General features: G+C 36.3%; 3 protein-coding genes and 2 pseudogenes across 4 annotated transcripts; 3 read left to right on the top strand and 2 right to left on the bottom strand.

The window, feature by feature from the left end:
• The first annotated feature begins 5,813 nt into the window (after positions 1-5,813).
• On the top strand, positions 5,814-12,593 carry LOC120159776 (annotated as a pseudogene).
• Positions 12,594-13,751: 1,158 nt separating this feature from the next.
• Positions 13,752-18,235, bottom strand: LOC120159739 (filament-like plant protein 3). Of its 2 annotated transcripts, XM_039170304.1 has the most exons (5): positions 17,912-18,235; positions 16,932-17,109; positions 15,041-16,713; positions 14,164-14,347; positions 13,752-14,133 (listed from the first exon to the last, which is right to left on the bottom strand). In XM_039170304.1, the coding sequence occupies exons 1-5, from the start codon at positions 18,029-18,031 to the stop codon at positions 13,985-13,987; spliced, it is 2,304 nt and encodes a 767-aa protein (XP_039026235.1). In that variant the 5' UTR covers positions 18,032-18,235; the 3' UTR covers positions 13,752-13,984. The 2 variants fall into 2 exon arrangements, with proteins under 2 accessions (XP_039026235.1, XP_039026234.1); XM_039170303.1 differs by having other exon boundaries at positions 13,752-14,347.
• Positions 18,236-21,858: 3,623 nt separating this feature from the next.
• On the top strand, positions 21,859-22,517 carry LOC120159775 (pre-mRNA-splicing factor CWC22 homolog). Its single transcript, XM_039170331.1, has 2 exons — positions 21,859-22,091; positions 22,148-22,517. Exons 1-2 carry the CDS (start codon positions 21,859-21,861, stop codon positions 22,515-22,517), a joined length of 603 nt encoding a protein of 200 aa, XP_039026262.1.
• A 17,210-nt stretch (positions 22,518-39,727) lies between these two features.
• LOC120159774 lies at positions 39,728-43,814 on the top strand (annotated as a pseudogene).
• Positions 43,815-45,256: 1,442 nt separating this feature from the next.
• LOC120159662 (aspartic proteinase nepenthesin-1-like) lies at positions 45,257-46,886 on the bottom strand. Its single transcript, XM_039170233.1, has one exon. The coding sequence runs from the start codon at positions 46,601-46,603 to the stop codon at positions 45,272-45,274; it is 1,332 nt and encodes a 443-aa protein (XP_039026164.1). The 5' UTR covers positions 46,604-46,886; the 3' UTR covers positions 45,257-45,271.
• Positions 46,887-62,286: the final 15,400 nt, after the last annotated feature.

The raw sequence follows: 62,286 nt of genomic DNA, 5'->3' as shown, positions 1-62,286 counted from the left end.
TGACAGACTTCAATTCCCAGATAGTAACTTAGTAACCCAAGGTCAGTCATGCTAAACAACTTTTTCATCTGTGATTTGAACTTGTCTATGTCTTGAATACACTCTCCAGTGATTATTAAATCATCCACGTAGACTCTAACAATTAAATTCCCTTTACCTTGATTTCTCATGTACACGGCATGCTCTAAAGAACACCTGTCAAAACCGAGTGTCCTCAATGACTTGTCCAGCTTTGAGTTCCAGGCTCTAGGTGCTTGACGCAAACCGTACAATGCTTTATACAGTTTTAACACCATGTGCTCTTCTCCTTTTATTTCAAATCCCGGTGGTTGAATGACATACACTTCCTCTTTCAAATCGCCGTTGAGGAAGGCTGACTTCACATCCATATGATGCACCTCCCATCCTTCATGTGTCGCAATAGAGATCAACAAACGTACTGTCTCTAGCCGAGCAACAGGGGCGAAAACTTCATAAAAGTCTATGCCTTGTCGTTGAACGTACCCCTTTGCCACTAATCTCGCCTTGTGCTTCATAATTCTGCCTTGAGTGTCCTTCTTTAACTTGTAAACCCACTTTAGACCTATAGGTTTGTGGCTGTCGTGTAATGGAACGAGCTTCCAAGTTTCATTTTTTCGAATAGAGGAAATTTTCTCCTCCATTGCTCTCTCCACATTGGATCTGCCTTGACTTCTTCGAAATTCGATGGCTCCTCTTCTCCTAGTAAGCACATACCCGAATACTGCAACTCTATGGGGACTGTTACATCGTACAAGCTTTTGATGCCACGCTTACCCCGTGGTCCTACTGATGAACTCTCATCAGATGTTAAGGGTTGTAGTGTTTCGGTTGATACTGATTCTTCAACCGTTGCTGCTGGAGTATAAGGCGAGTTCGAAATAAATGTTCTGGATCTCGTGTTCATCACTGGTGTGGCATACTGGTATCGGTCGCCAGTTTGTTCCTGTGTCGGCTGTGGGAAATCCATGCCAATGGCAATTCCAGAGTCGCTAACACCCTCTTTATCTTTCTGATTTGTCGTATCAGATGTGCCTGTTATGGTAAAATAGTGTGTTATAAGAGTGTTCTCTGCTGATTTTGTTTCTGGAAATTTGCTCAACTTCCACTTCTTCTCCTCTTCGAACACGACATCCCGTGTCACCACTACTCGTTTTGACTTTGGATCAAACATCCGATAGCCTTTTGTATTCGAATCATAACCAATAAACACCATTGGCTTGCTTAGATCTGCAAGTTTTGAAAGATGAGGTGTAACATCTTTTACGTGTCCCACAAATCCAAAGATGCGAAAATGATCAACAGTTGGTTTGCGGTTGTAGTATGCTTCATAGGGAGTTTTGCCGACGATGCTTCTTGTTGGTGCTCGATTTAGGAGATATACGGCAGTTGATACCGCCTCTCCCCAAAATTCTTCTGTGACTCCCATGCTTTTCAACAAGTTCCTTGCCATGCCGACCACAGTCTGATTTCTTCGTTCAACAACTCGTTCTGCTGAGGAGAATAAGGCGCCGTGAGATAACGCTTAATTACCAACAACTCACAGTAAGTCTTGAATTCATTTGAGGTAAATTCGCCACCACGATCTGTGCGAAAAGACTTTAACTTACTGTTTTTCTCTATTTTTGTTGATGCTTTGATCTTCTTGAATGCCTCAAATGCTTCGTCTTTGTTTCAGATCAGCACCTGCCATATGAATCTAGTGCAATCATCAACTAACAGCAGAAAATAACTCTTGCCTCCGTGTGTAGCAGGAGTTATTGGCCCACACAAATCTCCATGCCACAGTTCAAGAGGTGATTCTTCTCGAAATTTCACCACTGCTGGAAAAGGATTTCGGTGTTGCTTTCCTATCAAACAACCATCGCAGATGAGGTCCTCATGCTCGATTATGGGCAAGCCACGCACCATTTGTTTCTGACTTAGAAGCTTCAAGGCATGAAAGTTCACATGCCCGTATCTTGCATGCCAGCGCCAAGCGTCTTCTTTGCTCCTTGCGAGAAGGCATTCGGGTAGGGCTGGTACTATGTTAAACACATATAACCGGTTCCTTGACCTGTTCACTTTTGCTAGTAGCCTTTGTGATCTGTCGAAGATAGACATTACTCCTCCTTCAATTACAACCTTGCAACCATTCTCTTCTAACTGACCAAGGCTTATTATGTTGCTCTTCAACTTCGGGATATAGTAGACATTAGTAATTACACGATGTTCACCTGTGAAGCATTCAAATAAAATTGAACCTCTTCCTTGTATTTCTACAGCCGAGCCATCTCCAAATTTGACTGACCCTTTAATGGTCATGTCAATTTCAGCAAATTTTCTGATACAACCGGTCATGTGGTTACTTGCGCCGGTATCTAAATACCAAGCCTTGTCTTGGATGCTTTTCATCTTTGGCACCACCTTGTCTTCGTGTAGTAACATATGTTCGTTCTGTATTGGGTGGCTGAGAACACAAGTTTCAATCATCAATAATGTCGGTTCATCATCGGTTTGTGTTGTAACAAGATTGGCCTTCTCTCTTCGGTTTGGCTTGGGACACTCTTTTGCAAAGTGACCATATTCATTACAATTGAAACACTTAACCTTGGATTTGTCGAAATTGCGTGGCTTTCGGTCTTCATTTTTGCGTTCACCATTTCCTCGACCTCCACCATTTCCACGCCCACGACCACGTCCTCTCCCGTGACGTCCACCTCTTTTGTTGTTGCAGGAACCTTCATCTCTCTTTGCCTTTGGAATTCTTGCCTCCCACTTGGCTTGGGTAAGGAGTAATTGTTCTCCACTACTCTTTGAGTGCAGTCGTCCTTTAAGCCCTTCCTCGAAAGTTCTGAGGTGACCGATCGCCTCTGAAACTGACATCATCTCAATATCGCCAAACTGCTCAATTGTTCCAATAATCTGGAGAAATTTAACTGGAACTGCACTGAACAATTTTTCAATAACTTCGTTGTTATCGAGCTTCGTGCCCAGCGAGCGAATCTCACCCACCAGTGTGGTAAGCTTCATGGAAAATTCGTTTATTGTCTCTGAATCCTCCATGTGTAACTTGTTCAGTTGTCGTTTCAGCACCTGTACGCGTGCCTTCTTAACGCGATCTTCACCAACCCGCATCTCCCTGAGTGTGTCCCAAGCCTCCCTCCTTTGCCGTCTGCTTCTCAGCGATTGCCATCATCACGTCATCTGGCACGGCTTGAGAAATGGCTACCATGGCACCTTGATCTTTGTCGTCGTCTGTGTCTCCATCTTCGATCACTGACCATACTCCTAGCGAACGCAAGATTATCTTCATCTTGACAGCCCATATGCTGTAGTTCGTTTCGCTTAACGTTGGATATTGGATCGGGAATGAAGCTCCTCATGCTATCGGTTTGACCACTGCAAGTGTTTGTGATTGGTCTCCGACTTCACTGTCCATTTCTTTGACAACCTGGCTCTGATTACCAAATGTTAGTTTTCTCAAAGCAGTAACAAACTTGAAAAACAAAACCAAACACAAAGGATTTTGTGATGCTCAACACACTGCATCATTTTCTGGTTTTTTTTATTATACAAGCAAATACAAAATATAACTGCACCACTAACATAACAGCCCACGTTTTCTAAAAAAAAACTAACCATATCAACTTCACTTAAATAACTGCTACCCTACTTTAGTAACTGCTGACTCTAAAATTCACCCACCTAAAATATGCTTAAAATTCAAAAAAAACATACAAAGACAATTCCTGGAGACAACTAGATTAACTCAACACCGGAGAGGTCCTTTGGATTAAGCACCTTAGCTGATTCGGAGGTCACAAAATGTATAGCCCCGGAGTCCACCACCCAGTGATCTCTTGTAGAAGTAGCAGCACGATTATGAGGCTGTGAAGAATGACATACTTGTGCCTCGGCACGAGCTTTGGGACAGCACATATAATCATCCTCACTAACTGCATCAAAACCGAAGTAGTTAGCAGAACCTGACTCACTTCGAGCGACAATTCGATCCACCAACTGACCAGTGAAGGTTTGATCAAATCTGTACCAACAATCAAAAACCAGATGGCCATTTTTGCCACACAACTGACACTGCACACGTGGTCGACCATGGCCACGTCCCCCACCTCGACCTACATGACTGGACCCTGCTTGCCGAGAACCATGATCATGAAAGGCCTGACTAGCAGGTTTCAATGTAGAAGCAGACTGAACCATATGAGTGCTCATCGGAAGAGAGTCCTCTTGAGAATCAAAACCGGCAAGTTACGTCTCGGCATCAATCAACATCGAGCAAACCTTGTCAAGAGGTAGCGCATCCTTTATAGTGGTTATAAATGCAATATATGGTTGATATTCTCGGGGAAGACCCTTTAATATACTGGCAACATGCTCGGCCTGAGGAATAGGACTATTGCACGAGTCTAGTGCGTCACAGATTTCTTTGATGCGCGTAAGGTATGTGCGCATACTGTCAGTTCCTTTTCTAAGCGACTGAAGCTTGTAATGGAGACTGATAACCACCGTGGTAGACTGGTTCGCGAAGAACTGTAAGACCATGCTCCAGACTGCCGCCGCAGTCTCCGCTCCAAAAAACTGGGACAACAAGTGAGGGCTGATCGTGGATAATAGCCAAGAGGCTAGTGCAGTGTCTTGTGCAACATACTCTTCATACAGCTCGTTCGGCACTGAATAACCATTTTCGTTCACTACCGTTGTAGAAGGAGGCGAGACAACTCCCGTCAGTAACCATTTTCGTTCATGTCGATGACTCCGAACAGTCAACAAAACTTGTTGTTTCCAGAGGAGAAAATTTGATTAATCCAATATGATATTAACCCTTCTTGTTCGTGAAGGTTTTTTGCAACCTAGAACTCCATGGATGCAAGAGCAGCGCAGCAGCTAGAGAGAGCCTCAGGAACAACCAGCGAATGATACCATGTTAAACATTGCAGTAGACAATGCTTGAAGCAAGAAGAAATATCAGAAGAAATTCTATTGATCTTGATCAATTTACATTTCACCTAAGCTTGCTTACTTATAGTCAATTCTTAACAAACTTCAACAGACTAACAATTATTCCAAAGAACCGTTCCCTAACAGACTTGACACGTATACTAACAGCATTCACTACCTACAACCTTCACGCAATGCATGTGCTGCATTACCATATGCACAGCACACTCAGCTACCTCATGTATCTCAACATGGCAGAAGCTTCACACAATTTAAGTTATATTTTACAACTCGATTTGTTTCAAGTTGAATCAAGTTTTTAAAATTATAATTCGAAGTCAATTTAAGTCAAATTTTTTAAATTAAATCTAATAAAAAAAATTAAGTTTTCAAATCGATTCAAATTTTGCTGACATGCAACTATAAAAAGAAATAGCCAAGCCTACTTATTATAAGTCTCTATTTTATTCTTTGTTGGATGTCTATTTATTTTTTTTAGCTAGTCTGTTACAACTACCATTTGATGCTGCCTCGATTCTCCCATTTTAAGCCTTTGCACATAGAGACACTCAACAGCACTACAACTGTCTGCTCTTCACTGCTTTGCCATTGGTCGATTGCTCAGTTTCATGGCTATTCCCACTCTCCATAAATTCATTAAATAAATTATTGAATTTATTACATGTCACATGCACTATCTTCATTAGAAAATTCCAATTACATATAAAACTAAAAAAATACAATTTATGTATATATATAAATTGTACCGAGTAAACGTTGTTGAGTTGATCTGTCTAGCTGAGTTTGCCCTAGCAAGTAGCAACCACCACCGACCTCATCCTTTTCATGCAAAAATGGGATTGTTGAGGAATGAGGCCGTTGTTTACAAGCCCGTGGAGCAGATTGATCTCGGTCATTGCAGCAATGAGTCGTATTTTAGAGCCGATAAAGGTTTTGTTTTAACCCAAATCATTTTTTTTTGCATTAATTTATCATCATCATCAGATTAGCTGAAAATGAGAAAATTAATCATTTCAGTATAATGTGATTTTAGTTTCTGAAAACCAACAGATTAGAAGTGTCGTTCTCACAAACTGTTTTAACCTTTTTTTTTTTGGTTTAGTGATTGAAATCAATAAATTCAAGATGAAATGCAGTTGTTCTGTTTCTACTTATGTTTTACTTACTAAAATGGTACTCTAGTAGTCGCTCACTTTCTTGTTAAAATGGATAAAACAGTTTTTGATGTTTGGGAATGTTAAGCAGCTGAATTCAGAAGTGTAACGGATTACCCTTCAGAAACCATGTTTAGTTTTACTTGATTAATCTTCACTTTGACTGGATTTTTACCCTTCTTTTTTCTTGGATATAGCTCCTCGTATGGATGGATTTCTTCTGAAAATCTTTACCTGGTTCTTGGAGTCAAGGATCATTGGAGCGTTGTTGTTGTACATCGTGAAGAAGAACAATCAAGTACACAAGGTGCACACTTGTTAGCTTAAACACTTTACAAATAAAAAGTTGATGTTTAGTTTAATATATTGGTAAAGCTCTGTAGAAAAACATGGCATTCATCCAAAAAGAAAGAAGAATGGAATTTTCGAATTTTCTGCTCTTTCTATACTTGTAAAACACTGATATGAAGAGAACCATAATACCTTTTGTCAACTGGAAGATTAACATCCAGCCACAAAGACTATGGTGGGAGTTGCATTTGTTATTCATTTCCTCTTGGAAACTTAAATGGTTGCTTATCTGTTATTTATTATGAACTTCTTTCTGACTATGTCTTCGCTTGAACAGCTTGTTACCAATGCAACGCTGGTAGAGCCACCTATGTTCATTCCTTTACATCCTATTACTGGTATGTGCTAGATACTTTTCGCAATTCATATGCTTCAGAATTCGGATTCCCATATTTTGGATACAGCTGGCACTTCACCTTCATCAATTATCATCATGAATAGAATCAGATTTTTTTCTGTTTATAGTAAAATTATGTTATGAAGCATTTTAGAACTAGTTAAACATTGCTTCGTTAAATTTGCTGCCATTAAGATATCTATGACTTTTCTGTCACTTTTGTTTGCAATTACCAAGAAAGGAATGTCAGGTTAGAGACCACTACTTTCTCTTCTTTCCTCCGTATATGAGAAACCAACATGGAAGAAACATAGAGTTTTTTCCTTTTTATATATTACACCAAATTGGATTCCAGACACTGGAAGTTTATTATGTTCCAAAGGTGTTTGATGAACTTCTAATACTTCATCTATTGAATTTGTAAGAGACAATTATAAGAATGTTCATAACATCAGCAAGTGGTTCGGCTACATGATTGCTGGTCGAGGTAGGTCACAATAACCTGGTAAAATAAAAGTGTACTTTGCTTAGGGTATGAAGTATTGAGAATGGGATCTATCATGTTTTTGTGCTTCTTTGTTGCTAGTAGATTTATTAAACTTTTGTTTAAACCATACAGACATACCATAAACCCTCATGTCTTGATTTCAACGTGCACTCTCCTTTTTAGATAGTGTTTTTTGTCTTGTATCTAATTAGATTGCATTAGCTCAGAGCTTAATCAACAAGAAATCAAACAAATTGACTCTGATGCATCTCCACCGGAACGAGTTCAAGAGGCAATAAATTGCATTCCTGTAACCTCAGAGAAGTCACTAGATGATCTAAAACCCAGCTGCTTCCGACGCTGGACAATAGCAGACTACTCAAGAGCCTATAGTACAGGGGCAATAACTCCGCTGAGGGTATTATTCTTGGCTATCTCATTTATGGCATATTTCTGACTATTTACACGTGATTATATTTTCACCGTTTTTTTAGAGTTCCTTGATAGTTTGTGTCCTTAATTTTTGGTTTACCATGGTCATGAAAATCAAATTTCAATTCTGCAGGTTGCAGAGCATTTTATAGATGCTGTGCGTGAATCTTGCAGTCCTCCTTTGCCTATGTCATTCTTCATTAACTATGATGCTGAAGATATCCTAAGGCAAGCTAGAGAGTCAACGCTTCGGTACAAAAGAGGTAACTTTTTTAGTGTAATTAATCATCATTTACCTATCCTAATATGCTTTTTTATGGAGACATTGTTGTGTCATTGTCCTGAGCCACAAGGACATAAGCATTCTCCTTGATGGTTTATTTTCTAAATCCTAGGCCCAAGATTGGAGAGAATAAGAAGTTAACAGTTGATCAACAGACTTGGCAAGAGTGGACTTTCATTTTAATGTAGAATATCTATCATTTATTATATCCCATTGTCAATATCATCTAGGCATTCATACGGATCTCATTATTCTCTTCTGTAGGGAATCCAATATCTGCTCTAGACGGAGTCCCAATTGCCATCAAGGATGAAATAGATTGTTCTCCGTATCCAACCACAGGTCTCCTAAGTTCTCTACTTGCCATGTTTTTTATGCACATCAATTTTCTTTTCTGGAGGCATTTATGTCCCTGTCTTGCTCTTGATTCTTCTAGGAGGCACAAAGTGGTTGCAAAAATTTAGACCTTGCACTGGTGATGCATGCTGTGTTATGCGCCTCAGATCCTGTGGGGCTATACTTGTTGGAAAGACTAATATGCATGAGCTTGGAGCTGGAGTAAGTGGGATAAATCCCCACTACGGGTGAGAATTTTCTATTACTTTCCCTTTAATACACCACAAATGCCATGTTTCAATACAATTATATTCTGCTCTAATTTATTCCCCATCATATATGCACTACGTCTTGATTGCAGATTAATTATCCACTAGTCTTAATTACACGTTAATTTACAGTCAACCAACGTCGCTAAATTTAACATTTCCTTTCTCTTGTCAAAGTTCTTTCCATTAAAAGATATTAAAGTTGGTATTATGTAAAATTTGTGATTGCTACAGGCCTATTAGAAATCCCTATGATCCCAACAAAATTGCTGGTGGTTCTTGGAGTGGATCTGCTGCAGTGGTATCTTCAGGGTTATGCCCTGTTGCTCTTGGTGTGGATAGCGGAGGTAAAAACTCGTCCTTGACAGAAAAAGTAAAAAATCATGAAATGTTTTTTTTTTGAAATGATTCTGAAAAAAACATATTAGCATTACGATAGCTTTGTAAGAAAGTCAACATAAACCGAATCAAACCACTAATCCTTAATCCTGATATAATTGTGGATGAGAAAGTTTGAGTAGATAGTATTATTTTTCAAACTAACTAAAAGTTTCATTCTAAGTTAATGCATCAATAATGACATAATAGATAGTACTATTACCTCCATCATGGAAGAAGCATGTGGAATTTGTCATGGTTTCACATGATATTATTATCCCAAGACTTTTGTCCTTCAATATTATATAAGTCTACTAGGAGTGAGAGTTATTTCATTCCTGTTACTTTGAGAAGATATGCACAAGAATTGTTATTTATCACCCTAAGGAATCGTTATTTATCACCCTCCTTATTTTATAGTGGTTGTAGCTTAGTTTGTATTTCAAGTCAATTGGTTTCTTTATAATTAAAAAAAAAGATTATGCTACATTATTCTATACACCATTGTACTATATGAATAAGTTTAAAGGGCTAATGTGCTTCATCTATGGATTCTCTGTAGGATCTGTTCGGATGCCTGCATCCCTTTGTGGTGTTGTTGGCTTCAAACCTACTTTTGGGTGTATACCTCATTCAGGGTGAGAACTTATTTAATTAAAATAACTCTGTAGTTTGTAAAATTTAGAAAATATCTGAAAATTCATATGCTGTTTCCAGTGTTCTTCCTCTGAACTGGACAGTGGGGACAGTTGGAATACTAGCAGCCACCTTAGAGGATGCATTTATCGTGTAAGTATTCTCTCTCAAACTATAAATTGATTTCCTTTTAACTTTTATAGAACATCTTTAGTCGTAAATGGACTCTGATCAGTTTTCTGTTTTCAGTTATGCTGCTATTAGTGGTTAACTTCCGTCACATAAGCCAACCACTTTACCTGTAAGTACATGCTCTAAGACCACTACAAATTGCGGGTATTTGTTGTGTTTTCTAACCTTTTAAGAGAAGGCTGATTCTGATATGAATTATTTACCAAACAAATTTCCTATACAAGCACGTCTTTTCCTTCTAGTTTTGATATTGAGTATAATACATTTTTTTAAAGTCAAAATTGGAGTATAAAATCTGCAGTTGAGTTTACCGAAATAGTATAAACATGGCATTTTAAGACAAGAATGAGGAAACTGTCATAAAATGCCGAAAGAATGACTGGCTCATAATGATCATATTTTACTGTAATAAGTCCAGTTCGAACTTACTTTTTTCTGGTGAATCATAGAGTATGTATATGAACCATTCTAAGCTTGGACAGCTTTTGCCTTTCTTTTTCCTTGGCACATGGATACTTCCATCCCAAAGTGCATTTTCCACTGATGAACTCAACAAATCCAATATCAAACATCTGGTTTGCCAAATATGGAGAGGTTAGTGATGTAATTATGAGCAATTAACTTAAGTTCAATTTTATCATCAATTATGGCTTAAAACATGGAGGTTTCTAATTCCTGACATTCTATTTTTTGAACCATTGATTGGCTCGGTTAGTGGTTCAATGACTGCAGCGATGAAATCAGAATATGCTGCTCCGATGCTCTGAACTTGCTCTGTGAGCATTACAAGTGGAAGTTATTAACAGTGGATGCAATTTTCAAGCAATGAATGCCCATGTTTTGATATTATAATTTGTCGTAAATAGACCACACTGAGCAATCAACCTCCCTTTTATTAAAAGTTAGAACCTAATCAGATGATAAACCTCCTGTGGAATAAAAACAAATTGGCATAAAATGCAATAAATTGAATGGTTAGTTGATTACAAGTGATTTCTCACTAGTCTGAAAAGTTGTACCATTCACAAGACTGTAGGGGTTACTATACCAGATATAGAATCAATGCTCCTTGCACATTATGTGACCATTAGTTCAGAATGCTGCACTTCACTGAGTTCTCATATGAAAAAACTGTCAAGTTCTCTTCTGGACTTCAATCCCCATAATATGCTTTTATGTTCATTTTATCTAGGATTTTAAAGTTCATATCTTACACTATAAACTTTTTTAAACAGTGATTTTGCAGAAAATGAGGTAAATTGTAACCAATATTTAATTAATTAATTGATTGTTTTGTAAGTTACAACTTTTAAATAAATAATTAGATAATGTTTTTTCCAGTTCAATCATTTGTTCTATTTTCTAAAGAGCTCAAAAGTCTTTTCACTTGTGAATAGAAACAGTTTCAAGTAGTAATAAGTTAGTGTCAACAGTATTAGATTAGCAGTCAATATATATGTTTGCATGCTTCAAATTATCAGACAAAGTTATGACCTATGTTACTTCGACTCTTCTCTTTTTCTTGAAGTATTCATGTCTGACACCCTTGCTCAAATCGTACTTGGACATAGGTAAGGGGATATGATCCTTAACGAGCCTCCAAATACCAAGAATATTAGAAAAAATTGAACATATCAGGCACATACTCATGTGCAACATTTGCACCCGAATCCGAGTAACATGGGTTATGATTTTAGATTCTACAAGTTTTTTATGATAATTAAGCTTGACTACACATATGCAGATACCGCCAGATGCAGATTCATAACAATATATTCGCCATGGCAGATGTCATTGTTGCTCCAACAACAGGGTAAAATGTTTTTTACTGCAGAATTACACATCTATTTTAATAGAGTTCTTTTTTTCTTCCTCGAGGCTCTAAAATCATTGGCACCTTCATTTCACTTCAACTTCCATCTCCAAGACCTAGTCTTATAGTGCCTTAGTTAAATGAGCTTTTTGTCGAGACAGTCGGACTGCATACTCGATAATCGATGATGCTCTTTTACATTTAAATCTTCTTTCTCAGTCTACATGAGAATGGAAGTATACAATTTTTTTCGTTATTTCAGCTGCCCTTATCCGATATCAAATAGCACCAAAATTTTTGGGATTACCTGCTGTGACTGTTCCTGTACGAACCTTATAACTACCCATCCTTGTAATTTTTTTATATTGCTAGTTAATGGCTATCTGCTTCATTCAAACACTGCAATTATACTAATTAATACCGTTTCTCCTTGTCTGCTTGATAGGTCGGCTATGACAAAGCAGGTTTGCCGATTGGCCTTCAATTTATTGGGAAACCGTGGTCGGAACCTACATTAATGCATATTGCATACGCGATGCAGGTAAGCCACTTGCTTTTCTGACTGTAGTTATTCGTTTCATCTTCCATATTCTGGCATAGAATATGAACTACAGTTTTCAAATTCAACACCTCCGAAAAGTATGGAATCTGGTGTCTTTGTGGTATCTTAGTTGGTACATAATTATGGCTAAAATGTAAAAACATTTGGTTTCAGGTCCTGTGCATCTCGGACTATAGAAAGCCGAAAGTTTTCTATGATCTACTCGATAAGAACTGAGCAGTGCAGGATGGGAACCAGCACAAAGCGGCGGGAAGGTAATCAGACATCAAAACTATTTGGTAGTTTTCATAGTTTATTCTCAATGATGAAATGACCTTCTGCAACTGACTTGGTATATATAGCAATAAACACAGTATTGCTCATTCATGTAGGGGGCTAGGAGCAGAAATGGATCATCTCTTAAAAATCATTAGCAGTTGAAACTGCGTTTCAGGTGATTAACATAGCTAATCAGATTTATCGATTACGATATGACTTTTGTTTATGCTTCAAAACTGATAAACAGGGTCGGTTTGTTGCTGGTGTTTTAATGGCTATAAACTGGATGATCCAACTCTTCTGTTAAAGAATTTGAGACTGAACAATGAAGGTGAAGTTAGAGGTCATGTGGTCTTAAATTAATATTATCTATATTACTTTGGACCTTAATTATGTCTGCGGACTATGAATATTTTAAACACATTATACTTATGAATATAACAATATGGGATGAAATAAATGAAACAAAACTTAGAATTATATTCCATACATTAACATTGAAGAATTGAAAATTAAAGGGGTAAAAGGATAAAATCCTTGAATTAGCTGGGTGGTTATGGTAGAAAACTTGTTATATATATATATAATAAAATTTATTTTCAGATAATATTATATTATTATTAAATAAGTTAAATAATATGAATAATATTTTAATAATATATCATTTCTTAAATTGAATTCGTTGTATATTTAATTTTTATAATTATTCTTTCTTAGTCATTGACAACGTACACACATCCTACATATGTAGTTGTTCAAACCCTAAACTTTTGAGGAGAATAACATTCCTTTTATCATTGAGGTCACTTGATAGATTATAAAAAATGTGATGTTTGAATTTGAATTTAAATAATATCAATATTTTTAATATTATATAATCAATATTTTTGAATTTACATTATATTAACTTTTTTATAAAAATGTTTTAAATTTGAATTATTTTATTTTTATAAAAATATTACTATATTTTATTTTAAATTTATTTTGTCATTTGGTGTCACACCAAATTCAGATTAAGTCAATGTATAATATCAGTTACATTTACATTATACACTTAATCAAATTTATCCATGTTTATACGAAATAAATTACATAATATATAAAAATAAAACTAAAAACATTATAAAATTGAAAAATTCGCCTAACTGAATTCAAGTTAGAGCTTTGAATGATGAAACATATCCATCTAAATTCAAGCATATTTTACCATTATAATAATTGTAAGATGATGAATAAAATAATATTAATCTTTACATCACTCATTTTCTTTCACCTGGAATGAATTTATTTTATTTTCCAGTAACCTGACCCAAAAGCTCAGTCAAACATGATAAACAGAAATGCAAGTGAAGTGAAAATGGTAAAAAGAAATGCTATATATGTGTACTATATTTTCTCTCGGTTGTTTCTTTTCATCCTTAGCATTCAATAATCATGTGATTTTCATATATACCTATTGATTCACAAATATTAAGCCAACGATTTGGTTCTAGAAACAAATTCGATTGACGGATACTCAAGCCGGTTTCCCGCTCCTGCTTCGTGGGAAAATGTTACCGAAACTGGTTCGAGTAATGACTGGTTTAGCTGGCAATGTTGATTCCTTTGCATTGCTATTCTCTGAATATTTAGCATACTCACCTACTTTAGAATACCCTGAAGAGCCTCTTTTCGGAAGAACTGTACCAGTAGGACTCGGTTTCGGTTGCGCCTCATTGTTTTTGGGATACTTTAATCCTCCATCCGCAAGCTGCGGTGGCTTATCAGAGTCGACCAGAAAATCTTCCAGTGTGGCAAGAGATTTCAACTGCAGGCCGAGAGACGCAATCGTCTTCTGGCACTCTGCGAATTTACGGGCAGCAATAGCTAGCTCCTTGTCCTGCATAGTACCAGTAACATGTTTATAACCTTACAACTAACAGTTGATAAATGCTTGTGCCAATTGACAATTTTATCATACGTGGAAGAAATTACACTTTGAATGATTTTTGTAGAAATAAAATGGAATTCTCAGTCACATCCTATGTCAGTTTACTTAGCAACCATGTTTACTCGACTCTTCATTTTTCTGAAGTATCCATATCTGATATATTTTTGGATATTGGTATGCAGATTTGACTGTAATATATCTTTCACCTTGTTACCAAAAATCATCACTTGAAGTAGGTACTCTCCATACTCCAATAGCAATTTACACAATGAGCAAGTCCATGGTTCTGGGAGAAACTAAAAGGGAAATTACATGTGTGGGAGGAATAGATTATCACTGCACATGAGGAATTATTTAGACTTGGGTATGAAGGTCGAATACATATAAATGGAAAACAGCGGTATGCTTATTTTCTAAGTTTTTTTCATGTACTTTTATTCACAGAAAATGTTTTCCATGTATTTTGAAGGATCCTTTGAGGGTCTACACCAACTTGAATCTACATGAAATAATGCTATCGAAACATGCCAACTTACTAAATAGACTGATGTGAAGCAGTTTTGCACCTTTAAAAGAACAGATTTCTCTTTTGATGCATTCTAAGCAATTTCTACAATTTAATAAACATAGTAAATAACTAACCTGCTGCACCTTCAACTCTTCATTATATCTTGCCGCATGTTGGAACTCGGACTCGTGTTGGAGTTTGGCTTCCCATTTCATTTTAGAAAGTTCATTCTCCAATTCTTTGCATTTACTCATGTTTTCAGCGGACAATGCTTTTTCCTTTTTGAACAAATCTTCTAACGAAGTAACTTTGGAAATTAAAGTCTTTATTTCAGTTTCTGCCTCTGTAAGTCTTGATTCTGCCTCTTGTCTATTCATGTTTGCAACTTTTACTTCCTCCTCTAAGGCTTTCTTTGATTTGTCAGCAAGAGTTAATTGAGTTTGCTCATCTTTGAACCTTGTCTCGGCTTCAGTTAGTTGGTTCTGCAATGTTTTAAGCTGTTTTTGAGATTCAGTGAAAGCCATCTGCAATTCCGACATTTTTTCTTCGGTCAGCGCTAGCTTCTCCCCTAGTTCAGCTGACAGTGCTTGTTCCTTTCTGAACACTTCTTCTAACGAAGTAACTTTGGAAATTAAAGTCTTTATTTCAATTTCAGCATCTCTAAGTCTTGATACCGCCACTTCTCTATTCATGTTTGCAACTTTTGCTTCCTCCTCTACGGATTTCTTTGAGTTGTCATCAAGAGCTAGTTGAGTTTGCACATCTTTGAACCTTGTCTCGGCTTCGCTTAGTTGATTCTGCAATGTTTTAAGCTGTTTTTGAGATTCGGTTAAAGCCATCTGCAATTCCAACTTTTCTTCTTCAGACAGCGCTAGTTTCTCCTCTAGTTGAGCAACCCTGTGTGTTAAGGTTTCCAATTCAGCCTTTAATGTGTTTACAACTGTAGTGGTTTGATCAGATAACGGACCAGACTCATTAAAACCACTCCCACTTTCTGTATCAGGCAAAGCTGCGAGCCTTTCCATTTCAAGAAAATCATCCATGAGATTGATTTCTACTGAAGGGGCCATGATATTTCTTCCAACAGCCTTCTCCTTCCTAAATTGATCGAGTTCTGTAATGAGTGCAGATGCCCATGCATCTGAGAGGCTTTTCCCGCCTTCATTCATATCTAACCCATTCATCTTTTGCATATCAGTTTCAACAGCAAGTTGCCTCTCACCACTGTCTGATTGACTATCTGTAAAAGATTCAACATAAATCGAGGAGGCAGTGTAAGATTTCTGATCATTAGCAGGGGATGCTTTACGAGCAATGGCTTTTAGCCTGCGGCACTCGGTTTCAACCTTAGCCAACTTCTTTATGCTCTCCAAATGTTGTTTGCTTGCAGTTTCAGCAGCTTTGGTGCTCAGGTCCCTCTCAATAATCCTAAGTTTTAGCTCCTCAGCTCGAGAATGAAACTGAAGTTTAAGGGATGAATTTTCTTTCTCAAATGCCTCGAGCTTCAGATGAAGATCAGGATCAACTGAGGCAGCAGTGTCTGTTTTTGCGGATTCAAGTTGAGCCTTGAGGTCCAGCATCTGACTCTCAAGCTCAGACTTAGAAGATTCCAATTCGTGACATTTCTTGGCAACAGCCTCATGGATCTTCCGCTCTTGCTCTTCCCTTGCTTGCCTAAGTTGTCTGACACATTCCTTGAGTGCCCCATCAAGATGACCAACTCGATCTTCAAGTGCCGCATTTTGCTTCATGGCAGCATCAAGCTGTTGCTTCAAAGCTAACACATCTTTTTCAGCTTTCTCCCAACCTAAATTCAAATTTGCATGATAAAGCAAACAATTAAGTTCTCTGTTGCAGCAGATTTTCCTAACATGTATATATATATATATATATAGATATAGATATATAAACAAAAGAAAACTCAGATACTTCCAAGAAAAAAATGCTACCAAGAAAAAAATTATTCCTATTAAGTTATTTATTCTACAAACAAAAGGCTATAATATTTTTTTACAGAAAAGACACCTGAAACAGCTTCTTCTGCAACTTTAGCATGCTGCTTTACCAAGTCTTCTTTGGCGTTGATGTTCATAAGAGCAGCAGATAATTTCTCTGTTAAAGATCTCACATTATTATTTTCTTCATCGACAGCTATGGATTTTGATGCGACTTCCACTGATTGAGGACCAATGGTGGCATTAGCCTTTGAAAACAAAGAAATGTCAGATTGTCTCCAACCAAACCAGCTGAAACGAAAAAACATTACGTACAAGCATACAAATGTGAAAAGAAAATTACAAAGACAAGCAGATAATACCACAATCAAGGGACATTTTGTAGAGCTTATGTAGCTCATTGGAAAACGTATTATACGTGCAAACTATAACCTCCAAGATATTTGAAAAAAATATGGAAAATAAGATGAAACCGATGACAGAGGCGTGAATCAACCATATAGCACTTTCTGGCCCAACTTCAATGCATGACCCTCAACCATCATCATTCATTTCCTTCATTAAGTTTAGAACTAGACTCTGGCCAATAATGCTTGTGCAATAAAAAAGGCTGATTAATAATAATCTATTGCGGGGGAAAATTCCAATAACAGCCTTCTAAACCTTGCAAGGATCTAACAGAGTGATCTATAATCTGTTTCTGTCTGTCAAAGGAGATAGAGGGCTCTTCTGACTTGCGGATTGAATGACAATTTTCTTTTACTAAAAGAGGAAACATAGATACTCAAAGAGCATTAACTTCAAAAAATTTATAAGAAGTTCCCAACTACAATCGATCTCATTGGGGTTTGAGAATGATTATTTCTTTGAAATAAGCAGCCTACAGCACCATCCAGTGTGGCTAAACAATCAAATTGTGTTAAGTTTGATCAAAACAACATTGGATATACTTACAGCACAGTTGAAGAATAAAAATTGCAGGGTTTTATATTTTCATACAAATTGAAAATGATAAAGAAAACCAAGTAAAAAGAAAAGAAAATTATATACATGCTCGTCCGAGAATCGTTCAGAATGAGATGAAATGGAACCAGCTGAAGTGCTATCAGTTTCACCTGGACTCTTCTCCGAAGACTTTCTTCTCCATAGCCAACTCCTCCTATCCATCATCAACTCCAACACAACACAATTCAATTCAATTCAGTTGGTGGTTTAATCCATTACTTTTTTGTTGTCGTCGTCGTCGAGCTGTTGGATGAACAAGAAATGAGGGTTATTTTTTATTGTCCTTTGAAAAATAATCTGAAAGCAAGCCTTTGCTTAGAATCCACTCCCAAAAGACAGCCCAACCTCCATCCGAAGAATCAAAATCTGGAATGTTTCTATAAATCACAATTAATGCTTAAACACCAGTGATAAATAAAGGAATTAAAAGGGTGTACAGTAAAAAGATTAGTAAGAAAACAGTTTAGTTGAGGAAAATAATTCAAAGGCGACAGTGAGAGAGAGAGAAGCACCTACCCCCAAAATCCCCAAACGGCGAAATCCCAAAATCCAAATCCCCCAAATTTTACGCCATTCATTTGTCTGTGAAAGCGAGAGAGATAGATATAGAACGCCAGACAACGACTTTAGAACCTCCCAATAACCCCTTTTCAATTTCACATTTATGGCATTTTTCCCAATCAAAAACAACACCAAAATTCCCTTGAGCGACAGCTAAGCCTCATTGCCTACTTCTCCACGCCCGCCATTTTCTTTGCTTCACCCCAAATTTTATTACTGTTTGATCCAACTCCAAATATAATTATTTTATAGCTATGTGTTCAATTTTTACATAGTATTTTTTTAATTCTTTTATTTAATAATATGTAAGATTAAAAAATATCATGTAATAATATTAATTATTAACTATAAAAATGATTTTTAATTTTTTTTAAATCTTGTGCGATCGTTCATTAAGTCTATTCAAAGTCGTTATTAATCATTAATAGATAATTTTAATTCAAAATTTAGATATACTTAATGATATCATTTAATTGAAAAATAATTTTTTAAAAAAGGTTTTAATGTTTTTCTACATGTCATCTTAACATTTTTTATTTAAATATATATTATTATTATCAGTGTTTGAAATGAATTGGAGTATTATTAAGGCATCTTTGGAGAATGTTAGATATTTTCAATTCATAAGAAATATATCAAAAATTAAAAAGTTTAAATAAAAATGTCACGTCAAAATTCAATGTGAAAATGTACAAATCTTAAAAATATACCAAATAAAATTAACTTCATAACAGCCAATATTCCTCTTTTGTCTCGTTGTATGCTAATACCCAAACAGAAAGTATCCAAAACATGTGCCCCAAAAATATTAACAATAAAATAAAAATAACCCTAGATTAATTATTGATCGAATCAAGTTATTATCATTAATTGATTAACGAAAAATAAATTTTAATACATAATTTAAAGTTTAATTCAAGGATTGATCCTTCAAATATACCTTTTTTAATTTAGCATCTAAATGTTTTCTGTCTCATTTTATTACTCAATTAATATTTTCATCCAAGTTCACTAAAAAATAGACCATAAAAACATGATATGTGACATTTTTATTAGAATCTTATGATTGAATGCGACCAAAATAGAAAATATATATAGTTAAAGGACTAAATTGAGAATAAAACATCAGTTTAATTTAGAGATGGGCATGAGTCGGGTTTTTGGTCCACCCGACCCTACCCGAGAACAAAGATTCCTCCACCTGAGACCCGACCCGACCAAAACAAGATTTCACCCGACCCGAACCCGACCCGATATATAACTTAAAAATCCGACCTGATCCTAAATAATAAAAAATATTATTTTATTTAATAAAAATAGTGACTTAATTGAAAAAAAAAATATATAGAGGGCTTTTATTATAATTATTCATAAATATATAAGATAATATTATAATTTTTCAGGTCGGATCGGATATTTTTCACCCTAAACTCGAACGCAACTCTATCCAAACATCACATTTAAAAAAATAATCCGAACCCAAATTTTTTTAAAAGACCCAACCCAATCGAATTGAATCGGGTCGAAATCCTTCAGGTTGGTCCCATGTCCATCCTAGTTTAATTTGAATGCACAGTCCAAGAAGGAGAAGAGAGAGGAATGTCAGGGAATTGCAGAAGCAGCAAAAGGACGTGCACATTTTTCAAACCAGATTTGATGTATTTTAATAATTTGCTTTTAATTGGATAATTCTAACACCAAATGATTGAGGAGAATGGGGACGTGCACATTTTCCTGTATTTTATTTGTGAATCATTATTATATTAGTATTTTTGTTGTTGATGAAAATAATACTATTATTTTAGATTAGTTGTCATCTTTTCCAGATTTTGGTCTGGTGTTTGTTAAATATGTCGGGCGTTATTTGCTCTCACTGATTTCGGATTCATTAATTATTGTGATTTCACATTGTAATATTATTTAATATATAAAATATAATTTAAAATTATAAAATATAATTTAAAATTATAAAATATAATTTAAAATTATAAAATATAATTTAAAATTATAAAATTATAAAATATATTTATAATATTATATTTTAAAGAATATATTTTAAGGGTAAAATATTAATAAAGTATAAAAGAGTCAATGAATTAATTGGTGAGAATAAATAATTTGTAAACAATTACAATCAAAAGGTCAAATTGAGTAAAATGCAAAGTTAATAGACTAAATAAAAAGAGAGTATATTTTCAGTAAAAAAATAGAAATTGCAGTTACATAGTAGTAGTATAAGAACATGTGTTTCAAATTTGGTAAAAAAATGGACTTAAAATTAAGGATGAATTGAAGAAATAAGAAAATCATGAAAAATTGAGGGACTAAATTGAAAATTTGTATCAAAAAGAGGAATTGAAAGCACATTAGTATTCTACGATGGTTTACGAGCATGTGATTCAAATTTTGTAAAAGTAGGCTTAAAATGGAGGAGGAATTAAAGGAATAAGAGAATCGTTGATTAAATCGTAAAAATGTTAAAATAGTCAGCTATTTTTTTTGTTTTTCGAGGAACTCGAAATTTCCAAATTTCAACTCAAACTCGAACTCAAAAACTGAATCGATAATTCGAGTTGAATCGAATAACTAGAAATTAAAAGAATCAATTTTTTGAGTTGTGTCGAGTTTTGCTCACCTCTAATTGGTGCAAGTACGGGTACTCACGAAACCCGACCCATTGACATCACTTGTTTTATTCGAAGAAAATAAAATTCCTCTAACTTAAGTTGTGTCGAGTTTTGCTCACCTCTAATTGGTGCAAGTACGGGTACTCACGAAACCCGACCCATTGACATCACTTGTTTTATTCGAAGAAAATAAAATTCCTCTAACTTAAGGATATGAAACTTCGAAATGAGCAACTCTTTCACATTTGAAAAATAAGATCCTGAACTAACAATCTTTTAATTTGTGAGGTGTTACCTTGAATAATCTTGCTCCTCCAACTTGAGACCACGAGACTTTAGAAAATAATATGTTTATCCAATCTGACAGAGATTTAACGATACAATAAATTAATTAAGTGATTTAATTATGACTTTTGAAATATAAAATCAATTGTAAGCTTATTAATAATAGAATTACCTATGGTGTAGTTTACCCAAACGTTTATATTAAATCCTCACGGACCTTGGTGGAGTAGCCTGTTCCATGGGCGAATTTGAAATGGAGCGTTTCCTCCCTGCCGCTTTTATTTGAGTTTGAGCGGTTTCAACTAATTTGATTCGTTATCGAACATCACTTCGTCGAAGGGGGCGGGGGGCAGAAGATTGCAGCTTTTCCATAATGGATTTTTTTTACCTTCGAAACAATGGCTAGAAAACATAATATTGAATCTAGTGACGATAATTCGAGCGACGAGGGAAACCGATATCGCAACCGTCGCAAAAGGCAAAGATGAAAACGAGAAAGAGGAAGAAATCACGGTGATCATGAGGAGAATCGGCAGAGCGAGCGTTCTCGATCTTCTGATAAAGAAGAAAATGATGACAAGTCGCAAGTGTACAGTTACGGGTAGGAAGCGTGATCGAGAAAGAATTCGCGATGATGATGATGATAAGAATAGGCGGAGAGGAAAATTGGAGGGGAATTCTGAATCGTCTGATGAATCAGAAGAGAAGAGGGACAACGAAGATAAGAGGGGTGAAAGGGATAGAAGTAATAGGCACCACATTGGATGTAGGGGTTGGCGTAATGATAGACGGAACCTAAAAATGATAGATATAGAAATAGGGATCAAAGCCGTCGCTCATGGCATGATTCGAATAATGAGGACGAGGATCGAAGAATAAGGTCCCGCAGAAAAACCGGAGAGAATAGAAGTGATGATAGGAAGCCAGAATCTGAAAATGATTTGAATGGAAATAGGGATCGACATTGTCATTCACGGCATCATTCGGATGATGATGGTAATGAGGATGGCCGTAGAAGGTCCCTCAAAAGTACGGAAGTAGAGAATAGAAGTGATGATAGAGTGCTGGAATCTGAAAATGATAGGTGTAGAAATAGGGATCAAAGTCGTCATTCACGGCATGATTCTGATGATGATAGTTGTCGTAACCGGTTTTCGCCAGGACACGAATTTTCCTAGTGAAAAAGCAAGTGAATGAAATGTTTTCAATCTTTAAATGACTTGGAGTCACAATTGACCTTTTAGGTTAGGTAGGTCGAATACCTAAAAATCATCTTTTAAAAGAGTTTTTAAGAAAACATCATTTAAAAGATAAACCAGTATGCGTATAACCAGAAATTCATTCTTTTTAGTAATAAAAAGGGATTCGGGGTCGGTTACGTTTAGGGAAGGATTAGCACCCCCACAACGTCTAAAATTGATACCCGTTGATTATAAATTGTCTCTACTAGTGGAAGTTTAAGAATTCGAATATGAATTTAATTTATGATCCTATTATTCCAGATTCAATTATAGAAAATTCTAAGAATTCAATAAAAATTAATTTGATATAACCAAAATTAAAGTAAGTATATTTTTAGGTTTTTATAAACAAGATATTTATTTATTTTAAAATACCATAATAAGACATCTAGTTACTTTAAGAAACCCTTTCTTAATATTTAAAATAAATAAATATTATTATTTAATCAATTTTTTAAATTAATCATATAATACTTATTAATCTAAAATTAAATAAATATAAAATGAAGAATAATAATTAAAATACTAAATTAAAAATATTAAAACTTTAAGGGTAATAATAAAAAGTAAAATTTCAATTAAATAATGACCAAAATAAAGAAAATTAAAACTATAAAATTAAATTGCAAAATTTCTAAATTAATAACCCTAATTCAAATTATTTTTAAATATAAATATTACTAAAGAGAGAAAAGTTCTCGTTCTCTCTGGTTTTCCCTCATAGAAGAGAAAGCCGGCCACCGACAACCACCTGCCACCGTTTACGGTGGCCAAAAATAAAATTTTACCCTAAAGCCGAAATCGAGAACCGTTTATACTAAAAACTATCAAATCGGCCTAGATCTGGAGTTGTACCTTTGACGATTCAATTCTCCGAAAGTGCGTGGAGACTCTGGGGATCAGGTAAGTTCTTTCGATCTCTTCTTTTATTTGGTTACCACTGATTGGTTGCTCTCTTTTCCTCTGTTGTTGTTTGATTTCCCCGTTTTTACTATGTGTGTGTTCATGTTGCTTCCTCCTTTTTCTTTTGCAGGTTAATCGAGGCTTTTTATAGCCTTCGTTGTGTTGTTCATTAGGTGAATCTATGGTGAGTCACCGAAGCTATGGCGGTGACTCACCATAGTGCAGTGAGACGTGGGTGGCCGTCCTCGTCTTCTAGAGTCTTCGATTGTGGCTACAACGTCGTGGCAGCGGCTGGTCAGAGGGACATGGAGGTGGAGTAGTTGAAGGCGGAGCCGAAATCTCCCTAGGGTTGGTGAACCCTAGGGTTTCTGCTGGAAGATATATGGACCGTTGGATCGTACCAGATCCAACGGTTGATAGAGCTGACGGCTGGATATGTATGGGAAACCCTAACCGCATTCGAGCCTTGCTGGGTCGGGTTGTCTGGGCCGGACCGGGTCTAGACCTAGGCCGGGTTTGATTATTGAGCCGGTTTTGTAATTTGGAACCAATTTTACTTTGTATTACGGCCTGTAATAATAATAATATTAATAATAATATTAATAAAATAATAATATTGATAAAATAATAATAATACGAATAAAAAATGTGATAAAAAATTAGTGTATACAGCTGCCCCTCTTTGCTCATTCTTGTGTTAACAAGAATAGGGCAAAGATAAAAAGATAAAAAGTTTTTGTCCAGTTGACTTCTCTTGATTAAAACGGAAATGTTGAACAAGTTCTTCTCATTATGAACTTCTTCTTCTTCTTCAGATGAGTTCTTCTCATTATGAACTCTTCTACTGTGAATATTGATTCATCTCCTTCTGTGATGGAATCTCTAATAAGCTCTTCTTATTATGAACATTTTCTTCCTCTTCAGACGAGTTCTTCTTATTACGAACTCCTTCTGGAAATGTTGATGCTGCTCTATCTTCTTCTGCGATAAAATCGAGTAAAAGGTTGAATAAGTTCTTCAGATTATGAACTTCTTCTTTATCTTCAGATGAGTTCTTATCACGAACTCATTATGGAAATATTGATGCTACTCTATCTTCTTCTGCGATAGAATCAAGAAAAATGTTGAATAAGTTCTTCAGATTATGAACTTCTTCTTTCTCTTCAGATGAGTTCTTATTACGAACTCCTTCTAGAAATGTTGATGCTGCTCTATCTTCTTCTGCGATAAAATCGAGCAAAAGGTTGAATAAGTTATTCAGATTATGAACTTCTTCTTTATCTTCAGATGAGTTCTTCTTATTACAAACTCCTTCTAGAAATGTTGATGTTGCTCTATCTCCTTCTGTGATAGAATCGAGCATAAGGTTGAATAAGTTCTTCAAATTATGAACTTCTTCTTTCTCTTCAGATGAGTTCTTCTTATTACGAACTCCTTCTGGAAATGTTGATGCTGCTCTATCTCCTTCTGCGATAGAATCGAGCAAAAGGTTGAATAAATTCTTCAGATTATGAATTTCTTCTTCCTCTTCAGATGAGTTCTTCTTATTACGAACTCCTTCTGTAAATGTTGATGCTGCTCTATCTCCTTATGCGATAGAATCGAGCAAAAGGTTGAATAAGTTCTTTAGATTATGAACTTCTTCTTCCTCTTCAGATGAGTTCTTCTTATTACGAACTCCTTTTGTAAATATTGATGCTACTCTATCTCCTTCTGCGATAGAATCAAACAAAAGGTTGAATAAGTTCTTCAGATTCTGAACTTCTTATTCCTCTTCGGACGAGTTCTTCTTATTATGAACTCTCCACTGGAAATGTTGAAAACATTCTGCCCAATGGTCTTATGGATGACTCAAAAGACTTATCATCTGACTTGAAAGGCTTGCAGAAGACCATAAGGATTTAAACATCATGCTCGAAAGACTTATTGATGACCCGAAGGATTTACTTTAATCTCGAGTGAGACAAATTGCTATTTCGAGTGAAACTTTCGCAAGCAATACGTTGTTGATTCGAAATATCGTGAATCAATCAACGAAAATGTTGAAAACATTCTGTCTAAAGGTCTTATGAATGGCCCGAAGAACTTATCATCTTGCTCGAAAGTCTTACAGATAACCCGAAGGATTTAAGCATCATGCTTGAAAGAATTACTGATAACCCGAAGGATTTACAAAGCAAGAAACCCTTGAAAATTAAGCTTAGCTTCTTAGTTATCAAGGAACCCCTTAAAAGGCTTAGTTTCCTTTAACAACTCTTTTGAGATAATTAAGAAGCCCCTAAAACATGCTTAATTTTTAAAATCTCATTTGAAAACATCCTACCTGAAGGTTTTATATATGGCTCAAAGGACTTATCATCTTGCTCGAAAGGCTTACAGATGACCCGAAGGATTTAAGCATCATACTCGAAAGACTTACTGATGACCCAAAGGATTTACAAAGTTGGGAAATAGTTTACTAAGTAATAAACTTTGGAAATTATTTTCTTACTATTCAACAATTTCATTTTCAGAAAAGATTAAATGAGAAACTTTGGAAATCGTTTTCTCATCATTTTTTTCAACTTGTTAGTTAGGTAACATGTCCCACTTCAAAATAATGCTTCACTTGTGGATTGAAACCATCTATTCTTTAGATATTTGCCTCTCCTGAAGTGATTCTTTTATTTGAGGTTTGAATTCTACCTTCTACTTATAAGGTATTTTTCATCATGAATCTTCCTTTTTTGATATGAAAATCTGTAAAAACATCATATTTGAATGCAACCAAATGTATCAATATAATGCATTTTCTATTATGCAAATGATGTTCTTATGAATGCATGAATGTGGATGCAATCTTCATTTGACTTCAAAGTGGTGAACTCGGTCTTTTTCCACTTGATCATTCATTTCCAGGATGAATGTGGATGCAATCTTCATTTGACTTCAAAGTGGCGAACTCAGTCTTTTTCCACTTGATCATTCATTTCCAGGGTTTTCTTCATATATCATTGTAGCAACTTATGCTATCAAACTTGTATTTCTGAAGAACCATCTGATCCAATTGCATCTTTGTGTCTTCTTTGCTTTATTAAAGTCTCAAAAGAAATGTTTTATTTGTGGAACTATTGCCATAGTTAGAATTATGACCTTGTTGCCTTATTTTGTCTTTGATAACACCGGCTTTCTTCGCCTGGACTTGTGTAGAAATCCAATAAAGCTCTTATCTTTGAAGAATGTAGATGTAGATATGCCAAACTCCACATAGATTAATTAGGAGAGCAATGTCTGTTCTGATTTGACTCTTGAAACACATCACAAGGAGGATTTATCCTAATTCCTTTAATGTCTCCACATTTAATTGGATCTCGAACAAAGCCATTCAGACCATATCATGTCGAGATGCTTAACAACAACCTATTGTTCAACCTTAGTTGGCTCCATTAGTTTCTTGTTGTTAAAATTTCATCATTTCTCGAAGTTTTGAATATTGGGGTTGAAGAAGACCAACTTCATCTTGGGTTAAAAAAACATCATATGATCACAACATTGGTTCAACACTATAATCACTGGTTCGTAAAACATTTGATAACACATTCATCTTTTTCTATGGTTTCTTCTCAAATTTCTCAATCAATGAAGCTATTTGTATAGTGTTTAGAGCTTTTGTAGGTTATCACAAGGACACTTAAGAACAAAACTCAGTGGGAATACAAGTGGGATGATTTTGCTTGCCAGTATTGAATCACCATAATAATGCAACTGTATGATGAACAAAGCAATTATGTATAATCAACTCCACTATCACTGTTTCACCATTTTCATTCTCCATACCTTTCTATCTCATTGGAAATCTTTGCTCAAATCAATGATCTTTCTGCAATATATAGGCCTTTAGCATGCTCCAACATTTGCTGATATGAATGTTCAAAATGCATTTAAAATTGTTTATTGATGATGTGGGCTTTCAAAATACCCCCACATGGACCATTCTTATCTAAAATGGGCCTTCAAAATGTCCCAAATTTTCATACTAATGCCATTCTTATCTAAAATGGGCCTTCAAAATGTCCCAAATTTTCATACTAATGTGAGCTTTCAAAATACCCCACATGGATCATTTCTGTCTGAAATAGGCCTTCAAAATGCCCCAACATTCTATTTCTGTTTGAAATAGGCCTTCAAGATATCCAATATTCTAAACTGTAAGCCTTACTCTCAATGTTTGTTTGATTTGAATCTTTATGATCCTCACAAGATCCAACTTTGATAATGCCCCATTGTGGGTACTTGTAGCTCTCATTGTGTCCAAATCTCTTAATATTGAATACTCTCATTCTGGTGTCACTAAACAATAGTGTTGTCAAGTAACTTTAGGGATTCTCTTCATGTGGTCCCAAACTTAAGAAGTGATCAATCATTTTAACAGAAATGTCTGAGATATGTGCCTCTTTTGAATGAGGTGGTCATCTCTTTCTTGACTGGTCGTATTCTTGCCTTTTTGTTATGCTCTAAGATATGTATCCCTTTTGAATAGGGTAATCCTTCTTGATGAATTGCTGATAATGTCTTAAGAGAGTATTACAAGTTCAATTCTCCAGATTTTCTAGATTCTCGGACCACTTAATTTCAAGAATGTGAAGTGTTTCCTCATTTTGGCATTGCTCATTTTTTCTCCAATAGACGTAGAATAGGAGTCAACTTGCTTCAAGGACCTTCTTCATTTGAGACTGTCCTGTTTGCAAATGTTTTTTCTCCCTTTTTTATCAAAGAATGAAAGAATTTTGTAAAGTTTTGCCCCTTAATTTAGGCTCACAATTGAATTAAATCATAAGCATGAGTTCAATGAATATCAAATAAATCAACTTCACTTTTAAATCAAAAAAATCATAGTCTTATGGAAAGTGTCAAGATTATTGATTGATTTAAGGTATATGTTGATTATGGTAAGGTAAGGTCTTCCAGGTTGGTTTTGCATACATGTCTCTTTGAGCGTCCATTAACTTGAAGAAATGGTTGTTATGCTCATTTCATAGAGATACTTCTTGATTATAGAATCTCAGGAACGTCTTTGGGATGTGCAGTTCTTTATCAAGAGCTTAAGATCATCTCTTATGTCGTTGTTGCACCATTCAATATTCGAGCCACCTTTTTAGGTTTTCAACTCGAATCCTCCTTTGGTTTCAAGACGTTATTCAAAATTTTACGTCTTGAACCCCCTTTTTTCATTTTTCATATCATGCATTAAAGATTTTAAAAACCATTTTTTACAATTAAAAATCAATCCTGAGAAGCGGAATGAAATATGAAGATAGTCTCTTTTACTTAGAAATCCATGTATGATTAAAATGGACTTTTCAGGTACGTAATGTAGGCTAGGGCTCATGGTTACGAAATAAAGGGATAAAAGACCCAAACAAGTGTTTAAGGGTAATTGAACCCAAGGATCAATTCATTCTGATGCCTTCAATCTTGCCTTGCTTGACTTGGATCTGCTTTGCTACTTGTATTTTATCATTTCTTTTTCTGGATCCCTCTAGACTGCCAATTTTTTTGGTTCATTTCCATTTCTTATATCTCCAGCATTTCTTGTGCTTCTTGTTGAATATGAATCTTTGAACTAATTGCACTTGATCAACCTTGTAACTTTAGGCTCAATGAGTCACCCATCTTGATTCAATTTCTTTTATTCTTTTCTTTTTCATTTTTTTCCTTTTTTTTCTTCTGATGAATGAGTATAGGATTTTAATTGCTTTGAGAACCTACTTTTCCTCTTGCATTTCAGAAATTCTTTCGTTATTCTTGACTGAATTGATCTTCAAGCACTTTGTATTTGACCTATCTTGTAGTAAAAAACTCTCTTTATTTCATGGAGATTTTCCTTCGTAATAAAACTGGATTGACAATCTTTATTCCTGTGAGAAGATATCCTTCACCTTACCCCCCAATATGGAGGGTGATCATTGGTTAGGGTTGAATCAAAAGAAAAATAATTCAGGCTCAAATAGGGACAACAAAGAATATATTTTTCTTTTGTTAAGAGATAAATTAAAGAAGGTAGTTCATCATTTCATACACATAAATCTTTGTAAAAGAGATATCCCCAGGAGGATGAATATTCAGGATTAACTTTTATTTACATGAAAATAATGTAATTAATGCATGATATAATTATTTAAATCAATCCCTCTTTTTTTCTTCTTCTTCTTTCGAGCATGCCCCAATTACTCCTAGAATTCTCTTCAACAAGTTGGTCCATGATGCCTCATCTTGTCTCTTCTTGCAGGATAATTAAAATTTTGGTACTTTTGAGGTCTTTTGATTTCACTGGTATAAAAAATGATGGTTTTGCATATGGAATGACAAAAGTATGACTTTTGAAGTCATGCATATAGTGGAAGGTAGTGTTATAAACAAATCAACTCTACCCGAGAAGATAAACATATGGATTTGATGCCTCAAAAATAGGTGGAAGCATTACTTTAGAGTCTCAGATAAATGTAGTGTCAAGATTTGGTTTTGGTAAGGACCAAGAATAGATCATGTAATTGTATTTCTGACATTGTATGGGATATAAAAAGTCTACTTTTACCACTTGCCAAAGATCTATAATTCTTGAAAAATTAAAAGAACGTTTAATTTACTTGATACTTAAAAAAATCAAGATTAAAATTTGATTTCTTGCTCATAACCATAAAAGCAACACAAATTTATTTATCACAAAAAGGCGGAGAAATGAACAAAAAAAATGTTCAAACAAGATGCTGAAAATGAAAAGTACTATAGTGGTATATAACAACTTTCACTTGTTTATTTATAATGCCCCATTACTCCTAGAATGTTGGGTGTATAATTGGACCAGAGTCTTTGTCCTCATTTGCCCCCCACTTTTTGATCATTTCTCTTAACCGTACCCGTTTAAATGATTCTTCAGACACACCAATCTCTACATCTTTCTTAGCAGTTTTTTGTTCAGATCTCATCTCCTCGTTTATCAGTTGAAAGTTGGGCTCAAAACTGTAACATCCTCAATATCGGGTTAGTGATCAAATTGTAAAGTTTCAGAATTTGGTGATAAAAGTAGAATAGTTAAATAGTTTAATGACTTATTGGAAATATAGTTGAAGATTGTTTGGTAATTATTGAATGAATTAAAGGGTAAAATGGTTAATTGACAAGTAAGATTTTTTATTTCCCTTTATAAGATAAGGGAACCACGTGGAAGATAAGAGATTTCTCCAGAGTTCTCTTCTTCTTCTTTCTCTTCTTCTTTTTCACGTGAAGCCATAAGCAAAGGTAAGATCTCTTGTTGGTTGATATTTAGCCGAATTTAAGATGGGGTTTTGATCATTAGATAATAACTAAGCTTAAGGAAAGATTAAGTTATCTTAAAATCAAAAGATAAAGGAGTTAAGGAAGATTAAAGATTTGGAGTTCTTGAGTGAAATATTGAAGTAGAGTTATAATAAGAATTGAAAGTTGAATTTGACTTGCCATCAATAAGAATAAGAGATTTATGAAGTTAGAAAAGATTAATAACAAAGTTGAAAGTTTAGTAAGATTCTTAAATTTTAAGAATCATGATGAGATATAGAATATAAAGATGGTTTATATGGATATAAGTTGGTTTAAGTAATGGTAGTTGAGTTTAATGATATGATAGGGGCTTAAAATATAAGTATTGAGTGAAAAGTTGATGGTTTTTGGGCTTAAAATGCAAATTCTGGGCAAGGTGTATCGATGCACATTCAATGTGTATCGATTCACTCTTTAAATAAGAAACATTGAATGCAATTAGTGCATCGATGCATAAGGAGTGCATCGATGCACCCCCTTAAAATGAAAACATCGAAGGTGATTGGTGTATCGATGCATGGGTAGTGCATCGATACACATGTTAAAGAATGCATCGATGCACTGTAGAATGTATCGATGCACTTCAAAGGGAAAATAGAAATAGACCTTTCTTTTGGTCTAAGAAATGATAGATTAGAGTATATCAATTGGATATTTATATGTAGATATCGAACATGAACAAGTTCCGGAATGATTATCAAGTTAAGATTCGATCGAAAGAGAGGAAGTCATAAGTGGATTGGAACGTAGTGAGGCCATGGTGAGTGCAGTTTATTTTTATAAGATTATATGGAAATTGGACTTGTGATAAGTCTATTTCCTATAGTAATAGTTCATTAAGTCTTGATCATAAGTATGTTAACAACATGAAGTGTATGTATGTTTGATTATATGAATTGATATGTTTTGTATGTGCTATGTGGTTTATGTAAAAACATATTAAGTGTTAATGAGAGAATATAATAAGTTATGAATTATAGGAATATAGAAGATCATCAAGTGATATGGAAATGGAAATAGATGTCTATGAAGAGTTATAGGAGAACAATATAAGTCATGATAATGAAATATAAGACTATGTGAATACATGTTTATGAGAAAATATGTAATAATAGGAAAATATGATGAAAGTGATCTCATGAGAAGTGATAGGAACTAGGTAAACATGTGTAACAGTATATGCTTAATAGAAACATGAGTTGGACAAGTACATAGTGGTGTGATCCATTATGAGAATTAGTATAATAGAGCTTTTTGATTTAATGAGAGTTAAGGGAACTAAATAAGATTGAATTATAGAATGAAATAGGAATAGTATACAATTAGGAAACTTGAATATAGAAAGGATGATACGAATATAAGATAAGTATATGCTAAAGATTTATGGAGCTATATGAAATGTTATAAGGAATATATGAAATTGAATTAAGTAAATAGATTAAATTAATATATAAATAAAATACTATTAAACGATATATGTTTAGAAATATGACATAGTTTATGTAATCTAAGGGAATACAAAGAAATGAAGCATAAGGTGATGATATGACGATTATATATATATTATATATATATATATATATATATATATATATATATATATATATATTATATATATTATATATATGATATATGTTATCAAGTAATATGAAAGGACTCGGAAAATTGATATAAGCTATGTGGAAGTGTTCTAGGTGTTTCTATGTGCTATATGAAGTATATATGATTATATGTGAACAAGATATGATATGTAGGTTTACATGAACATCTAAGAAATAGTCTAAGCTATATGATATGATCTACGCGATTCTATGCACTTTGGATATATGTTATATGACATGGATCTATGTGACTACGTGAGAAAGAATATAAGCTATGTGACATGTAAATGTGAATTATATGAAAATGTTCTATGCGTAAGTGAACTATGTGAATATATGAATATGTGAAATGACATAAATGATAATGCCCATGTTATGTGTCATGAGAGCTAGGGGTATAGTTGGCATGCCAAGAGTCGAGGGTCTACGCGGTCCTTCGGGACATATATGTATTCCTTGGAACATGTGTGATGTCTTTTGAGACACATACTTGATCCTTTATATATGTATATTATTATTAAGGAATTTTCTACGTGGTCCTTAGGGACATTTTATATGGCACTTCGGTGCAATTCTACGCGGCACTTCGGTGCAATTCTACGTGGCACTTTGGTGCATTTATACGAGCTGTAGTGAAAAAATTAGTGCATAACCTCAATAGAATCACATATCTATAGTTCTCAAAAGTGTACATGGGCTAAACAAAGATATAAAAATAAAGATGGTACTGGTGAAGTATATGTTTTTGTGATATGAACTGTATTATATGATTGTTATGATAATGTGCGTATGGTTTGAATGAGTCATATGTTGATGAAAAGTATGATTAAAGGATATAAATGATAATAATGTGGATAATAGAATAAGATTAATGATGGAAATAATGTGTGATGTGTATATGTGTACATTATATTATATATAATGAATGTGTGACATCATGAAGTAATATGTTCATACATGTTTAAGCATTTAGAGTTTCCTTTATAAATTTAATGCCTCACTAACTCATAGACTTAGTGTGTGATTATTTCACACGTAGGTTAAAGAAGCGAGAAGAGAAGCGAAGAAGAGCAAGACAGGTCAGCATCTCCCTTATAAAATTTCAGATCGGAAAATAGATGATTTAAAAGTGTTTGGTTAATTTGAGTATAGTTGGCATGTACTAATTGATTGAGTTGGATATGCTCTGATCGATTTTTATTATTTTGGTTAATTTATGTAAATAAATCGCTTTTATTTTAATGAAAGTTTTAAAGTTTTCTTTGAATTTTGTCAAGAGTCAAAGTTTGAAAAGTCAATGGGACACCTCACACTCGTATTCGGGTCGGGTATGGGTTGGGGGTGTTACAAAAACAATTCTCATTGGTGACAATAGCTTTGTCCTGGTTTTGAATACATATTGCAGGTGTGCCCGAAGTCCCACCTTTCATCAGGAAGTTTGATATGGGTGTTTGAGATGTTTTCATGGTGGCATCTTCCCAGTTTATTTTTAAACCTATGGACCAGTCTCGTATTACATCTATGGGAGATTTTTTGCTTCAATTTCCTTTCCCATTTTCTTGCGCCATGTATTCTTTACAGGATTTGATCACATTAGTCTCTGTTGAGGCAACAATTTATGAGCATTGAACCTTAACCCCTTCTTCTACCTTGCACTTTTGAATTGCTTGCTCTAAAGGATCCTGGAATTTTCCCTCAAGGTTACTAGGAACCTTAGTTGCACAATCTAGAGTTCCAGTCTGGTTTATCCAAGGAATCTCCTTATAGGTCCACTTCTCATTTGGAGGCCATTGTGGCTGGACATATCATGGAATAGTTAATCCAGTTGAAAGCATTTTTAATGTAATTTTTCATCTGAAAAGTGGAAGGGGGAAATTGAAAACACTGAACATTCTTTTTCTTCTTGATCAACTTTCGACCCTTTTCTATGCCCCTCTTCTTTGAGTAAGGCTTATTTCTTAAAAAGAAACTTTTTTATTTCATTGATTATTCATTCACCATCAATTCAACAATGCCCCATGGGATTATATCCAAATCTTGAAGCTGTCTTGAATTACCATGATCCCTAATAGGTTCTTGATCATCAGACAATATCACTTCGACCTCATCATTATCATTCAGAACCTCATTCACAGCCTTTACAGCGGGATCCTCTAAAGGTTTCTCTCCATGGATCACAACGTTCACCAGGTCTATTAATTTGGTCATTTGTTCTTTTGAATCATCCTGGAACTTTTTTGCTTAATCAATCATTTCTTATTGAATCTTAATAAGTTGCTCTTGCAGTTTCTCTATTCTACCAACCCTTACTAAAATCTCATTCATGGCTCTTATCCTTCTTTAGGAAGACCAAGTTGGCTCCAATTTGATTTCAAAAACTCTATCATGGAATCCTCTACGAATTATTCCCATATCTCATGATTTAATGCATGTAAAATAGTTTGAAGCTAAAAAAATACAAATGCATGATGTAAGATTGAAACTATAAATGTAACTATACAAAGATGCAAATGCAATGTAGCAAAATGTAAAATGAAAATACAAATGAAAATATAAAAACTGCAAATGCAAACATAAAAGTACAAATGCAAAATGAAAATGCAAATGCAGCAAAGGTGTTACTCAAGAGTGATCATCTTAAACCAGCTTTCATTAAACACAAAAGTTTCGATACATCAAACAAAACTCTACATATAAGGGATACATTTCACTCCCAACTTCTCTATCTCTTTAAAAAGCCAAGTTAATTCTGATTTATACTCAATAGTTGAATTATAAATCTGCTTCAATTCCCTTGTAAAGCTAGCTAAGTCTACCAGTTTATGAGCCACATTGTTTTCTTGGGTAGCAGCTTCCTTCATGACATTGTCTTTTTCCTGTATCTTACATGCCATCTTTCGGAGTTGTAGAAAATGTTGTTTATTCTCCCTTGTAAGAGAACCTTTGTGTTCAAGAAGTTCTTGTACAAGATTTCCATAGTCATCTACCATCTTCATCAATGTATTGTTCTTGGTTCTAGTGGCTTTTAATTCAGTATCCATCTCACGCTGATGGATCTGATATGAGGCTTCCATGTTGGCTCTGACATTACTTAACATTTGATTTTCAACTTGATATTTTTCCAAATTGAAGATGGTTGTATTGCGTATTTCTTCTGCAACCCATAAATCATGAGAAAACTTCTTGGATTGACCTTCATCTATCTTAACATTTATTTTCCATTGCTCGACAACATTTTTCAATTTAATGACCCCTGTTGTCCATTCTTTTGGGGTGTTTCCTATGCCAACATTTTGAAAGGCTTGACTGATCTTTTGGAAATCCTCATGCATGGTTTTCATATTTGTACTCAATTTATTGTTTTCATCCTTCAAATAACATACTTGAGCTTCATAAAAACATAATTCATTCTGAATGCCCTTACTGATACTTTTACCATTGAATACTTTTGGTATTAATCTAGCATGACCATCAGTTACCAAACTAGGTCGATCATTTATCATAAACTCTAAGATTCCATGATCCATTGGACTCGATGTTTGAAGGCAATGCAATTCTTAATGGCATGTCCTTGAGCTCCGGTATGATATTCACAATGAACATTGATATCATACCAATTCAAATATGGAGGTTGCCATGGTTTTACATAATGTGGAGCCGCTTCTTGCGCTTTAAGTAGCTTCTCGCGCTTTAAGTAGCTTCTCGTACAACTCTTTATATGATATAGAGATAGCATCAAAATGAGAACCACCTTTTATCTTAGATAGAATCAGATTTTTCGACGTCGGGAGCAGAATAAACCTCGATGATTTCAGATTGCATGATTTCTTCTCATCTCTGGGAGCTTTTACAGTTTCACCATTTCTTTGGTATCTCTAGACAACTTGTGAATAAGAATGATGACTGTAAGTAATTTCTCAAATTGGTTAAGATCGGAAATCCCTTGTATATCTGAGATTGCAGGATTATATTCATTGAGCTCTTTTTTGTGTGTGCATGAGTCTCTTTTCCTTTGGCTAAAACAGATATTCTACCCATCATCTTATACATTTGCTATCTTATTCCTCGTATCTCCTTTTGCTCTTCAACGGGCATACAATCTTTGGATACATAGTTCTCCTCTATCCTCAGAGTTCCCTCAGGATGCCATTCCTTGGCTGCATCATAATTTATTTGATCATAAAACTCTTTGTCCATTAATGAAAACTTTTCAATTTGATGACCACTCACAAATCAACACCTTCTAATCATGTCATGATCATGCAAACAAAAGAAATCACTATAACAAGTTAGAACAAAATAAAATGTATCTACAAAATAGATAAAAAAAATAAAAAAAATAAAATGGTTAGTACCAATTAATGGAAATGACCACTCACAATCAACACCTTCTAATCATGTCATGATCATGCAAACAAAAGAAATCACTATAACAAGTTAGAACAAAATAAAATGTATCTACAAAATAGATAAAAAAAATAAAAAAAATAAAATGGTTAGTACCAATTAATGGAAAGAAAATATCCTATCTATCATAGTATCTATATATAAATTCTAACTTCATGCTTTCTAGTTCCATGCTTTATTTGAAAAAATTAACCTAACCGCATGATTTCTAGTTCATATGAATTTTTTCATAAAAATAAATTAAAAGCCGAAAGTTAGAGTTCATTTCTCTTTTGTGTACACATACGGACAAAGTTTCAGCATTATCTTAGATTAGGTGAATTTTTATGGTTTATTATATGCAGGGTTTCAGTTCTGGGAGTCAAGGTACTCGAATCGTCCTTGTTGGTGTCCCCTTGGGCTACCAAACCCTCATTCCTGGTCTATTAAAGACTTAAGCAGATCGAGTTCAATTCGAGAGGGCACATTTCCCTATGCTTGACACGGAGAATAAATTCTCACGAAGATATAGAGCATATGAACCCCGAAAGCTACTTGCTAGGTCTGTCACTGAGAATAAATTCTCACAAAGACGTCGCTTTCACTCCCACTTAAAAGGGAAAAGAGCTCGAATATAGAGCTTATGTTTATGCAATGCACGTGTTGTGTGAGGAGAAATTCTCAAACCATTGACAAAGCATCACAAAAATTAAATCCTAATATTTGAAAATCAATCAAATATTAATATACAAGAGTATAAAGTAAATTGAAAGAAATCAAAAGAATCATAAATTAAATAAAATTGAATTCTCAATTTCTAATTCTAAAGACAATATATAATCGACTTATGCTTGACCAGAGTCCCCAGCAGAGTCGCCAAGCTGTCGTAACCAGTTTTCGCCCGGGCACAAATTTTCTTGATGGAAAAGCAAGTGAATGAAATGTTTTCAATCTTTAAATGACTTGGAGTCGCCATTGACCTTTTAGGTTAGGTAGGTCGAATACCTAAAAATCATCTTTTAAAAGAGTTTTCAAGAAAACGCCATTTAAAAGATAAATCAGTCTGCGTATAACCAGAAATTCATCCTTTTTAGTAATAAAAAGGGATTTGGGGTCGGTTACGTTTGGGAAAGGATTAACACCACCATAACGCCCAAAATTAGTACCCGTTGATTATAAATTGTCTTTATAAGTGGAAGTTTAAGAATTCAAATATGAATTTAATTTATGATCCTATTATTCCATATTCAATTATAGAAAATTCTAAGAATTCAATAAAAAATAATTTGATATAACCAAAATTAAAGTAAATATATTTTTTAGGTTTTTATAAATAGGATATTTATTTATTTTAAAATACCAGAATAGGACATATAGTTACTTTAAGACAACCCTTTCTTAATATTTAAAATAAATATTATTATTTAATCAATTTGTTAAATTAATCAAATAATAATTATTAATCTAAAATTAAATAAATATAAATGAAGAATAATAATTAAAATACTAAATTAAAAATATTAAAACTTAAAGGGTAATACTAAAAAGTAAAATTTCAATTAAATAATGACCAAAATAAGGAAAATTAAAACTATAAAATTAAATTGCTAAATTTCTAAATTAATAGCTCTAATTCAAATTATTTTTAAATATAAATATTATTATTTTAATTTAACCATAAATATTAATACGAGACTAAAATATAAAATATAATAGTGATAGGGCTAAATAAAGTATTTTACTTTAAATATATATATATATATATTAATTAGTGACTAAAAAAAACTATAATATCATATCTAAAATAATAGCAGAATTAAATATGACTAAAATGCAATATTAAAAAACTCAGAGGGACCACGAAAATAGTTTAACCAATCCCTAAAATTAAGAAAATGATCCCTCCCCAAAACGGCGTCGTTTGGAGAGGGATTTAAATATCCCTCAAACCAGACTTTTATGCCATTTTCCCTCATTTTTTATTTTTGCTTCTCTCTCTAAAGAGAGAGAAGCTCTCGTTCTCTCTGATTTTCCCTCGTCGGAGAGAAAGCTGGCCACCGACAACCGCCACCGTCGGCCACCATTACACCAAATCAAAGCTTCTTTTACCCTAAAGCCAAAATCGAGAACCGTTTATACTAAAAACTATCCAATCGGCTTAGATCTGGGGTTGTACCTTCGACGATTCAACTCTCCGAATGTGCATGGAGACTCTGGGGATCGGGTAAGTTCTTTCAATCTCTTCTTTTATTTTGTTACTGCTGATTGGTTGCTCTCTTTTCCTCTGTTGTTGTTCGATCTCCCCGTTTTTGCTCTGTGTGTGTGTTCGTGTTGCTTCCTCTTTTTTCTTTTGCAGGTTCATCGAGGCTTTTTATAGCCCTCGTTGTGCTGTTCATTCGTTGAATCTATGATGAGTCACCAAAGCTATGGTGGTGACTCACCATAGGGCAGTGAGACGTGTGCGACCGTCCTCGTCTTTTGGAGTCTTCGATTGAGGCTACAACGTCGTGGCGACGGCTGGTTGGAGGGACATGGCGTCGGAGCAGTTGGAGGCGATGCCGAAATCTCCCTAAAGTTGGTGAACCCTAGGGTTTTTGCTGGAAGAGATCTGGACCGTTGGATCATTCCAGATCCAACAGTTGATAGAGCTGGTGGCTGGATATGCATGGGAAACCCTAACCACATTCGGGCCTTACTGGATCGGATTGTCTGGGTCGGATCGGATCTAGACCTAGATCAGGTTTGATTGTTGGGCCAGTTTTGTAATTCGGGACCCATTTTACTTTGTATTATGGCCTGTAATAATATTAATATTAATAATATTAATAATAATAATAATAATAATATTGATAAAATAATAATAATAATACGAATAAAAAATGGGACAAAAAAATTAGTGTCTACAATGGTAATGAGGATCTCCGAAGAAGGTCCTGCAGAAGTATGGAAGGCGAGAAGAGAAGTGATAAGATAGACAACGATAGTCAGCTAGAGATTAGAAACAGAGATGAAAATAGCTTTAAAGAGAAAGTAGGAGAAATCAAGCAGAAGCAAGCAGCTCCACAAGAAACTAACTTGAATGGTGATAGGGCCGATTTAGGTAGGAGTGGAGGGGTTTATATTCCTCCATTTAAATTGGCAAGAATGATGAAAGAGACACAGGATAAGAGCAGTGTAGAGTATCAACGATTAACGTGGGATGCCCTTAAAAAAAGTATCAATGGTCTTGTTAACAAAGTCAATGCTACTAATATACAGAACATTGTTCCAGAACTGTTTGCTGAGAATCTTATTCGAGGAAGGGACCTCCCTTTTCGTTCATGCATGAAATCTCAGATGGCATCCCCAGGTTTCACTGATGTTTTTGCAGCATTGGTGGCTGTTGTTAACACCAAGTTTATTGAGGTGGGGGATTTACTGTTGAGAAGGATTGTTTTACGGCTCAAGAGAGCATATAAGCGGAATGACAAGGTGAGGAGCTGCCCCTTCCTTCACTAGTTCTACTGATTTAGTTACGGTTGACTAAAGGATACCTCTTTTTTTTTTTTTTTGGCTTGTATGAATTGCTGACTATTTGTTTTGTTGGACAGCCTCAATTATTAGCTGCTGTTAAATTTATAGCACATCTTGTGAACCAGCAAGTGGCTCATGATATTATTCTTTAGAACTGCTAACAGTTTTGCTGGAGAACCCTACTGATGACAGTGTTGAGGTGGCTGTTGGTTTTGTCACGGAATGTGGCTCATCACCACGGTGAGAGTATCCAAATGAGCATATGGTTGATACCAGTTCAATGCAGTAGTTTTACTTATCTGTATTATGATTGATACTAGTTTAGATTCCATAATATTATGATGATGTAGGAAAGCTGAGAGGTTCAAGCATATAGGGAGTCCCTGTACTATAGTCGGGGACTATACTCAAAAGTGCAATTTAGTCTTTTTACTATAGAACCGAGTAATTTAATCCTTCTACGTTTTATATTGGTGTTATAAGTATAATTTATAATTGTGTTAATAAAAACTATCTAAATTCTGACATAGACAGAGCATATGTTCCTCATAGAAGAATTCTTTTGCTGTCTTTAGTTCAATTTACAGGTTTGTATTGTCAGATTCAAGAGTCCAGGTCAGTGTTTAGATGGTTTTCCCTGCACTTCTATCAATTTTACTCGGTTCTATCGTACATGGACTAAATTGCACTTTTGAATATGGTACAAGGACTGCCTAGATACTTTAGCATGTTGAGATGCATTCTCTTGCATTTGCTAATCATACGTGTAATATATGACAATTCATTTTTTTTTTCTTGTGAATGCCTTTTTTACCTTCTTCAGCTTCTAGAGCATACTAAGATTAACTTCTTTTAGTTGATAACCTAAAGGTTATAATACTGGTCATTTATACGAGTCCAATTTAGAATAAGTCAATGTTTACTGATTTTAAAAATATTGTTACAGTGGTAGAAATTATAATTGTCTCCCTAGTTTATGTTTTTGAAGTTCATTATCTTAATTTCTTGGTCTTAACTAAAAAAACATTATCTTAATTTCTTTTGTATTGCTACTGCTGGAAGCATTATACTAGAAAATTTGTTTAGTGTTTGTAATTTATCTGATAAAGAAAGTTCTGATAGTTTCCCTTTCTCTGCCCCCGCTTGGGCGATTCTAGTCTAGTGATATCTTACTATCTTATATGACTTTCATTTTTTTCCCCATTTTCAGTTAGTGTCGGCTGTTGTGTTTGCAGGTATTTTCGAGCGTTTTAGGGGGATTCTTCATGAAGGAGAGATAGATAAACGCGTTCAGTTTCTTATAGAGGGGTTATTTTCTACAAGGAAAGCCAAGTTTCAGGTGTGTTTTTACTCATTTTAACTTTTTCAAAGTCCTTTGGAGGTCACGTACCTTTGTATCAAACAAAAGGAACAAGTTATAATTTTGTTTTCCATGTATGCATTTGTAGGGGTACCCTGCTGTTCGTCCGGAACTAGACCTTGTTGAGCAAGAGGACCAATTAATCCATGAGATATCTCTCCAAGATGAGATAGATCCAGAAATCACCCTTGGTATGTCCCAAAATATCTCCAGCTACATTTTTTGTTTGGTTAACTCCTGGTATGCGATCATGTATACGTTTTACTTGCAGACATTTTTAAACCGGATCCTCAATTCTTAGAGAATGAAAAGCGATATGAAGAGTTGAAGAAAAGCATCCTTGGTGAAGAATCCGAAGATGAAGAGGGTTCAGATTCAGGTTCAGGTTCAGGTGATGAGGAGGAGGAGGAGGAATGTGATGCGGACGATGAAGACCAGATGAAAATAAAAGATGAGACAGACAAATCTTGTAAATCTTCTAAGGACAATCTACCTGACAATCATGTCGAGTGTAGATTTTGAGGAGGCTGGCCATAAGCTGCTAAAAATTAAGTTTGAGCCGGGGCAAGAGGTAACATGATATGTAATGATAGTGTAATATAATAGATCAATCACGTGTTCGTCTTTCCTATTTCCCTTCTGGGTTTGCTGCTTTATGCATTAACCCTTTATCCCTCACAAAACCTAATAGCTTTCCTCTTCATTTATAGTGGAGTGGTTTTCTTGTTTCTTATTGTAGCATTCTGAGAAACTTGTTGCCTTGATTTTTCAGATGGAGTTATGCGTTATGCTCATGGAATGCTGCAGTCAGGAGAGAACTTACCTTCGGTATTACGGCCTTCTGAGGAAACGATTTTGCATGATCAACAAAGTCTATCAGCAGAATTTCGATAAATGCTTTGTCCAGCAGTATTCTATGATTCATCGTCTCGAAAACAAACAAACTACGTAATGTGGCAAAGTTTTTCGTACATTTACTTGGCACAGATGCTCTGCCTTGGCATGTTCTCGCCTATATACGCTTAACTGAGGAGGATACTACTTCTTCTTCCCGAATCTTCATTAAGATTCTCTTCCAGGTAAGTTAGAAGCATATACATGGATATTTTTTACCTGCTTCTTTCCTCTTTTTTATTGGCTGGCTGTAGTTTATTTATCTTTGTGCATTTGGGAAATTGGTTTGTTTCAAACTGGACTTGGATGATATAAAACAAAAACTAATAGTTGGTTGGAAATAAACTTGAACTAGTTGACTACTTTTATATATATTATATATATATATATATATATATATATATATATATATATATATAAAAGTAGTTTTCCTGTATGAGGAAGAAATCTAAGTTAATTTGCGGCGAGTTTTAACATAAATGATATCATATTTACTCTAAAAATATACTTTTGATTAGAGAATGGTTTTAATTTAAAAAGTTACCTTGTTTACACTAAAAAGTCACTCAGTTAGTATTAATTTCGGTTACAACCGAAAAATGTTTACATGAGTTTATTGACGGTAACTCTTTAGGTTTCAACCAAAATAATTATGCAATTTACATAATTTGTTATAGAGAACGTAATATTTTCAGTTTTAACCTAAAATATTACCCAATTTACTCTAAAGCGTTATACACTTGATAAATTTTCTTATTACAATCAATTACAACATTCTTTTAATCTTGTATTAACTGATTGTAGTTTAGACTTCCTGTGTATATATATATATATGTATGAAAAATATTGTAATGTTGATTTTGATACTTGGTAATGGTATAGGAGCTATGGGAGCATCTTGGAATCCGCAGACTGAATGAGCGGCTCTTAGAACCCACAATGTAGGATTCGTTCGAATCTATTTTCCCAAGGGATAATCCCAAGAATACACAGTTTTCCATCAACCTTTTCACTTCCATTGGGCTTGGTGGTGTCACTGAGAATTTACGCGAGTATTTGAAGAACATGCCCAGACTTATCATGCAACAACAGGAACCACCATCAGAATCAGAATCCGGTGATGATTCTGGGAGCACGAATTCATCCGATCCAGAAACTGCTCGTTTGGGGTCAAAGTCACATTCACCAAGCTCTGATGAAAGTGAAAGACGCAGGAAGAAGAGGAGGCGGAGGCGATGAAGAAGTGGCATTTTCACCAAGTCTCAGGTACTTGCTTCTCCTGATTACTTTACCCGTTCAGCTGGGCATTAATTCTTTTTGTTGTTTCAACACTACTGAATTTGCATGATAATAACTAAACAAAGCAAGTTTGGATGCAATTAGAAATAAAATTTTTGAAAGATTTTCCAAAAATATGTATTATTTTAGATGATAATAATAATATACTTTTATAGACCAACAATATTTTATTATGTGTTATAGTTTAATTATTTTTACTCATTTCAATCAATTATAAAAGTGTTGAATATGATAAGTACATAGATACTTATTTATCATTTAATGTTAACAATATTATATTGATTTTATTTTAACTTTTAATTATATTTAAACTAAATTTTATTAACATGATTATTAAAATTGTTATATTTAGTTGTTATTCAAAATTACTCGAAATAATATAAAAGACTATATTTATAACCTTAAAATTTAAAAATAAATAATTTTCAAAAATCAAGATTCACCATTTAATTTTTACTAATATATCAACTAGATTTATAATAAGTATTAAGTACTTGTAAAAGTTAATACTAAAAATTCATAACTTAATTTTTTTTATTAAACAACACTGTTAGGGACATGTGGTTCGTTGCCATCGTTGATATAAGATTATAGAACATAACCTTAGATTTCAGTATAAGATTAAGGTGTTTGGTTCACGAATATTATGGATATGTTATAATGTAATATTATAAGGTGTAATATAAGATATACTCTCATAATATTTTATTTTATATGCCATCTAAGATTATGGATTGGATTAATTTAACTTTTATTTTTATTATATTAATCGATTTAGTCTTTTACCCAATTTAAATTTAAATTTAATTAATAAAAATCTTTTTATTGTATGTACTCTATGATTATATATTTTTTTATTTTATATTTTTTATAAAACTATAAAAAAATAAATTATTATTTAACTCAAAATTCAACGAAAAATATGAAAATTTTAATTATAAAAACTAAAATTTTAAACCAGTAGAAAGACCTTTGATATATTAAAATCTAAATAAAATCATTCCATATTAGCCGAGCAACTGCAATAAATAAATAAATAAATAAATAAAGGTATTCTATATACAAAAGGAGTAAAAGAAATCATTATAGAATAAAAGATATTTCTTTTTCAAAATCTTAAATATAGGACTCAATTTTGCTTACAAAATAAGTTTCATAGTCAGTTGAAATGATTAAAATTTTATCCAAATCCTTTCAGCAGAATAAATTTTAAAAATTAATAAATATTATAATTATATATATATATATGGTGAAGTATTTTATCTTTACAAGTAATTTTAATTATTATCACGTTTTCTTAATTTGATGGCTAAAATAAGCAAATCAATAAATTCAAACAAGGATTGAATTTATTTCAATTTTCATAGTTGCAAATCAACACACAAACGAAAATGAACTCATAAATGATGGCATTGTGTCTGAATGAAAGTCACCGTTTCCTTCTTGAGATCATGAACCACCAACATGTTCTGCTGTTGAACGTTGCCGAAGATTGACATCCCACTCGAACTCCCCATCGCCAAGCATATCACTCCCGAGCTTGAGTCGGCGATCATATAATTTTCTGCCGGTAAATCCAAATCCGCCCCGTCAAAATGGAATATCAATTTCGGTACCTCAACTTGAGTCGAATCCGACGGCAAGCTGAAGCAAAGGTCAAGCCCCGTCGAACTCGAGCTCTCGACCGAAAGCCCCATTTGATAAATGAATTCCATTTTCAGCGCATCGAAAGCAGCTTGTTCTAGATACGTGATGGTGGTGCCGGAGTCGATGATTACACCGCCGGTGCCATCGTCTTCAAGTGCAAAAGTCGATTTCTTGATTGGCAATGGAGTGCTTCCCACGGTAATGCCTTGGAGTGAAAGATAGTAAAAAGATGGCTGTGATGGATTACGTATCAATGGAGTGGTTTTCATTGCCCCTAATGATTCATTCCCACTTGCTATTGGCCCCATCATAAGTAAGCTTTTTTGGGTCTCATCGATGGAGGTTAAGCAATAAGAAAACTTGGGTTCTTTCAATTGTGAAACTAGGGATAATGGTCCACGCCCGAGTCCTACGAGACCGGCACCTTGCGAAAATCCGTCGCCCTCGTTGTCTTCTCCGCACCCGAATCCGATTTTTGGAACCGAAGCCTTGTCAAATATGAATGTATCTCTTCCCATGATCCCTTGCGTCGAGGAGTAATCACCGTATGTGTAGAGATACTCGCATCCATCGTTGCATGTCGATTGTGGTAGCTCGGAGCATAAGTCACTCGAGCAAGATAGCTTGGAAAACGTTGAAGACTTTTCCGGGTCAAAAATCGGGGTAGATTGATTGTAACATTGGGTGCAAGGCTTGCATTGAGTCCATATCAAATCACTCCCGGTGTCCAAGATCGCAGAGTAACCCATCGGTGGTGTCCCGATCGATAAGTCCATTAGAAACTCCCCGTTCCCCGCAACAATAGGTGCTTGAACCGATGCTGAATCCGTGCTCACCGCCGAAACCATGGCATTCAGTTTTTGCAACCTATGATTCCCACGCTTGATCCCACGCTGCATCCGCTCCCATTTAGTTAAATTCTTGCCCGAATCAACATGCCTGAGCTGAACTCTAAACCCGTTTCGGAGCTTATCCAAGTGGTCCAGTGCCCCCCTCGACGTCGAAACTGCCGGTGAGACGTAGAACATGACAATTACCAGTGCCGAAAATGAGACACAACATAAAGAATGGAGTAAAGCCATGGGAATGTAATTAGAGAAAGAGGGAGGGTTTGAAGATAAAAGTGTGGTTGGTGAGATGAAGCAAAGTTATATATGATTGGCGGAAGCTGAAATTGTGTTTGGACAATTAACATTGAAAACACATCGAAAGCAACGGAACTTGAGACAATAATGGAGGAGTAAATATGGGGGAAAATGGAAAAAGACAAGGAGAATAGCTTAGAAGAGAAGATGAAGGCTGAAGTTAGATGTGAGACATGCCATCTTGTACATGGAGGTTGAGATTTCACCACTTTTGCAACGACTTTTCATGGTGGCTGAAAGGATATTTGGACAAAATCAATAATATATATATAGGTATATAGGAATATGATTCAATTACAATTTTTTTAATTTTATATAGATTTAGGATCGTTGAATTAGTAAAAACATACGGCTGAGACTCATAGTAGAAAATGAGAAGATATTCACTAAGAAAAAAAATAAAAAATTAATCTCAACCGTTATTTTCATTCATCCAAGGATTCTAAACATCTGTAAAATTAAAACAGTTTTATATTATTGAAATGGGGTCTAACTCATATAATATATGATGGGGCTAAGGCATGTGTCATGCTTCTCATCTTTAAAGTCTAAAATCTTCTTCATTAGCATTATATTAATATATCATTATTATTTATTATTATTTATGAGTGAATTTGATTTATATATATATAGGATATATAAAAAATCACCTTTAATTTTTTGATAAAATAATTACTTTGACCTTTATTTTTTTAACACTTTGATCTTAATGTTTCATTTTGGGTAAAATACCCTTGACTAGAGGGAAATAGCTAATTGACTAATGATCAATGTTTGTCACGTATATGATAAATTTTGTGTCCAAAGTGATGATGTGACACATAACATGTATCCAAAGTGATGATATATTATATATCGCGTCATCACTTTAGACACAAAAAAGAAATTATCGTGTCATCGACAAACGTTGATTGTTGGTCAACTAACAGTTTATATCCGACTAAGAGGTATTTTGCATCAAAATGAAACGTAGAGAATCAAAATACTTCAAAAAAAAAGAATACAAATCAAAATAATTATTTTATCAAATGTTACCGGCAATTTTATCCTCATCTCTTAAGAAAAACATGTAACAACCCGAATATTTACAAAATAATATTAATTGAAATTGGAGGTAAATTGTGAAAATGGGTGAAATTAAGTGACTAAATTAAAATTTATGGAAACTTGAATGCCATTTTCGAAGTAAAGGAAATTCAGAGACCAAGCCTTGAATTTCCCCTAAAACTGTCGGTAGGCTTGATGATTTAAGCGTGATTTCTGATTTACAATCAGAAATCACAAATGTTATTCCTTCAATTTTCTTCCTCTCACACCTTCACTTTCAAGTCCGATCCAAACGCCGTCCGAATTCCGATCGTTGTTTTGAAACCACCGTTGTGTTCATCATCGAGCGAGGAACAAACCCTTCAAATTAATTGAAGCGAAACGCGGCCAAACGTCGGGAATTTCCAGTCAAAGTAGCGACGGTTTTGTTAGCTCTATCGCCGAGAAAATCTTAAATTCACCGCTGACCGTTGCTCCGTTTACGACACCTCCCGCACCATCGTGTTCCTTGTGTCGTTCCGAGTTCACCGGTGTCAACCTTGTCCGCCGTAGACGGCGGCGCGTGAGGAGGTGGTGCAGTCAAAGATTCGGCCGATTTGAAATCGAGCTCTCCGCCATTCAAAAATTTGAACCGATCGTTGTAAGTATCTCGAAATCGCTCAAAAAATTTTTAGAAATTTTTCCGGGATTTTTAGGGCCCCGGAAGACGCCTCACGCGCCACACGCGCAGTCGCAGGGCGAGTGGCTGCTGGAAACCGGTTTAACCGGTCTGACCCGACCCGACCGTTGACCCGACCCGACCGGACCGTTGACCGTTGACCGTTAACTTTCTTTGACCAAAACTTAAAATGGCTTTGACCGAGCATTAAACGACCGTTAATCTTTTCCGAGTATACCTATCCTGATAGTTTTCGACGTGCCAAATCCGTTTCCGCTGTCCGTTTCGTCAAATTCGAACCCGAAGGACTCCAAATCGACGGTCAAAGTAGTTGACTTTGACTTTGACCAAGAATCTGAATTTTTGAAAAGTCATACTTTATGTTTTTCGACGTCCTGATTCCGATTCCGCAATTCGTTTGGCCAAATTCAGACTCGAAATACCCCAAATTGATAGTCAAACCCGAAAAATGCTTATATACTTAAGAAGTCTAGTTTTGAACAATTAAATAGGATTTGGGACTGATAGATTATTATTGTTTAAAGGTACAAGAGACTCTCCGGATCGTTCGACAACTCGACCCAGCTCTTCTAGATCAGTTAAACCACGTGTGCCATTATTCACGCGTTCGAAAACGGTAGCAGAGCGTGGTGACACCAGCAATCATTAGATTTGCTATTTGAACATATTGTCGAGGTGTGTTCCCTACTTATTACTGAACTGTTTTATTGGTTTTAATATATGGTACACCGAATTCATTTGGTTATTGAATTACGATGGAATAGCTCTGATCAAGCTAAATGGGCCTAATGTGACTCTTGAGGGCCCCAAGATATTTCATTAGGTCGGCTTTCCTTTGCTGTGTGCTTTGGGTAAGCTATATGGACTTATTGACTTGGGTTTAAGGATACAAGCTTCAGAGCCTATCCTTAAGTCGGCTTTCTTTTTGCTATGTGCATAAAGTAAGCTATATGGAAAATAATTTTGAGAACTACTGATGGTGTACCAGAAAAGGGTTTGAACTATGATTTTCAAAAGTTAAACTCTTTAACGAATTTGTGAGATTATTGGACTATGATTTGTACCTATTGACAGTTTATGGAAATGTTGGGACACACTGAGCCTAGCTCACCTTTTTAAAATGTTTTCCCCCCTTTCAGATACTGTTGGTTAGATACCTCGGTTCGAGCACTTGGAGGATCAACATATCTCTTGAAGTGAATCAGATTGTAATGTTTTTATCTTGCAAGTTGACTTTATTTTGGTGACATAGACCTTATTTTAAATATCGGATTTTATAATGATGACTCTTTTGCTAGTACTGCGGTTTATTGTGATTTTGAATTTGAAGACATGTTTTAAATTAAATTATTATTTATTGGTACTATATTTACGAGTTGGATTTTGATAGTATAATTTGTTTCTAATTTCATGTTATTTATAATGTGAATTTATATTGATAGAATAACGATTTCAGAAAATGTCTTTAATAATCATAATGTGATCCACTAGACTTAGTCAAAACGCATAGGCCGGGTCTAGGGGGTTACATTTATTGGTATCAGAGCTTTTGGTTTTTAACCCTCGGACTGTGTATGAGTCCACATTAAAAATACGGTTTTGAAATATTTTACAAAATGAGTTACTAAGGCCATGTCACAAAGTTATTAAGATTTTAACTATGTTTGAGACTCCAAGTGCTTATCTAACCCTAAGTTTTATCTTCTGTAGTAAACTTGAGATCCATCAAATTGAGTGCTAGACGTGGTCGTCGAACTAGCCGTGGACGAGGTCGAGTGGCTAGATTCGCAGATCCGATCGATGAGATACGGGTAGATCCCCCACCTCCGATAGGTGATCATGCTCCTACGACCCCAACGGATCTGCCTCCTGCCGCTGGTATTGGCATGACTACACCGATAATAGGAGCGACCGATATTGAGTCAGAGTCTACCGGAGTTGCTTTGGATGAGAATTTTGGTAGACAATTTCTGCAGTTAATACAGGGAGCAGTCAGAGCTACTGGTGTTGTATCTGAGGTTCCTATTTCGCAGACTTTGATTGCCAATGGAGTTAGAACTTTTAGGGGACACATAGGTCGAGCTCCTACTGAAGCTGAGGATTGGCTCCAGGATACAGAGAGACGCATGGATCAGTTGGGTTTGGACTCAACTAAGAGATATCAGGGTGCTGTGGCAATGTTAGATGGCAATGCCTACACTTGGTGGGAGTCAGTGACCAGTAGTGTTCCTACCGATCGTTTGACCTGGAATTTCTTTAAGGATCGCTTTCGGAGCCGTTTTCTGGGAGAGCGCTACTTAGCTCAAAGACGACAACAGTTTCAAGACCTGGTTCAGGGAGACATGACTGTTTCTGAATATGAGATCGAGTTCCTAAAGTTGCTGAAGTATGGATTCAGTAGGGTACCTACGGAGAGAGATCGATGTCGTAAATTTGCCCTTGGACTCAGATACGAGCTGCGTAGGCAAGTTGTAACCCATCAGGATGAGATATTTGATGTGCTGGTGGGCAGAGCCAAAGATGCGGAAGAGGTGGAGGTTTTAGCTTCTGGTAGAGAGCGTGTTGATCAAGATCGATCTAAGAAATTTTCAGGCCCGATGGAGTCATCAGCACAGTCCGGGAAGAGGACTCGTACTTCAGCCCCTCAGAGAAGCAATACACGTTTCAGGCCTACATCATCCTCACCTTTAGCTGTCAGTCAAGGCAGTTCCTCGTCGTATTATAATGGGCCCCTTTGTGAGTATTATGGTAAACAGCACTCAGGAGAGTGTCGTAAGAAGATGGGTCTTTGCTATCAGTGTGGATCTAGTGGTCATTATCGGAGGGATTGTCCTCAGTTAGTTTCGTTTGAGCAGACCATTACCCAAACTCCTGTGCGTTCGCAGACTACAGTACATACCCTAATTAGAGATCGTAGTTAAGGAAAGACTCGAGGATCAGCGTCCAGGACAGACAGTAGAGCCCGACCTCAGCAAAATACAGGGCCAACAGCTTCTGAGGCTAGACAGCCAGCGTTAGTTTATGCAACTAGACGTCGTGATGACAGAGATGAGCCTGAGGTTATTGCAGGTACATTTACTATTTATTCTACCCCATACTTTGCATTATTGGACAATGGCTCCACTCACTCCTATGTATCGAGCTCAGTATCTCGAAACCTTCAGATTCCGATCGAGAACACTGAAAATACTGTTACAGTTACAAGTCCAGTAGGGCAAGCGGTATTAGTGAATAAAATATTCCGGCGTTGTCCTCTCGAAGTTCAGGGAGAAATTTTTCTCACTGATCTTATGGAGCTTCCTTTAGAGGAGTTCGATCTAATTCTTGGAATGGATTGGTTGAATAAACACAAGGTAAAGCTGGATTACGAATACAAGCGGGCTACTCTGAAGACTTCAGATGGTCGGACTGTTGTGTTAATTGGTGAACGGCGTGGTTATCTCTCCAATATAGTTTCAGCGATGGAAATTGATCATATGATCCGGAAGGGATATGAGACCTTCATTGCTTGTATTTTGAACACCAAAGGTGCATTGTCCACGATCGAGGAGATTCGTACAGTTAGCGAGTTTCCTGATGTTTTTCCGGAGGAGTTGCCTGGGTTACCTCCTGATAGAGAGGTAGAGTTCGAGATTGAGACTTATCCGGGATCTTCACCTATTTCTATGGCACCTTATCGTATGGCTCCAAAGGAACTTAAGGAGTTGAAAGTCCAATTGCAAGAATTATTCGATTGAGGATTTATCCGACATAGTACTTCACCATGGGGAGCTCCAGTTCTATTCGTGAAAAAGAAGGATGGGTCGCTAAGATTATGTATTGACTATCGAAAATTGAACAAGATGACGGTCAAGAATAAATACCCATTACCCAGGATTGATGACTTTTTTGATCAATTGCGAGGAGCTACTGTATTCTCTAAGATTGATCTTCGTTCGGGGTATTATCAATTGAAAGTTAAAGGATCTGATGTTGCAAAAACGGCCATTCGCACTAGATATGGTCATTATGAATTTTTAGTGATGCCTTTTGGTTTGACGAACGCTCCTGCAGCTTTTATGGATTTGATGAATCGGGTGTTCCGACCATATTTGGATCAATTTGTGGTGGTCTTCATTGACGATATTCTGATCTATTCTCGTACTGAGGCAGAGCATGACGAGCATTTGAAGACCGTTCTGCGGACTTTGAGAGAGCATCGTCTATATGCCAAACTAAGCAAGTGTGAGTTTTGGCTTCAAGAAGTGTTATTTCTGGGGCATATTATTTCTGCGCGAGGTGTTCAGGTTGATCCCAGCAAGATAGAGGCTATTATGAATTGGAAACGGCCTAAGAACGTATCTGAAATCCGCAGTTTCTTGGGCTTGGCTGGTTATTATCGACGTTTTGTTGAGGGCTTCTCGATCATTGCTTCTCCTTTGACAAAGTTGTTAAGGAAGAATGTGTTGTTTGACTGGGGCGAGGCACAACAGGAGAGCTTTGAGAAATTAAAGGCGGTTTTGACTCAAGCACCGGTGTTGATTCAACCAGAGTCCGGGAAGGATTTTACAGTGTATAGTGATGCTTCACATTCAGGACTTGGTTGTGTTTTAATGCAGGAAAGTAAGGTGGTGGCTTATGCATCCCGTCAGCTGCGGCCACATGAGAGTAACTATCCTACTCACGATTTAGAGTTGGCAGCAGTAATTTTTGCCTTGAAGATTTGGAGACACTATCTTTATGGAGAGAAGTGTTACATTTTCACAGATCATAAGAGCTTAAAGTATCTTCTGACCCAAAAGGAACTTAATTTGAGACAGCGTCGCTGGTTAGAGCTTCTAAAGGATTATGATTGCGTGATTGATTACCACCCTGGTAAAGCTAACATTGTAGCAGATGCTTTGAGTCGAAAGACGGTATCGGAGTTGAGGTCTTTAATGGCCAAGATGAATTTATATGACGATGGCACTTTGTTAGCAGAATTGCAAGTTAAGCCGACCTTGGTTGATGAGATCAAAGCTAAGCAGCCCCTTGATAGCTCCTTGCTTTCCATCTTTGAGCAAGTAGAGCGGGGGACAATCTCAGATTACGCAATTGATCAGGATGAAGTTTTATGCTTTAAAGGTAGATATTGTGTGCCTGATGATGCTGAGTTGAGGCAGACTATCCTTACTGAGGCTCATAGTAGTCCATATGCTATGCACCCCGGAGGAGATAAGATGTACCGAAATTTGAGAGAGAGGTATTATTGGATTGGTATGAAGAAAGACATATCTGACTTTGTGGCTAGGTGTTTGACTTGACAGCAAGTTAAGGCAGAACATCAACATCCATCAGGTTTGTTACAGCCTATCAAGATTCCTGAATGGAAATGGGAGCGTATTACTATGGATTTTGTTACTGGCTTGCCTATGACTCCTTCGAAAAAAGATTCAGTTTGGGTGATTGTTGACAGACTTACAAAGTCAGCTCACTTCATTCCTGTGCGAGTAAATTATACTTTGGATAAGCTGGCAAGATTGTAGATTTCAGAGATTGTCAGATTGCATGGTGTTCCATTGTCTATTATTTCTGATCGAGATCCGAGATTTACTTCGAGATTTTGGAAGGCGTTACATACGGCTTTGGGAACAAGATTGGATTATAGTACATCCTTTCATCCACAAACTGATGGTCAATATGAGAGAGTAATTCAGATTCTAGAGGATATGTTGCGGGGTTGCGTAATCGATTTTCATGGTAGTTGGGAGAACTTTTTGCCGTTGGCTGAATTTGCTTACAATAACAGTTATCAGACCAGCATTCGTATGGCACCCTATGAAGCGCTCTATGGGCGTAAATGTCGTACTCCGATATGTTGGACTGAGTTGCGTGATAGGAAAACGTTGGGACCTGAGTTAGTGCGAGAGACGGAGGACACAGTCAGATTAATCCGTGACCGTCTGAAAGAGGCATTTGATAGGCAGAAATCTTATGCAGATCAAAGAAGGAAGGATATACAGTTTGAAGTGGGAGATCGGGTCTTTTTGAAAGTTTCACCCTGGAAGAAAGTATTGTGATTCGGGCGTAAGGGTAAATTGAGTCCAAGATTTATTGGACCATTTCGTATCTTGAAGAGGGTAGGACCTGTTGCATATCAGCTTGAGTTGCCTTCTGAGCTAAGTCGTATTCATGATGTCTTTCATGTATCAATGTTGAGGAGATACCGTCCAGATCCAGGTCACATTATTCAGGTTGAAGAAGTAGAGCTGAGACCGGATTTGTCATATGAAGAGGAGCCAATTCAAATTTTAGAGAGAGATGAACGAGTTCTTCGGAATAGGCGAATTGCAATGGTCAAAGTTCAATGGAGTAATCGAGGCCCCTCAGAAGCTACTTGGGAGACATTGGAGTCAATGGAGGCTCAGTTTCCTCAACTATTCTCATAAGGTAAATTTCGAGGATGAAATTTCTTGTAGAGGGGGAGAATTGTAACAACCCGAATATTTACAAAATAATATTAATTGAAATTGGAGGTAAATTGTGAAAATGGGTGAAATTAAGTGACTAAATTAAAATTTATGGAAACTTGAATGCCATTTTCGAAGTAAAGGAAATTCAGGGACCAAGCCTTTAATTTCCCCTAAAACTGTCGATAGGCTTGATGATTTAAGCGTGATTTCTGATTTACAATCAGAAATCACAAATGCTATTCCTTCAATTTTCTTCCTCTCACACCTCCACTTTCAAGTCCGATCCAAACGCCGTCCGAATTCCGATCGTTGTTTTGAAACCACCGTTGTGTTCATCATCGAGCGAGGAACAAACCCTTCAAATTAATTGAAGCGAAACGTGGCCAAACGTCGGGAATTTCCAGTCAAAGTAGCGACGGTTTTGTTAGCTCTATCGCCGAGAAAATCTTAAATTCACCGCTGACCGTTGCTCCGTTTACGACACCTCCCGCACCATCATGTTCCTTGTGTCGTTCCGAGTTCACCGGTGTCAACCTTGTCCGCCGTAGACGGCGGTGCGTGAGGAGGTGGTGCAGTCAAAGATTCGGCCGATTTGAAATCGAGCTCTCCGCCGTTCAAAAATTTGAACCGATCGTTGTAAATATATCGAAATCGCTCAAAATAATTTTTAGAAATTTTTCCGGGATTTTTAGGGCCCCGAAGGACGCCTCACGCGCCACACGCACCGCCGCAGGGCGAGTGGCTGCTGGAAACCGATTTAACCGGTTTTCAACCTGTTCTGACCGGTTTCAACCGGTTCGAACCGGTTTAACCGGTCTGAACCGGTTTGATCGATCTGACCCAACCCGACCGTTAACCCGACCCGACCCGACCGTTGACCCGACCCGACCGGACCATTGACCGTTGACCGTTAACTTTCTTTGACCAAAACTTAAAATAGCTTTGACCGAGCATTAAACGACCGTTAATCTTTTCCGAGTATACCTATCCTGATAGTTTTCGACGTGCCAAATCCGTTTCCGCTGTCCGTTTCGTCAAATTCGAACCCGAAGGACTCCAAATCGACGGTCAAAGTAGTTTACTTTGACTTTGACCAAGAATCTAAATTTTTGAAAAGTCATACTTTATGTTTTTCGACGTCCTGATTCCGATTCCGCAATTCGTTTGGCCAAATTCAGACTCTAAATACCCCAAATTGATAGTTAAACCCGAAAAATGCTTATATACTTAAGAAGTCTAGTTTTGAACAATTAAATAGGATTTGGGACTGATAGATTATTATTGTTTAAAGGTACAAGAGACTCTTCGGATCGTTCGACAACTCGACCCAGCTCTTCTAGATCAGTTAAACCACGTGTGCCATTATTCACGCGTTCGAAAACGGTAGCAGAGCGTGGTGACACCAGCAATCAGTAGATTTGCTATTTGAACCTATTGTCGAGGTGTGTTCCCTACTTATTACTGAAATGTTTTATTGGTTTTAATATATGGTACACCAAATTCATTTGGTTATTGAATTACGATGGAATAGCTCTGATCAAGCTAAATGGGCCTAATGTGACTCTTGAGGGCCCCAAGATATTTCATTAGGTCGGCTTTCCTTTGCTGTGTGCTTTGGGTAAGCTATATGGACTTATTGACTTGGGCTTAAGGATACAAGCTTCAGAGCCTATCCTTAAGTCGGCTTTCTTTTTGCTATGTGCATAAAGTAAGCTATATGGAAAATAATTTTGAGAACTACTGATGGTGTACCAGAAAAGGGTTTGAACTATGATTTTCAAAAGTTAAACTCTTTAACGAATTTGTGAGATTACTGGACTATGATTTGTACCTATTGACAGTTTATGGAAATGTTGGGACACACTGAGCCTAGCTCACCTTTCTAAAATGTTTTCCCCCTTTCAGATACTGTTGGTTAGATACCTCGGTTCGAGCACTTGGAGGATCAACATATCTCTTGAAGTGAATCAGATTGTAATGTTTTTATCTTGCAAGTTGACTTTATTTTGGTGACATAGACCTTATTTTAAATATCGGATTTTATAATGATGACTCTTTTACTAGTACTGCGGTTTATTGTGATTTTGAATTTGAAGACATGTTTTAAATTAAATTATTATTTATTAGTACTATATTTACGAGTTGGATTTTGATAGTATAATTTGTTTATAATTTCATGTTATTTATAATGTGAATTTATATTGATAGAATAACGATTTCAGAAAATGTCTTTAATAATCATAATGTGATCCACTAGACTTAGTCAAAACGTATAGGCTGGGTCTAGGGGGTTACATTTATTGGTATCAGAGCTTTTGGTTTTTAACCCTCGGACTGTGTATGAGTCCACATTAAAAATACGGTTTTGAAATATTTTACAAAACGAGTTACTAAGGCCATGTCACAAAGTTATTAAGATTTTAACTATGTTTGAGACTTCATGTGCTTATCTAACCCTAAGTTTTATCTTCTGTAGTAAACTTGAGATCCATCAAAATGAGTGCTAGACGTGGTCGTCGAACTAGCCGTGGACGAGGTCGAGTGGCTAGATTCGCAGATCCGATCGATGAGATACGGGTAGATCCCCCACCTCCGATAGGTGATCATGCTCCTACGACCCCAACGGATATGCCTCCTGCCGCTGGTATTGGCATGACTACACCGATAATAGGAGCGACCGATTTTGAGTCAGAGTCTACCGGAGTTGCTTTGGATGAGAATTTTGGTAGACAATTTCTGCAGTTTATACAGGGAGCAGTCAGAGCTACTGGTGTTGTATCTGAGGTTCCTATTTCGCAGACTTTGATTGCCAATGGAGTTAGAACTTTTGGGGGACAGATAGGTGGAGCTCCTACTGAAGCTGAGGATTGGCTCCAGGATACAGTGAGACGCATGGATCAGTTGGGTTTGGACTCAACTAAGAGATATCAGGGTGCTGTGGCGATGTTAGATGGCAATGCCTACACTTGGTGGGAGTCAGTGACCAGTAGTGTTCCTACCGATCGTTTGACCTGGAATTTCTTTAAGGATCGCTTTCGGAGCCGTTTTCTGGGAGAGCGCTACTTAGCTCAGAGACGACAACAGTTTCAAGACCTGGTTCAGGGAGACATGACTGTTTCTGAATATGAGATCGAGTTCCTGAAGTTGCTGAAGTATGGACTCAGTAGGGTACCTACGGAGAGAGATCGATGTCGTAAATTTGCCCTTGGACTCAGATACGAGCTGCGTAGGCAAGTTGTAACCCATCAGGATGAGATATTTGATGTGCTGGTGGGCAGAGCCAAAGATGCGGAAGAGGTGGAGGTTTTAGCTTCTGGTAGAGAGCGTGTTGATCAAGATCGATCTAAGAAATTTTCAGGCCCGATGGAGTCATCAGCACAGTCCGGGAAGAGGACTCGTACTCCATCCCCTCAGAGAAGCAATACACGTTTCAGGCCTACAGCATCCTCACCTTTAGTTGTCAGTCGAGGCGGTTCCTCGTCGTATTATAATGAGCCCCTTTGTGAGTATTGTGGTAAACAGCACTCATGAGAGTGTCGTAAGAAGATGGGTCTTTGCTATCAGTGTGGATCTAGTGGTCATTATCGGAGGGATTGTCATCAGTTAGTTTCGTTTGAGCAGACCACTACCCAAACTCCTGTGCGTTCGCAGACTACAGTACAGACCCCAATTAGAGATCGTAGTCAAGGAAAGACTTGAGGATCAGCGTCCAGGACAGACAGTAGAGCCCGACCTCAGTAAAATAGAGGGTCAACAGCTTCTGAGGCTAGACAGCCAGCGTTAGTTTATGCAACTAGACGTCGTTATGACAGAGATGAGCCTGAGGTTATTGCAGGTACATTTACTATTTATTCTACCCCATACTTTGCATTATTGGACAATGGCTCCACTCACTCCTATGTATCGAGCTCAGTATCTCGAAACCTTCAGATTCCGATCGAGAACACTGAAAATACTGTTACAGTTACAAGTTCAGTAGGACAAGCGGTATTAGTGAATAAAATATTCCGGCGTTGTCCTCTCGAAGTTCAGGGAGAAATTTTTCTCGCTGATCTTATGGAGCTTCCTTTAGAGGAGTTCGATCTAATTCTTGGAATGGATTGGTTGAATAAACACAAGGTAAAGTTGGATTGCGAATACAAGCGGGCTACTCTGAAGACTTCAGATGGTCGGACTGTTGTGTTAATTGGTGAACGGCGTGGTTATCTCTCCAATATAGTTTCAGCGATGGAAATTGATCATATGATCCGGAAGGGATATGAGACCTTCATTGCTTGTATTTTGAACACCAAAGGTGCATTGTCCACGATCGAGGAGATTCGTACAGTTAGCGAGTTTCCTGATGTTTTTCCGGAGGAGTTGCCTGGGTTACCTCCTGATAGAGAGGTAGAGTTCGAGATTGAGACTTATCCGGGATCTTCACCTATTTCTATGGCACCTTATCGTATGGCTCCATAGGAACTTAAGGAGTTGAAAGTCCAATTGCAAGAATTATTCGATCGAGGATTTATCCGACATAGTACTTCACCATGGGGAGCTCCAGTTCTATTCGTGAAAAAGAAGGATGGGTCGCTAAGATTATGTATTGACTATCGGAAATTGAACAAGATGACGGTCAAGAATAAATACCCATTACCCAGGATTGATGACTTATTTGATCAATTGCGAGGAGCTACTGTATTCTCTAATATTGATCTTCGTTCGGGGTATTATCAATTGAAAGTTAAAGGATCTGATGTTGCAAAAACGGCCATTCGCACTAGATATGGTCATTATGAATTTTTAGTGATGCCTTTTGGTTTGACGAACGCTCCTGCAGCTTTTATGGATTTGATGAATCGGGTGTTCCGACCATATTTGGATCAATTTGTGGTGGTCTTCATTGACGATATTCTGATCTATTCTCGTACTGAGGCAGAGCATGACGAGCATTTGAAGATCGTTCTGCGGACTTTGAGAGAGCATCGTCTATATGCCAAACTAAGCAAGTGTGAGTTTTGGCTTCAAGAAGTGTTATTTCTGGGGCATATTATTTCTGCGCGAGGTGTTCAGGTTGATGAGATCAAAGCTAGGCAGCCCCTTGATAGCTCCTTGCTTTCCATCTTTGAGCAAGTAGAGCAGGGGACAATCTCAGATTACGCAATTGATCAGGATGAAGTTTTATGCTTTAAAGGTAGATATTGTGTGCCTGATGATGCTGAGTTGAGGCAGACTATCCTTACTGAGGCTCATAGTAGTCCATATGCTATGCACCCCGGAGGAGATAAGATGTACCGAAATTTGAGAGAGAGGTATTATTGGATTGGTATTAAGAAAGACATATCTGACTTTGTGGCTAGGTGTTTGACTTGTCAGCAAGTTAAGGTAGAACATCAACATCCATCAGGTTTGTTACAGCCTATCAAGATTCCTGAATGGAAATGGGAGCGTATTACTATGGATTTTGTTACTGGCTTGCCTATGACTCCTTCGAAAAAAGATTCAGTTTGGGTGATTGTTGACAGACTTACAAAGTCAGCTCACTTCATTCCTGTACGAGTAAATTATACTTTGGATAAGCTGGCAAGATTGTATATTTCAGAGATTGTCAGATTGCATGGTGTTCCATTGCCTATTATTTCAGAGATCCGAGATTTACTTCGAGATTTTGGAAGGCGTTACATACGGCTTTGGGAACAAGATTGGATTATAGTACATCCTTTCATCCACAAATTGATGGTCAATCTGAGAGAGTAATTCAGATTCTGGAGGATATGTTGCGAGGTTGCGTAATCGATTTTCATGGTAGTTGGGAGAACTTTTTGCCGTTGGCTGAATTTGCTTACAATAACAGTTATCAGACCAGCATTCGTATGGCACCCTATGAAGCGCTCTATGGGCGTAAATGTCGTACTTCGATCTGTTGGACTGAGTTGCGTGATAGGAAAACGTTGGGACCTGAGTTAGTGCAAGAGACGGAGGACACAGTCAGATTAATCCGTGACCGTCTGAAAGAGGCATTTGATAGGCAGAAATCTTCTAAAGATCAAAGAAGGAAGGATATACAGTTTGAAGTGGGAGATCGGGTCTTTTTGAAAGTTTCACCCTGGAAGAAAGTATTGAGATTCGGGCGTAAGGGTAAATTGAGTCCAAGATTTATTGGACCATTTCGTATCTTGAAGAGGGTAGGACCTGTTGCATATCAGCTTGAGTTGCCTTCTGAGCTAAGTCGTATTCATGATGTCTTTCATGTATCAATGTTAAGGAGATACCGTCCAGATCCAGGTCATATTATTCAGGTTGAAGAAGTAGAGCTGAGACCGGATTTGTCATATGAAGAGGAGCCAATTCAAATTTTAGAGAGAGATGAACGAGTTCTTCGGAATAGGCGAATTGCAATGGTCAAAGTTCAATAGAGTAATCGAGGCCCCTCAGAAGCTACTTGGGAGACATTGGAGTCAATGGAGGCTTAGTTTCCTCAACTATTCTCATAAGGTAAATTTCGAGGACGAAATTTCTTGTAGAGGGGGAGAATTGTAACAACCCGAATATTTACAAAATAATATTAATTGAAATTGGAGGTAAATTGTAAAAATGGGTGAAATTAAGTGACTAAATTAAAATTTATGGAAACTTGAATGCCATTTTCGAAGTAAAGGAAATTCAGGGACCAAGCCTTGAATTTCCCCTAAAACTGTCGGTAGGCTTGATGATTTAAGCGTGATTTCTGATTTACAATCAGAAATCACAAATGTTATTCCTTCAATTTTCTTCCTCTCACACCTCCACTTTCAAGTCCGATCCAAACGCCGTCCGAATTCCGATCGTTGTTTTGAAACCACCGTTGTGTTCATCATCGAGCGAGGAACAAACCCTTCAAATTAATTGAAGCGAAACGTGGCCAAACGTCGGGAATTTCCAGTCAAAGTAGCGACGGTTTTGTTAGCTCTATCGCCGAGAAAATCTTAAATTCACCGCTGACCGTTGCTCCATTTACGACACCTCCCGCACCATCGTGTTCCTTGTGTCGTTCCGAGTTCACCGGTGTCAACCTTGTCCGCCGTAGACGGCGGCGCGTGAGGAGGTGGTGCAGTCAAAGATTCAACCGATTTGAAATCGAGCTCTCCGCCGTTCAAAAATTTGAACCGATCGTTGTAAGTATCTCGAAATCGCTCAAAAAAAATTTTAGAAATTTTTCCGGGATTTTTAGGGCCCCGAAGGACGCCTCACGCGCCACACGCGCCGCCGCAGGGCGAGTGGCTACTGGAAACTGATTTAACCGGTTTTCAACCGGTTCTGACCGGTTTCAACCGGTTCGAACCGGTTTGACCGGTCTGAACTGTTTTGACCGGTCTGACCCGACCCGACCGTTGATCCGACCCGACCCGACCGTTGACCGTTGACCGTTAACTTTCTTTGACCAAAACTTAAAATGGCTTTGACCGAGCATTAAACGACCGTTAATCTTTTCCGAGTATACCTAT

This window comes from Hibiscus syriacus, unplaced genomic scaffold (genome assembly GCF_006381635.1).
Source record: "Hibiscus syriacus cultivar Baekdansim isolate YM2019G1 unplaced genomic scaffold, ASM638163v2 tig00111372_pilon, whole genome shotgun sequence".
Lineage (NCBI taxonomy): Eukaryota > Viridiplantae > Streptophyta > Magnoliopsida > Malvales > Malvaceae > Hibiscus > Hibiscus syriacus.
The sequence above is the reverse complement of the archived record's forward strand: the minus strand, read 5'-3'. Positions and strand labels throughout refer to the sequence as shown.

Bases quoted from the DNA above. Each gene is read 5' to 3' on its own strand.
- LOC120159739 (XM_039170303.1), bottom strand. From the start codon at position 18,031: ATGATGGATAGGAGGAGTTGGCTATGGAGAAGAAAGTCTTCGGAGAAG. The intron at 16,714-16,931 runs GTGTCTTTTCTG...ATTTGAATTTAG, and splicing joins TGCAGAAGAAGCTGTTTCAG to GTTGGGAGAAAGCTGAAAAA. The intron at 14,348-15,040 runs GTTAGTTATTTA...GGTACTATGCAG, and splicing joins AAGAGTTGAAGGTGCAGCAG to GACAAGGAGCTAGCTATTGC.
- LOC120159775 (XM_039170331.1), top strand. From the start codon at position 21,859: ATGAGGAGAATCGGCAGAGCGAGCGTTCTCGATCTTCTGATAAAGAAG. The intron at 22,092-22,147 runs GCACCACATTGG...TAAAAATGATAG, and splicing joins GAAAGGGATAGAAGTAATAG to ATATAGAAATAGGGATCAAA.
- LOC120159662 (XM_039170233.1), bottom strand. From the start codon at position 46,603: ATGGCTTTACTCCATTCTTTATGTTGTGTCTCATTTTCGGCACTGGTA.